Source organism: Kogia breviceps, chromosome 18 (assembly GCF_026419965.1).
Source record: "Kogia breviceps isolate mKogBre1 chromosome 18, mKogBre1 haplotype 1, whole genome shotgun sequence".
Taxonomy (NCBI): domain Eukaryota; kingdom Metazoa; phylum Chordata; class Mammalia; order Artiodactyla; family Physeteridae; genus Kogia; species Kogia breviceps.
In genome coordinates, this window is record NC_081327.1 from 9,509,945 (window position 1) to 9,574,524 (window position 64,580).

The following is a 64,580-nucleotide window of genomic DNA, read 5'->3' on the forward strand; positions in this document are numbered from 1 at the left end:
GGTCTGGTGGAAACTCTGGCAACAGATGGATAAGAGCATATGTATGGACGGCTGAGCAGGTAGGTAGATGGTGATGCAGGGCAGGCTGAAAGAAATGTCCAGGTTTTTGTTCTACTCTTCCAGAAGCATTTGGCTGAGGAGCACAAAGGAAAAACACCTCCAGGCAGAGGCATAGAGAGAAACAAAGAAGCAGTTAATTAAGAAGCGAAAGCACGCACTTAGAATGCGAAGAATGCCGGCGTCCTCCCCTGTGAGGAGCACCCAAGGGGCTTTCTGACCCCCCTTTTTATTTCATTTTAGTTCCTTGAATGGGTGGACGTGTGTTCAGTTGGGGGTGGGATATTCACTGTTGGGAGGATGGGGTGGGATCTTGATTGCACCTGGTTACATCAGCTTCCACTACTGCGGGTCTGGCTCCTGAAGCCACTGCCTGTGAGCTCTAAGACCCATCTTCCCTTACATTTTTCCTTACTAGTCAAGCTCCGCACGTGGAAGGTTGTAGAGTGGTCATTTGCAGCCTGTGCATTTTTACTGCGCATGCTACGCCATGCTCTGCAGGTTTTTATGGTCAGGGTTCCCTATTCAGGTGTCACAAAGTTTAATCAAAGTCTACTTTATGTTCTTGTTGCTGACGCCATCCCCTCCGTGCTTCAGGATCTCATTCAGTGCAAACCAAGGAGGTGCTTTTGGTTTTTTGTCTAACGCCTATACATGAGGAGGCTGTCCTTGGGCCCAGTCTGTCGCCAAAACCTGGCCTCTGTTCACTGGTGACGAATAGAAATGCGGAGACAAGAGTTTTGGGGGAAGTAGAAAAGAGTAGCTGTATTTGCTTTGCCAGGCAAAGGGGGCCACGGTGGGCTAATGCCCTCAAAACTGTGTGTCCCACCCTGGAGGAGGTAGTGTTGCAGCAAAAATAGAAATGAAGGGCTTCCCTGGTGGCGCAGTGGTTGAGAGTCCGCCTGCCGATGCAGGGGACGCGGGTTCGTGCCCCGGTCCGGGAGGATCCCACATGCCGCGGAGAGGCTGGGCCCGTGAGCCGTGGCCGCTGGGCCTGTGTGTCTGGAGCCTGTGCTCCACAACGGGAGAGACCACAACAGTGAGAGGCCCGCGTACCGCAAAAAAGAGTAGCGCCCACTCGCTGCAACTAGAGAAAGCCCACGTGCAACACTGAAGACCCAATGCAGCCAAAGGTAAATAAATAAATTTATAAAATAAAATAGAAATGAAGTTTTCCCTCCCCTGAGAACAAGGAAAATAAAGGGAACAGTGAACAGGCTAGAGAAGAAACATACCCGGGCCTGAAAGAGTTCATCACTCCTAGTTTTTTTTTTTTTTTCTTTTTTAACTGTTACTAATCTGTAGTGTCCGCAACTAGATTTGTACTTCACAAAGCTAACCTATTACTCTTTCACACTATGTGAATTACATCCTGCACTCTCTTGTAGCAAATCATCCCTTGTAGCATTTGCATTTCAGAAAAAAGGTGGCAGACCTATAACACAGAAACAAAGGGACCCAATTACCGGGCTGCCTGACGCCAGCTGTGACTGTTTTGAAATAATGCAAGAAGAATGCAAGACCTTCACTACTTTGATCCTATCATATACCCCTGACTCCGAGCCCCCGCGTATAAAATCTTCTCCGAGTCCCAGAGTTGCTGGGGGGGGGCGGGGCACAGTTCTTGAGGCGCTAGCCTGCTGTGTCTTCCCTTCTGCCTGGCAGAAAAATAAAGCCATCTCTTTCTTCCTCCAAAATCTCTGTCTCCGTATTTCTGTTCGGCATCAGTGCACAGAGAAGCCGAGATTTCCGCAACAGTAGTGAGGAGTTTTCTAGTGTTCAAGGAGCAGGGCATGATCAGCTCGTGGACAGTTCTCCGATTGGTTGGCGTTAAGGTGAAGTTTCAAGCATCATCAACCTTCTGGTTTCAACCAGTCTGGGGTCTGCGTGCTTGCGGACGGCCGTTTTCATCTGGTGGAGTCTGCTTCCTGTAACAACAACGTAGGAATGTGTGTCAGGCCTTTATCTCTTTCAGGGAACTGGGAGTTTGGTGATTTTGCAGTGTGGCTTGTTTAGAGTCTAATTTGTTACCAGTTCCCCAGCCAACAGCTATTCTTTGTTTATACATCCTCACATTTCTCAATCATTAACTTTTTTTTTTTTTTTTTTTTTTTTTAGCTGCTTGTGTCTTTGTTGATGGGGCTTTCTCTAGTTGCGGCGAGCAGGGGCTACTCTTCGTTGTGGTGCGTGGGCTTCAGTAGTTGTGGCACACGGGCTCAGTAGTTGCGTCATGCGGGCTCTAGAGCTCAGGCTTCGTGGTTGTTGTGCATGGGCTTAGTTGCTCCACGGCATGTGGGGTCTTCCCGGACCAGGGATTGAACCCGTGTCCCCTGCATTGGCAGGCAATTCTTAACCACTGCACCATCAGGGAAGCCCCCCCGAGTCATAAACTCTTGAGTCAGCCTTTTACTTCAAAGGACAAGGACACAGGGGCTTGTACATGGTTTCAAGTCGTATCTTTCTTGCCTCAGTGGGACAGTGGATTTATGGGTAGGATGGAAAGGAGGGAGGGAGGGAGGGAGGAAGGAAGGAAGGAAGGGTGAACCACTGGGTGGATAGATGTATGAATGGCTGAGCTGGTGGGCAAACAGATGACAGATTTCCATACACCTTATGGACAGGTGTATGGACAGGTGATTAGGTGGACAGATTAGCCTAGGATCTGTCAGGACTCAACATTTCTACCTCTTCCTAATTTTCCTACAGAGACGCTTCCCCAGCCCAGTGTCACAGCCAATAACTTCGCCCCAGTGGAGCACGTGGAATCCATCAGCCTGCAGTGCTTTCCCCCCGGGGAGCATTGTGACCCTCCAGTGGTAAGTCAGTGGCCAGAGTCTCTTCACTGGAGGCTGCAGGGAGCTGTCCTCAGACGATAAGACACTGACTCTGCAGAACATCACGAGGAACGACATGGCGCTGTACCCGTGTCAGAGCCGGAACTGAGGCACCACCAGCAACATCAGCAACCCCATTCTCGTCAAAGTCACTTGTGAGTTGAGGGCCTTGCCGAAGGATGGGTGGGGGTACCACAGAGCTGGGGCTGAGGAGTGAAGCTGGGGCTGAGGTCCAGCTGGTTCTGCTGGCCAAGTTGGTGGTGTGTGCCCTAAGGCAGGGGACTTTTATTATTTGCATAAAGGCCTCATATTGGTTGGGGGTCCTGTTTAAGTCTCTCCGGGCCAGAGGTACCCCGTCCCATTATGAGACATGTTACCGACTTCCCAGCAGCCGATCCAGCTGGGCGTTTAGGAAAGCTTGCAAATCCCACGTGCAGGACGTGAAACCCTAGCTCCATCAGCAATATACAACCTCCACTGGATGGGAGATTAGCTCATGGATCTCTTTTCAGCACCCAAGTAGGTCCTCAGTAAATATGTGTTAAATGTATGAATTAATGAGCATGTGGCCTTGGGGAAGTGGTTTTTGTACTCCGAGCTTCAGTTTCCCTATTGTTAAAATGGGAATGAGGAAACCTACGCTATAGGATTTGGTGGAGAGTCAAATGAATGAAAGCATTTACAGTACCTGAAAATGTATCTGGCACATTGTAGGAGCATGGTAAATGATAGCTGTTGTCACTGGTAATAACTGACTCTTAATTATTCAATAAATTGAAAGTATTTAGAGGCTGACTGTGCACCAAAGCACTCTGTTAGGTCTGGAGTGTGCAACAGGAAACAAAGCAGATCTCTGGCCCTGTCCTCCTGGGGTTTCTAGTCCAGTGGAGGAGACAGACCTGTCCCAAGACAGTGGCAGCCCAGAGTGGGCAGGGCTGATATGGGGGAATCTAGGAGGCTGGAGGAAACCCAGCAGGGGTGCTTGAACAAGCCTGGCGGTCAAGGAAGCATTCCTGGAAAAGAAGCCCTGAAAGATGAATCTGGAAGAACCAGGTGACAAGGTTAGGGATAATAATGTTCTAGGTGGAGAGAGCAGCTTGTGCAAAGGTCCAGAGGCACAAAGTAGCAAGACAGATCATGGAAACGCAGAAAAATAGGAGTAGAGGTGAATAGGGTGAAAGATGAGTCTGAAGACTCAGGGTTGTATCATGCAAGGTCTTGAAGTCCTTGCCAATGATTTGTTCTTACCCCTAAAGGCACCGGAGAGCTTTGGAAGAGTTTTAAATAGAGGAGTGACGTGGTCAGATTTGCATTTTAATATTTGCATTTAAATATTCTCTAGCCTGTCATGCTGAAGATGGATTGGGGGAAATGAAAAGGCCATTCCGGAGGCTCAGTAACAATCGGGAGGATAGATGATGAAGAATGAACCAGGGCAAGGACCACAGGGAGGGGAGGGAGGTGATGCATCCAGAGGCACAAGGGAGGGAGGACTCACCAGACTTCTCCATCTCTGGCCTTAGTGATGGGATAGAGAGCGGTGCCACCTTCTGAGATGGGAAGCCAGAAGGAGAAGCAGCTTTTGAGGGAAGACACCGTTTTAAAATATAGTATGTTCATTTGGAAATTTGAGGTTCAGTAAGGCCAACAGATCTGGAGACAATTGCCATTGAAAAGATAGTTTGTTACAGTTCACAGAAGGAGGGGAGCACACTACACCATGGCGGCTACATGGGGAAGCACCAGGCTCAGCCAGGAGACAGACGGAGCTGTGAGCAAAGAGTCTTTGCTGCGGTTCTGTAGGAAGAAGTGGGGGAGACAGAGTAAGCAGGTTTAGGATTGGCTCGTTTGAGTAATCTCAGTGGGTTCTGGGGGCATAGAGGCTGTCCCTCGTTGTCTGGGACCTGCCTCAGGGTGATTAGGGCCAGTAGATAGTAGCCTGGAGGGTGACAGATGATAAAGGAGGTGATTCAGGCGTGGGCTCTGGTTTGGTTGGTTCGCATTTGAAAAACTTGCTCGTGAGTAAGTTATTTAATATCTCGAGGAACTGGCTAGCGCTGGGAAGGGGCAGTCCTCCCAGGATTCAAGTCCTCCCCCGCCCCCCAAAAACTCCAAGATGTCAAAGCATCAGAATATAAAAAATAAAAGACACGGTTAATACAGAAACCAAGTTCAGCGTTGGACCTGGTGAGCTTGGGGGTGCTACGGAGACATCCCGCATCCAACAGATAGATGAGTGTGAAGCTTAGAAAGAGGAGTTGACTGGAGAAGTCAGTTTGGGGCTCAACACACTGGAGGTAGTGATTTTTTTTTTTAAATTTTATTTTTATTTCCTTTATTTATTTATTTATTTATTTTTGGCCGTGTTGGGTCTTCGTTTCTGCGCGAGGGCTTTCTCTAGTTGCGGCGAGCGGGGGCCACTCTTCATCGCGGTGCGCGGGCCTCTCACTGTCGCGGCCTCTCTTGTTGCGGAGCACAGGCTCCAGACGCGCAGGCTCAGTAGTCGTGGCTCACGGGCCCAGTTGCTCCGCGGCATGTGGGATCTTGCCGGACCGGGACACGAACCCGCGTCCCCTGCATCGGCAGGCGGATTCTCAACCACTGCACCACCAGGGAAGCCCCCGGGGGTGGTGATTTAAGCCTCAGGAATGCATGAGACTGTCTTGAGCAGGGGTGTATAAAATGAGAAGGGTAGAAAGCCAAGGAGTGTGAGTCCTGGGGTCCACCAGACTCAGGGCTCCAGCAGAGGAAGAGGAGCCCACAGAGGGATTGACAGGGGGTGGTCAGGGGCAGCGAGTGGACAGTGGTATCTGAGCAGCCAGGGGGGTGGGCTTGAGAGTTATTTAACCAGCATGTGCTGAGCACCTCCTGTGTGGCAGGCACTGTGCTGGGTGCTGGGGACACAGCAGTGACCACAACAGACAGAAGTCCGTACTGGCATGCTAGTGGGAGGAGGAAGGCGATAAACGAATAAGCAAATGAAAATACAATGTCGGGTGGTGATTGGTGCATGGATGAACCAACGTGAGAGAAGAGAGAGTGGCAGAGAGTGGTCAGAAAAGTCTTTTGAAGAGAAGACCTGGAGGAAATGAGGGAGCACGCCATGTGTATATTTGGGGGGAGAGGAGATTGCAAATTCCAAGGCCTGGAGGTGGGAGTGTGCTTGGTGCATTTGAGGAGCAGGAAGGGGGTTAAGGGTGAATGAAGTAGAGTGAAGGGGGAGAGTGAAAGAGATGAGGTCTGCCTTCCTGCAAAAGAGCTAATAGGGGCAGGTAGCACAGGGCCTGTGGGCCGTTGGTGAAGGCTTTGGCTTTTACTCTGTGTGAGATGGGAGACAAGGAAGGGCTTTGTGCAGAGGAGGGATGACATGTGACTTAGGTTTGGGTAGGGACTGAACAGGGTCCCTCTGGCTGCTTGGGGGAGAATAAAGTACAGAAAAGCAAGAGGAAAGCAGGCAGAAAAGGGATGGTCAGGTCTCAAATGCTGTTGTCCACTGGATGGGGATGAAAAAGTGTCCTGCGGGTCAATGGCCCCACAGGCTCTGATGAGACAGACCTTCCCCTTCCCGGTGGCCTGACCCTCTCAGTTCTCTGCAGATGGCCCAGACCTTCCCATGATCAACCCTCCAGACCCAGAAGACAGGGATGGCCGGCCCTCACCCTGTCCTGCTTTGCTGGCTCAAAGCCCCCTGCCCAGTAGCGTTGGGAGGTCGATGGGAAGCCAGGCCCTGCCACTCAGCACCTGGTCATCCCTGAGGTCTCCCTGGGCCAGGAGGGCAGGTGTACCTGTGAAGCCTCCAACAGCATCACTCACCTTTGCAGCTTAGCCAGTGGAAAGATCCGGATCTCAGGTGGGTGTGGAGATGTCATGGTGACAATGGCTGAGGCTCTCTTGCCCTTATACAGGTGGTGTTGGGGTTTGCGTCAGCCATACACTATCTCAATAAAGCTGTATAACCCCTCCCCCAAAACTCAGTGGCTCAAGACAGTAAACATTGCTTATGACTCACAAATCTGTGGGTGATTCTCCTGGACTTGACTGGATCACTCGTGCATCTGTGGTCAGCCGTGGGTTGGGTAGGTGGCTCTGCTGATCTTGGCTGTGCTCTTTCACATGTTTGGGGGCTGGCTGGTGTAGGATGGCCTAGGCTCTTGGTATCTCATCCTCCAGCAGGCTAGCCTGGGCTTATTCTCATGCATAGGCAGGGGTTGGAGAGAGAGAGAGAGAGAGAGAGACAGACAGACAGAGAGATGGGGTTGGGGGGCGGGTATGGAGGGAGGGCGGGAGAAGGGAAGGGAGGGAGAAGGAGGTGGAGGATAAGGAGAAGGAGAAGAAAAAGGAGGGTCAGGGAGAAGAAGGAGGGGAGGGAGGGAAGAGGGAAAAGAAGGAGGAGGAGGAGGAGAAGAATACTAATCTAAGGTGAAAGCAGAAGCCTCCAGTTTTGAGGTCTATGCTCAGAATTTGCATAACACCACTTCTTCACCCCTTCTTCCCATTCTATTGGTCAAAGTAAATCACATGACCAGATCATTCAAGAGGTAGGAGGAGCTGAAAAGTCACATTGCAAAGGGCGTGTATTCAGGGGAGAGCCTAATGGGGACACCTTTGCGAGCAGCCCACCAGAGGGCCGTCCTGGGGACAATGACTGCACGGTGTGTTGGTCTTACAGGATGCACTTGGGAAGTAGAGGAGCTGGGATTGCACCCCAGCCCGCCTCAAGGAAGCTGCTGCTTCCTGCACCAACAATCATTAGCTCCAGGTCATTCAAAGATAATGGCTGTTTGCTCATTGCTAAGACATCGCACAGGCATCCATGAGACCAACGTGGTACAAACCGGTCTTCTCCGCAGCCTATTCCTTCTCTGTTCTTTTTTTTTTTTTTTTTTTTTTTTTGCTGTACGCGGGCCTCTCACCGTTGTGGCCTCTCCCATTGTGGAGCGCAGGCTCAGCGCACGGGCCCAACCGCTCCGTGGCATGTGGGATCCTCCCGTCCTCCCGGACCAGGGCACGAACTCGCGTCCCCCGATATCGGCAGGCGGACTCTCAACCACTGCGCCACCAGGGAGGCCCCTTCTCTGTTCTTGATGTTCTAACATCCCCTGGATTCATCTGGCCCCGGTCAACCATACAAGAATCACAAAAGCACAAAGGTCCCAGGCTCCCTCCTAAATGCCTTGTACATATGAGCTCATTTACGCCTCCTCACCACTCTGTCGGGGGGGTACCATCATCACCTCCACTTTACAGATGGAGAAAACCGACGTCACAGAGGTGAAGTGACCTGCCAAGGCCACCGAGCCCGTGAATGGTGAGGCTGGGGTTGGAATTCTGGCTCTAGACTCTACCGTTCATGCTCTTGGGAAGCCACGCTCATCCCTCCTTCCCACAGTGACCACCTTAGCCCAAGCTACACAGGTCACATGTGTCACCTGGACACCTACAATAGCCTCCTCACTGGTCTCCCTTTTCCATGGTGCCGTCGTCCTGCCCTGCCCAACAGCAACTCTGCAGCCAGAGTGAGCTCTTGTTTTTTTTATTTTTTTCTAGGTAATAATTGATTTTTATTTAGCTTTAATTCTCTCTCAAGTTCTCTTTTTAAATTAATTTTTATTGGAGTGTAGTTGCTTTACAATGTTGTTAGTTTCTGCTATACAGCAAAACGAATCACCTCTACAGAGTGAGCTTTTGAAAGTGCAGGTCGGTGGCCTTGCTCTCCTGCTTAGAGCCCTTACATGTGTTCCCATTGCTCTTAGGGCACATTCAGAACACTCAGGTGAGCACTGGAGCCTGATGTGGTCTGGTTCTGCAGGCCTTGGCAGCCTGTGACTCCACTCAGGCCTCTGCTCTGAACTCCTCTGGTTGGAGCCCGCTGTGTTCTCCTCTTGCCTTATCATGTCACTTCTCATCTCTGTTGCTCCCGTGCTAATAGATCCGGTCCAGGCTCACGGCTTTAAACACCACCCGTATGCCGGTGAGTCCTCCATGTATATATCCAATAAAGATATTATTTAGTTGCTTTACAATGTTGTTATTTTCTGCTATACAACGAAGTGATCAGCTATATGTATACATATATCCCCTCCCTCTTGGACCTCCCTCCTCACCTCCCCCGCCATCCCACCCATCTAGGTAATCACAGAGCACCGAGCTGAGCTCCCAGTAAGCACCTAAAATAGTGCCTGGCACTAGTAGAGACAAATAAATCTTTGCCGAGTGAATGGTAGGGGGCAGCCCTAGGAAGGCAATATGGGTTGGGAGGTCAGCAGAAGTCCCACATGGGAAGACACAGCCGTGAGCCAGCCTGCCCGGCTGAGACTGTTAGGTGAGGGTGTGGAGGCAGGAAAGACCTGGGTTTATTTTCACCTGGTAGAAAGAAAGTGGAAGTTGTGCTACGGCAAGGAAACCGAAAGTCCTTCTTTCTTGTAGGGGCAGGAAAAGACAGAACCTGCCATGGGGAGGGCTGTGGGTAGGTGGGGATTTAGGGAGAGAAAACCTTGTTCCTTATGAAGGGGCAGATGTAGGAAGCCCACTGCAGTGGCAGCTGTGTCCTCTTGGGTGGGGCGGAGGGGAGGAGGAGAGGGGGCCCCAGGGCGGGTGGCACAGAGCAGAGGTAGTTGGGAGAGAAGCCTGGCTGAGGAGCGGGTGGGTGATCGGAAGACTCAGATTCTCCGGGAAGAACAGGATGGATGGTGGAGACCTTGAATGCTGATTTGTCCACACCAGGTGCCCCCAGCCCAGGAGCCAATGGAGTTTGGGAGTGTGCTGGGGTTATGTGGTCGCAGGCGTTGATGGATCTGTGTGTACAGAGGAGATGGGACTGGAGGTCTCCAGAAGCCAGCCACATTGGGACCTTGGAAGGTGGCGCTCACGGAGATGGAGAGACAGGTAGACCAGAATCCCTGGCCTGAATCAGGCAAGTCATCACAGCTCTGTAAGCGTCAGTGTTCTTAAATGAGATGGAATAATATTATCGCTTACCCTACTCCACTTTCATAGCATGTATCATCTTCCAATATCGCACATAATTTACGAACTTGTTATGTTTATTGTTTTTTGTCTCTTTACCCACTAGAGCAGTATTTTCTGTCTGTTTTGTCCCCTGCGTTCGCCCCAGAGCCTGGAGCAGGTGCACTTGGTACTCGGGAAGCGTGTGTTGAATGACTGAGTGTATACCTTCCTCACAGGGGCTGCTGTGAGTCTTACAACGCGCAACAGTCGGAACACCTGGAGGGGTGTACTAGCATGTACTGAGCGCTTACTCTGTGCCAGGCGCTGTTCCCGGTACTTTCCCAGCGTTAACTCCTTTGATCCTCACAAGCTGCTTGTGAGGGGAGATTGCTGTTTATCTCCAGTCTGCAGATAAGAACATTGACACACACGGGGTGACATAACTTTCTAAACAAACCACAGCTGGGGCATGCCGAGCTCAGGCCACAGCTTTCGAAGAGGCAAAACCGTCACCATCTCCATCTTATAGCTGAGGAGAGTGGCCACCAGAGAGGGGAACTGAGGTGCCCAAGGCCACACGGTTTGCAAGTGGAGGAGCCAGGGTTCCAGACCCTGCGGTTTGACTCCAGAGCCGGTTTGCTCAGCCTCATGTTTCGTTGGAGCAGATACTTGGTGACTGCCTGTGACCTGAATGAGATCCAAACAGGGGCAGCAATTCAAGGCAGCTGGGCAGGCCGAGGTCTCTTTTCCTCCAGGCCAGGCTGCCCCTCGTGCCCTGTATCATCACTGTAGAGTTTTCTCAGCCTTCTCTTGAACCACCTACCCTCTCACTTCCTTTCTTCTGGAGCCACTTGAATTCCCTTCTGTGCCTTCAACTCAGCACCTTCTCCTATGCCACTTCTTCTGCCTTCCAGAGGTGCCCCCGGCTCACCCCCGCATCCTCCAGATCTCAGCTCCGATGCCCCCTCCTCCGGAAAGCAACCTCTGATCCTCAGGCTGGGGCAGGCACCCACTCTGGGTTCCCCCACCCCAGCCCTGCCCACTCTGAGTCATTGCTGACTGGGGACAGGTCTGTCTCCCCTGCTGGACCTTGAGTTTGTGCCGGGCAGGGCACAGGAATCAGCCCAGAGGAAGAGTTCGGGGAATATCTGTTATACGAATGAATGAATGAATGAATGAACAAAGGTAAAAAAAAAAATGGATTAAAGGTAGTTCCCTGACCCGGTTGATTACGTTCAATCTTGGTGTTTTTTTATGCTCCCAACAGCTTGTCTTGCCCAAAGGGATTTTTTTTTTTTTTTCTAAAAAAGAAGAATTAGCTGTCATATACTGAGCCTTTTTTATGTCCTCCAGGTCTCAGCTCAGATGTCTCCTCCTCCAGGAAGCCTTCCCTGCCCCCTCCCCACGGGCTGAGTCAGGCACCCCTTGGGGCTCTCCCCGCCCAGCTTGCTCTGTGCCATCCTGCCCTTCAGACTCCAGAGCCTTTGTTTATGACCAGGATTCCATTTCACAAGCATCACTTCAGCTCCTTTAATATTTCCAGGCTGTTCATAGTGAGCTTGGCACCGCTTTGTTAAGCTCTTGACAGCCAGGAGCCACCATTACTGATTTTATTGTTGGAGCTGTTGACAATGATCATCTTCGTTCCTGGTCCCTTTAACATTCTTGAATTGTCCCACCCTGGCACCACCTTCCCCTGGCTGCTCGCTCATCCTGGCAAAAACAGTGAGGAGGGGGGCTGGGGGTGGCAAGGGGCATAATTCTCAACGGGATCCAGGGCCAGAGGGCGGGGCTTTCTTTCTCCTTCCCCACCCTGGGGGAAACCCCAGGCTAATGGGGCTTCTGTTCTCTCCGTGCTGGGAGGAGGAAAGTGAGCGGCCCTTGGGTGGAGGCCGGAGGCGGAGCCAAAGTCTCTACGGGGAGCCACTTGTCATCCAAGTGCCTGTGAGTTTGCAGCAGGGCAGAGGAGAAGAGAGGGGAGCTGGAGGGGCCGCAGCTGGAGTGAGGACGGCATCTGTGTGCACAAGCCGGGGAGACAGTCAGCCTGGTGCCCTGAAGTGAGCCCATGGGGTCCGCTGACCTACGGGGCCACCGCTGGGCAGGAATTCTGCTCTCAGGTGAGTACTCCACTCCCTTCAGGTGGGGCGCGGGGGGAGGCGTGCGTGTGCGTGTGTGTGTGTGTGTGTGCGAAAGAGACACAGAGAGAGACACAGAAATAGAGACAGAGACAGAAATAAACACAAATACAAAAGAGATTGACGAAGGGAGACAGAGGCAGAGACAATGACATACGTACGGAGAGATGGAATCAGAACCACAGAACCAGAGAGAATCAGAGAGAAAGACAGAAATAGAGTAAAAATAACACTAGAAACTGCACCAGAGGGAAAAACGGAGAGAGGCAGAGAGGAGGGAGGGAGACAACGGATAAAGAGCAAGAAAACTCTTCAAAGACACACAGAGAGAAATAGATTCAGGAGGAGTCAAGGCGGGGAGAGACAGAGACAGAGAGCCAGACATGGAGCATAACAGAGACAGGAGCGAGACAGCCAGAGAAAGGATGTGCTGGCCCTGAGAGGCCAGGGCACGCGTCAGGACGGGATGGATGTGACATTTATGCTTAAAGGGCATCTAAGGCAAGAGGGAGATACTAGAATATTTTGATTGAAAAACGGAAACAGATTCACAAATGTAGAAAACAGGTTTATGGTTACCAAAGGGGAAAGCAGGGGGAGAGGGATAAATTAGGAGCTTGGGATTAACAGCTGAACACATACACGCTACGATGTATAAAAGAGAAAAACAACAAGGTCCTACTGTACAGCACAGGGAACTATATTCAGTATCTTGTAATAACCTATAATGGAAAAGAATCTGAAAAAGAATATATATATTATACATCTGTATGTATATGTGTGTGTATATATATATTATACCTATATATGTGTGTGTGTATATATCTATTATACCTATATGTGTATGTGTGTATATTATACATATATATGTATATGTGTGTGTATATATATTATACCTACATATGTATATGCGTGTGTATATTATACATATATATGTATGCAAGTGTATATATATTATACATATATGTATATGCGTGTGTATGTATATATTATACATAAATATGTATATATATGTGTGTGTGTGTGTGTGTGTATGAATCACTTTGCTGTACACCAGACAGTAACACAACATTGTAAATCAACTATCCTTCAACCTTTTTTTTTAATTATTATTTTTTTAACATCTTTAATGGAGTATAACTGTTTTACAATAGTGTGTTAGTTTCTCCTTTACAACAAAGTGAATCAGTTATACATATACATATGTTCCCATATCTCTTCCCTCTTGCGTCTCCCTCCCTATCCCACCCCTCTAGGTGGTCACAAAGCACAGAGGTGAACTCCCTGTGCTATGCGGCAGCTTCCCACTAGCTATCCTTCAACTTTTATAAAAGCGTCTTGGAGGCAAAGACGTGATTTTGCAGTGTGTGGCGTGCAGAGGTGAGGGCTCAGCCCGGCTTTGCTGTGTGGCCCTGAGACCAGCTCTTCCCTCGGGTCGGAGCTTCCTGGCTGAGCCCGGCAGGCTGCGGGGGCTCTGCAGTCCTCTTGGGGACGGGGGTCTGACGTTTATCAGCCCCATAATCTGTGGGGTTTTCTTTGAAATCTGCCTCCTCCTGGAGAGACAGAAGGCAGGGCCCTCTGGGGAGGGGGCACGGGGAAAGGGGCCAGGTGGAGGATTTGCAGAGAGAGGAGTTTCCTCTTTCAGACGCGTAGGATGAGGCCCACTGTTGATGCTTCCCCTCACATTCTTTCATTTATCCTATGACAGTTACGAGGCGGGAGCTATTATTACCCTTGTTTTACAAATGGGGAAACTGAGACTCAGACAGAGGACATCACTTGTCCAAAGAAACAGCAAAGGTGGGATTCAAAACCCGGGGAGTCAGGCTCTGAGCCCATGGGCTTTACCTCTAATAGCACTGAAGATATAGAAATACAAGCACAGGAAATAATAATGATAATAATAGTGATAATAAAAATAGTATAATACTATGGGACTTCCCTGGTGGTCCAGTGGTTAAGACTCTGCACTTCCACTGCAGGGGGCTTGGGTTTGATCCCTGGTTGGGAAACTAAGATCCTGCAAGCTGTGCAGTGCGGCCAAAAAACAAACAAGCAAACAATAGTACTAGTAATAGTGACTGACACTTACTATGAACTGTCATATCTGATATCAGACCTCACGATAACCTGACAATAATAAACTAAGTTCTACTATTCTCCCCATTTTGCAGTTGAAGAAACTGAGGCTCACAAAGAGAAAGCCCCTTGCCCATGATAATAGGGAAAGTAAGCAGCAGAGTCCATATTTGCTCCCCAATATACTAAGAGCCCATGCCCTTAACCTGACCGAGCAGGGGCTGGGGCAGTGCTTGGGCTAAACTGGGGTCATCTGAGGGGTAGAGAAGAGCAGAGCTGCCAGCCTCTGTTAATTGGGCTGATGGTTAGGGCAAGGGGGGAGTGTTAAGGTCAGCTGCACATGGGCATGGCTGCTGGGGTTGAGGCTCCCCATCTACGCCCACAGTCTTTAAGTTTCCACAAAACTGTGCAAAATGGCCAGATGGAAAACTGGAAACTCCTGCTACCTTGTTCCCTTTTCTTCCCCTGTGCAAGGGAAATCTCTGCCTGAGGGCAAGTATGAGGAAGTACGAAAGGTTAAATTTCTCCCATCAAAGATAATAAAAGAAGTTCCCGTTTATCAGGGCTTGGCTCTGTGCCCATCCCCGGACAAGAGGAATTGCACGGTGTTGAGAGTGCAGTCTTTAAGGGCTGGCAGGCCAGGTTCCAGTTAGCTTTTGACACTTACTATCTGGTCTTGGAAAGTGACTTCACCAATCTGAGCATTTGTTTACCTCCCTGTGGATGGGGGAGGCTGACCCTGCATCTTGCACGGAGTGGGCATCGCCGGAGAGAGGGCAGTAACCCCCAGGTGACCCAGTTAAAGCTTGACGGCGTTCATTACCACCCACAACAATCCTAGGAGGCAGATGATATTATTCCTATTTTACAGCTGGGGAAATTGAGGCTCAGAGAAGATAAAAACATGCCTCAAGTCACACGGCCAATAGGTAATGGGTAGAAGTCAAGCCTCTAGGGGTGGAGGGTCCCATCCATGACCTCAGACCTCCTTCCACTTAGGAAGACCATAACTGGGCACCCCCAACACACCTCTTCCTCCCCGAATGCCTCCTCTTTCACCTCCAGCCTCACTGTTGACCGTGTGGAACCTGCCAGCTGCAGCCCAGCTCACCCCTGATGCCGACCTGCATGGAGTCACCCAAAGTGAGAAGGATGTTGTTCCGTCTGTATTTGGGACCCCTTGGTCACCCTAGACTCATGGTAGATTCACGGCACAGAAAACAAGGCTGTCATTCTGATCTCTGTCTCCACACCTCAAGCAGCCATCAGGGTTCCATGCCCAAGGTCCCAACATGACAAACCTGATTGGCTCCCTCACTCGGCAACAACTGGTCCGATCATTTGTGTCGAAGCTGGGGGGGCGGGGCGTGGTAAAGATGTGGGCGTGGCTATCATGGCTGTGGGTGGGGAAGGTCGGCTAAGAAGTGTGTAGGGAGACCTGGCCGTCATCCGTGTTACAAGCTTGATTTCTTTGCATGACCCATCGTCATATCCCAGACCCTCCCTTTTATTTGTACCATCCCATTTAATGGTCCTTGGAGAGGGGAAGTGAGGGGCCCAAGATCACACCTAGAATGAGAAGTAGATCCAGCCTTTGAGCTCAGTCATGGAGCTCCAGGGTGTCTGCATGCAATTCCCATCCACCCCTGTTTCTCTGGCTCCCTCTGTGACTATATCTTGCTTGGTCTTCCTTTATCTGTGTCTCTGCCTCTTGTTTCCCTCTCTCTGTTTCTTCCTCTGTAGAATCGCTGGCCAAGCCCACCATTTCAATCAGCCAGGGCACAGCCATAGAGCACAGGGGAAACGTGACCCTCTACTGTGACGCCAAAGATGTCAACATTACCATCCACTGGTTCTCCAACAATCGACCCCTGCTGTTCCATGAGCGCATGCAGCTGTCCGCCGATGGCAAGACCCTCACCATCTTCCCTGTCCAGAGGGAAGACACCGGGAGTTACCAATGTGAAGTTTGGGGTGTCCTCCAGGTCATGAGCAGCGACCCCACCTTCCTGTTTGTGAATTGTGAGTCCCTTTCCATTCTCCCAGCCCCTCCCCAGCACCCACTTCCTTGGTGATCTCATTCAGTCTCGCAGCTTTATTGTTTATTTATTTATTTAAATAATTTATGGCTGCGTTGGGTCTTCGTTGTTGCGCGCAGGCTTTCTCTAGTTGCGGCGAGCGGGGGCTACTCTTTTTTTTTTTTTTTTTTGCGGTACGCAGGCCTCTCACTGTTGTGGCCTCTCCCGTTGCGGAGCACAGGCTCCGGACGCGCAGGCTCAGCGGCCACGGCTCACGGGCCCAGCCGCTCCGCGGCATGTGGGATCTTCCCGGACCGGGGCACGAACCCGCGTCCCCTGCATCGGCAGGCGGACTCTCAACCACCGCGCCACCAGGGAAGCCCGGGGGCTACTCTTCGTTGCGGTGCGCGGGCTTCTCGTTGCGGTGGCTTCTCTTGAAAGAAGAGCACGGGCTCTAGGCACGCGGGCTTCAGTAGTTGCAGCACACGGGCTCAGTAGTTGTGGCTCACGGGCTTAGTTGCTCCACGGCATGTGGGATCTTCCCAGAGCAGGGCTGGAACCCGTGTCTCCCGCATCGGCAGTTGCATTCCCAACCACTGGGCCACAGGGGAGTCCCCAGTCTCGCGGCTTAAAATACCATCCGAATGCGGACTTGTCCACGCTTTAACTCCAGACGTATAATTGTTTGATGTCTCTACTTGGATTCTCCTGGGAATGTCCAACTTGACATACCTAAAACTGAACTCCTTAACTTTCGGATGTTTGATCCAAAATACTGCCTAGGTAGCGGTGAGGAAGGAGCATTTGCTGGCATGCTTTAGATATTTCTTCCAATCCCGCTTTATCCAGGGACGAAGCCGACATGTCATCGCTGTCAGACTCTTTCTTCTCCTTTGTAATGTTTCCAGAGCTTGAGTGGGGAGAAGAGAAAAATTAATGTTTATTGACTGTCTAGGTTCCCCTCAGAGAGCTGTCACTGACGCTATTATTACTGCTACAATTGTTCTTGTCCTCCCAGATGGTCCTGACCCCGTCAAAATCAAGGTGGAGTCCGGTGTACCCAACGGGGAGGCAGTTGAGGTGTTAGAGGGCAGCAACGTGACCTTCTCGGTAGAAACTCAGTCTTACCCACCCGCTGCCTATTTATGGTCTTTCCCCAATGACTCCAAGCCCATCATGAGCTCGTTTCTCACCGCAAGCACATTTACCATCTATGCTGTGTCCAAGGAACACGAGGGCACGTACAGCTGCTTGGTGTCCAACAGTGCCACCCAGCTGTGCCACAAGGCTACTCTTAAATTCCACGTCCTTGGTGAGTCTCTTTTCCCTGTATTTCTCTCCTTTGTTTCTCTGAGAATCAGAGCTACACCAATATCCTAGAGTTTGAGGAGGACCCGGTGGAGTGGGGATGTCCCATGTGGCTGGTGGCGGATTGTGGCTCTGGCCACAGGCAAGGACCTGGGTCCTGGCTTGACACGTCCTCTACAAGGCCTTGCAGGCTCTCTGTGGGGCGTCTGTCACTTGATTCTCTGGAAGTGGGGGAGGCAATTCTCTATACATACAAACACTAACACAACACTCACAGACCCCGTACACACATAGGGACACACACACAAATAACAATCACACATGCAGGGAACTTCCCCGGCGGTCCCGTGGTTAATACTCCACGCTTCCACTGCAGGGGGCACAGGTTCGATCCCTGGTCAGGGAACAAAGGTCCCGCATGCTGCACAGCGCGGCCCCAAAAGAAAACCAATCACACATGCATAGCACACTCACACATGTGCACCACAGACACATGCAACTCACACACAACACATACACACAACACACAAAAGCACAGAATACTCACACTCACACAAGATACACATACCCAACAGATACACACAACACATGAAACACACAGTATATAACACATCACAGACATACAACATAACACAACACATACACATACCATACACACAAGCCCACAACATGTACATACCATGCACTCACACATATGCACAGCACATACGCAATACTCACACACAAAACACAGACACATATCTCACACATGGAGCAAACAGTACCACAGACACACAACATATTCTCCCATAAAACACATACACACAAAATATAATATGCACACAATAGATGCACACACACACACACACATCATAGACACTCAACATCCTCATGTACAACACAGGAAACACCCCACATACCATACATTCAACACCGTCAACACATGCACAATGACACAGAACACACAATGCGTAACTGTACTACCACATAATTTAGTGATACACAAAGCATATACGCACACAGTACAATATACACACATACCACATACACTACCACAGACACATAACATCTACTCATGCACAGAAAATATATACACACACAACACACACTCACTTGCACACAAAGTACCTGTATATACACCACCATACCTCACAGTCACAAAACATATACACACAACACACACATATAGACACAAAGCACACACTCACACGCCAAACACATCCACATATCACACACTCTCCATACACACCAAACCCATAACCCGTTCACATCATCGTCACACAACACACACTCACACACAAAAGACTTAGATGTACCACCCGCCCAATACAATCATATGCAAAACACACATACACACACACACCACCCACAACATCCACACACATCCCTGGAAAACTGCGGGCCCCATACGGGCGGGAGACTGACGAAGGGACCCTGGACCCCATCCTGCCTCTCTGTGTGTTTCCAGAAAGGCTGACTAAGCCTCGCGTCGTGCCCCCGAACCAGACGCTCGCAGAGAACGCCAGCCCGGTGGCCCTGACCTGCCAGACCACCCATAAGGGAGCTGCAGTCCAGTGGTTCCTGCGGGGCCAGCCCCTCCTGCCCAGCAAACGCCAGGTGCTGTCAGCTGCCAACAGGACCCTGGTCATCCATGGCCTTCAGCGCAGTGACACAGGGCCCTATGAGTGTGAGGTCTGGAACTGGAGCAGCCGGCTGCGGAGCGACCCCCTCAACTTGAACATCAGCTGTGAGTAGCCCCGAGCCTGGACCTCCTCCTCCTCCGTTCTCCCCGCCCTGCTGAAGTTCTTCCTTCCAGCCACTCACCCCATAGTTATTGGATACCTGCTCTGTGCCAGGCATTTCTGGGCACTGGACCAGACACCCCCCCATGGAGCTTGCGTTCTCATGGGGGAGACAGACCATAACCAGCTAAGCAAGGGAGACTCCTGATGTGCCAGGTGGCACTAGAGGTGGCACGAGAGACAGGCAAGGCTGGGACATGGCGGAGGTGTTGCAGTCCTAGCTGGGGTGGTCAGGGGAGTCTTCCTAGAGGAGGGGGTGTTTCTGCAGGAGGAGGCCGGGAGTGAGCTGTGCAGCTCGCCAAGGGAAGTGAGTTCCAGGGGCGGGAGCAGCACGTGAGATGGGACTGTGCTTGGCACGTCAGAGGAATTCAAGGAGGCCCAGGTGACCAGAGAGGTCAGTTATGGGCACAGAAGAAGCTGGGAAAGTGGGGTAGACCACACAGGGTCCTGTAGGCCATGGTGAGGACACCAGGAGCCACAGGAGGCTCTGAGCAGAGGAGAGGTAGGATTAGGCTTGGGTTTGCACAGGGCCTCTCTGGCCCTTGTCTAGGGGCTGGAAGCAGGGGAGAGGGACGAGGTGCCAGAAAGAGTAGAAAGAGTTGTGTTTTGTCTGGGTCCATGGAGACAGATCTCAAAATGAGATTACACGTGCAAGGATTTTATTAAGGGAATGCTCCTGCAGGGAGGGAACCTAGAAAGGCTGGGAGGGCCATCAGACTGAGATCTAAGTCTGACTCCGAGTGAGGAAGAAAGGGAGAGAGGGTTGGATGCGAGTGTGTGGACGGCCATGTAGTCTTAAGGAACATCGTCAAGACTCTCGGGGAGCCCATGTCTCCCAGGAAGGGGTCTGCCTTAGTTTCCCCAACACACTCAGGCACTGGCAGGGTGCAGCCCAGGAAAGGCCTGGGAGTGAATCTGGGGGTACAGCAGCTGGACTCTTGGTCAGTCACACTCTTAAACCATTGGAGGTCTGTGAGGCGCCCTCTCGTGGTGGCCAGTTATCCATCAAGAGATGGTGGGGCTGAGCCAGTGGCAACTATGGGTCATGAGACGTGGTCAGCCTTGAATATATTTTAAATATCAGACTCACAGGATTTGCTGCTCATTGACCTGAAGCAAGAGGGGAAGGGAGGAGTCAAGAATGACTCCAGAGGATTTTTTTGCCTGAGCTACTCAAAGGATGAAGAAGCCATGAACTGAGCTCGAGAAGACTGGGGGAGAAGAGGTCTCTCTGCAGGGAGAGAAAGTAGGGGTCCACTTTACATGTGCACATTAAACAGCAGGGGGATAGAGAGACATGGCTTCAGTACATTGCTTTCCCTTCCTTCCTTTTTTTGTTTTTGGTGGGGGGCCGTGTCGGGTCTTAGTTGCAGCACGTGGGATCTTTCCTTGCGGCTCGCGGGCCTCTCTCTAGTTGTGCTGTGCGGGTTTTCTCTCTCTAGTTGTGGTGCGTGGCGCACAGGCTCCAGGGCGCGTGGGCTCTGTAGTTGCAGCATGTGGGCTCTCTAGTTGAGGCACATGAGCCCGGTAGTTGTGGCGCATGGGCCCAGCTGCCCCGCAGCACGTGGGATCCTAGTTCCCCCACCAGGGATGGAACTGGCATTGCAAGGCGGAGTCTTTACCACGGGACCACCGGGGAAGTCCCCCTCCCTTCCTTTCTTGCTCTCTCCTCTTTCTTTCCGACTCTGGTCATGAAACCAAAAATGTCTATTTTGTTCCCTCTGTATGCTGAGCAACAAGTAAGGCACTTGATGATAGCGGTGACTTTCCGAGCTCACCGCCTACTCAGGATCGGGAGATCAATAATCAGGCAAAGAACATACAGTGTGATAGGTCCTGCCATGGGACCAGAGATTTGGGGAACCCAAAGGGAGCCCCCACCCAGTCGGGGGGATGTGGGAAGGCTCACCATGAGAGGTGGTGTCTACCGCGAGACCCGAAGGACACGTAAGTTAGCCAGGTAGAGCAGACTCAGGAGAAGAGCATTCCAGAGAAGGAAGGGAGTATGCGGTAACTGAGGCGATGGAATATCCAAGTAGGATCTTTTTTTTTTGAAAACATCTTTCTTGGAGTATAATTGCTTTACAATGGTGAGTTAGCTTCTGCTTTATAACAAAGTGGATCAGCTATACATATACATATATCCCCATATCTCTTCCCTCTCGCGTCTCCCTCCCTCCCACCCTCCCTGTCCAAGTAGGATCTTATTCCAGGATTGAAAGTAGGAGGTGTTCTCGGAGAGGTGAGTGGTGGGACTGGAGGGGTCTACAGGGACCTTGTGAATGAGTTCATCAGCCATGGGCTTTGTCCCAAGGACCCTAGGGAGCCATGGAAGGTTCTGAGCAGGGGAGGGATAGTGTCAAGTTTGTAATTAGGAAGACACCTCTAGCTGCTGTGTGCAGGATTTGAGACCAGGATGGGGAGACCAGGATGGGGGCAGATGAGGGATCCTGTTGGCCATGGGGTTAGGATGGAGAGAAATGAACAGATTCAAAGGATATTTAGGGACAAGGGCAAGATTTTCCTCATCTCCTAGAATGTCCCAACTAGAACTTCTTTGCATCCTTCTTTCCAGTAGTTCACATTAATTTCAATAAGACAAGACTCAAACTCTTGGTTTGCATGAGAAATCCAACAGCCATTTCCTTTGTTTCCTTCATGTCTATGGGAGGAGAGCCAAGTACCATCGGTCCCCTTCTGGCTTAACAAAGAAAATCCACAAGCATCTCTACCTTTGTGGATGCATGGAGATGTAAATTTAGATATTGTCACCGGGCTGTTTGTTATTAAGGGATTCCATCAGAATTGTAAACATTTTGGAAGTTAGGGGCTACATTCACAGGACACAGCAGCAATTTCTGAAGCCTGGATGTCTTATAAGCCTCCTTTGTTAGAATTCACTTTTGCAATGGCAGAGGTTTTTGTTTTTGATTTTGTTTTGTTTTGAATTTTTCCCACCTCCACGTTGTGGAATACAGTCTGTTTGCTCGGCAGCTACAGAGGAAAGGGGAGCATTTTCTCCTTCTTCTCTTGCTGAGATTCCTTTCAACAGCAGTTCAAGAGCCCTTGTTTTCCAGGCTGCAGCCTGGAATTCCCTTAGATAGAATTGAGAAGGGAAAAAAAAAAAGGCAGAAGTTCCAACGTGGAATTGAATGGGATGAAATAGGACGTCTCGCCAGTGGAGGAAGGGTGCATAACGTTTGCATCTGCACACAGATGGCCCTGATCGAGTGGACATCACCAGGGGGTCGGCCTCCAAGGTGGTCAACACCATCAAGGCAGAGCTCAACTCCAGCCTGACCCTGCAGTGTCGGGCTGAATCCCAGCCGGATGCTGAGTTTCACTGGACCCTTGAACCCTCCACGAGTGTCTGTACGGGGGAACAGCTGGTCATCGAGGCCCTGACTTGGGAACACCAAGGGATTTACCGCTGCACAGCTTTTAACTCTCTCACCCACCTAGCCCGCTCTGCCTCAGTCCTGGTCAGAGTGATAGGTGAGTCTTTCAGGTACACCTTCTCCTTGGGTCCAAGTGACTCTTCCTGATGCTGGCCTCAGAAATCTGATCTTCCCTAACCGTGGGCTGGGGTGTGGCAATGACTGTCCTGCAAGGGCAGGTTCCTAATCCGGAGCTGTTGAGTCCTAACTGCTAACACTCAGGCTCTAGAACCTCTACTTCCTACCTGTGTGCCCTGGCAAACTCTCCAGGCTGCTCTGAGCCTCAGTTTTCCTATCTGTAAATGGGGTTTATGATGCCTACCTTTCAGAATTGTTTAGAAGTATAGTAAGTCCGGGAGATCACCCCTGAGAGAAGGAGTGAGCTGATAGGTGGGGTCCGGAATTATATTAATAACAACCTGGGTGTGACTGGCAGAGAGCCCCTGTATTTCTGCCTTGAGTTCTTTTTGTTTTTCATTTATGGATTTTTTTTTTTTTTTAATATGCCTTGAGTTCTTGAGAGGACAACATAGTGTCGCTGTTCGCCAGTCGCTGTTCACATCCTGGCTCCAGTGCTGTGTGACCTTGGGCATGCTACTTAACCTCTCTGGGCCTCTGACTCCTTGTCTGTAAAACAAACATAATAGTTGTGTTTACATCAAAGCATTGTTGAAGATTAATTAACATTTGTAAATTTGTTTACAAAATTACAAGTTAGCATTTGTAATTAATTAACATTAATTAACATTTGTAAAGTTTCTTATGGCAGTGCCTGGCATATTGTGTTTGCTAAATAAAACTATTCTTTATCGAGCCTGTATCACACCCTGAAGCAAGGCTTTCCATATATATATTATCAGCAAACGTTTCTTGGGTGCTCTTTGCCAGTCAGCTATGAGGCAGGTCTGTTGGTATTTCCACCGTTCAGGAGAGATTGAGACTTAGAGACTAAAGCCCCATCACTAGGGTTTAAAAAACCGTCTGGCCATCTCAAGAGCGGTGTTATTGTTGTTGTTGTTTGGCCGCAGGATCTTAGTTCCCCGACCAGGGATCGAACCTGGGCGCCTGCAGTAGAAGCGAGGAGTCCTAACCACTGGACTGCCAGGGAATTCCCACAAGAGCAGTGTTCTTAGTTGTCTGCAAAGTATAGCACCCCATACAGCTTTCCAGATTACCTCATTCGGTCTTCAGAATAGCGTTCTGGTCTTGTTAAGACCATTTGATGGATGAGAAACAGAGGCTCAGAGGAGTGAGTTTGTTTGATGCTCACAGGATGTTGTGAATACATGAGTGAGATCGTGTATGAAGGGCTCTTGGAGCTTAGAGCTTGGTAGATGGCAGCTTCTATCATCATCATCGCCTTTTATAAAGCACCTCCTAAGTGTCGGGCACTGTGCTGGTTACTTTTATATGTGATCTCATTTAATCTTCTCAAAAGCCTGTAGGGTTACAGATTACTATGCTTGTTTAACATTTAAAGAAATGGATCCTCTGAGAATAAAACCAAGAAACTCCTACGGCATCTAGGAAGCCCCCTCCTGCCCCTTTTCCTCATACCCCTGACCCTCGTGTGGCTGCCTTCTGAATTCCCGTGGCTGGATTTCACCCCTTTGAGAAAGGTTCTGGGCAAACGTGAGATGGGTAAACAGTAGGCCAATGTGCCTGGTAACAGCTGCCATTTATGAATCAATCACCGGGTGCCAGGCATGAACATTTCATGATCTCATTTCATCTTTGCAACACCCTTAGGCAGGAGGTACCATTTCCCCCACTTCGCAGATGAGGAACCGAGACTCAGGAAGAGTCGTTACTTTTGTGTGTGTCCACAGGGCCCCAGGGAGTCAAAGGTGACTCACTCGGGGGAAAGCCAGCTTTCTGGTTGCCAAAGCCCTTTTCTCTCTCCGAAGGCCATATTTGATCCATCTTTCTAATTAGACTGTAGGTCTAAATACTGAACGTTGCACATACTGAGCGTGAATACATCCATGTTTACTCTTTTCAGCGACCGTATAGAGTAGGCTTCATGTTATCTCTCTTGACAGAAGAGCTGATGGACACACGGAGTGGTTAAGTAGCATGGCACGGCCAAGGTCACACAGCTGAGATGTGAACTTGGCTGTTCGACTCCAGAAATGATTCGATTCAGCTTCCCAGTGGCCGGAAAACAAGTGCTCATCAAATTATCAAGGGGAGATCAAGCCACGAACTTGGGCATGGGGCTGGGGACAGGGGTGCGGGGGTGTCAGGCCAGGTCCTGATTCTTGCTCCTCGCCCAGGTGCCGGGTCATCCGTCTCCGAAGGGGCCGTCGCCGGCATTGTCATCGGGATCCTGGCCGTCGTTGCTTCGGCCACAGGGCTGGGCTGTTTCCTCTACATCAGAAATGCCAGAGGGTAAACCTGGGAATGGGGTGGGGGTGTGGCCCACAGGGGACCCGACCGGCAGGAGTGTTGCTGACCTTGGTGCTGAGTGGTATCCCTGGCACGCGGGGAACCGAGGGGGTTTGACACATCGCCCCCAAATGCGCGTGGGATATAGGCGGAGCCTGTGCAGGTGGGCAAGGGCTAGAGGCACAGAAGAACGAGGGTCTTGGGTTTTCAGGCCCTCAAGGAGAACAACAGAGGAACCCATCTATGAGGTCACGACACCCGCCTCTGAAGAGGGTCACCTCGCAGAGCCCGGTCGCAGTAAGTGACTCCATAGCTGATGCCCAGGGCAGCAGTGAGGTCTGGAGAAGAGGCTGGTGCAGAGAGCCCAGGCCTCTGCCCCCCAGCTGACCCCCAAGTCACTCTGACATCATTGGGCAAGCCCTGTACTCCTAAGAGTCTCCGGGTCCCCATCTGGAAAATGGATGAGATTGGAGGCAAGAACTCTTGAGGACGTCTGCCCGTTGCAACAGCCATAACACAGATACGGCAACGTGCTGCCGTTCTTTTCTTCCCCGCTCTCAGAAAACTCTGTTAATTGAGTGCTATAAACAGAGAGAATCAATCACAGCACTCCTCCCTGCTAAACTCAAAACCAGCCTCAAAGTCCCTGGCAACACAGTGCCTCTGTCACCCTCTACTAATGGATGGGAATTGACCAAAGGCAAAATGAAACCTCTTTGTCACGTCTGGCCTACGATTCTGGTGTGATGGGCTCATGAAGTGGACGTCCCTTGGAGACTCTCCAATTCAGCTCAGTTTTACAGAGAGGAAAACCAAGGCCAGGGAGGATATACGATAAACCCAGGCTAAAGAGGACCCTGGTACAACTGGGGCTAAGTCTCAGACTTCTGTCCTCATCTGCGTCATCAAACAGCCTTATCTAACCCAGAACTTGATTTCCAGGACATTCCTGGGTTAAGATCACTGGAGATGTGATGGGGAGTCCTGGGGAGAAAGGAAGGAAGGTTTCTGCCACATCCTTCCTGGGGATAGAAGTGACCTGGGCAAATTGCCCCTTCTCTCCTATCTCTTCCTAACTCCAGCCCTGGGCTGGCATTCACTTTCTCTAGACTGGTGCATGCCTGTGTATGCCAATGGACCCGACACTCAAGGACAGATCCAAGTCAAAAAGGTGGGTAATGCTCCAGAGGGACCCTTTCTGTTCCCCCGGCTCTCGGGCCCTTTCCCAGCCCAGTAGGGCTGTTACCGTCCTACCTCTTGGGGTTGGGTGGGCTTCAGGCATATGCTCTTGAGGATGCCCCATGGCAGCTTGGGTGTCTCTGCATCTCCTCCTCTGCTTTCTCTGGGGATCTCAAGACCTTCCATGGCTTTTTCATCTCTTCTCCTTGTCTTCTTTCTCTTCAACATGACAGTGCCTAACCTGGACCCCCTCTGGGAATCAGAAGGGATGTAACTGCCTCTGAGGCCTAAGCTATTTCCAAGAACTTCCAGGGGTGGCCTTTATCCCAAGCCCCACGACCCCTTCACTACTTTCTTTCCCCCCAGATGCTGCCACTAGAGCCTCCAGAGCACTTCTATGAGGTAGGTTGGCCCAGCTTGATTTTATTAAAGAAGCTGAAAGGGAATACAATCTGAGAAGGTTAGATTTGACAAGTCTGAGAAGCCGTCTTGTCTAGATCCTTCACTGAGCGTTGCAGGGCCAGGAATGAGGCGAAAGTGGCTCACAGCCTCACGGGGAGCTGGGTCAGATTCTAGGACTCTGGCTCCTGTGCTGTGCTGCTTCCACTTCCAGTGCTTGGGATCGGATTGCAAATGAAGTGGCACTGGGTGCAGAGGAAGTTTTGGAGTAGAGATTGCAGAGGTAGCCAGGTGAGAAGGAAGAGTTCTGGGCCAGGGGTAGGGCCCTGGGTCCTAAACTTATTTCTGCTTCGGATCCTTTGTTAAGAACCGGGTCAAATCTCTTTGTCTCTGGGTTTTTGAAGGGTGAAAGTTGGCCCTTTCCAGTTGCTGTGCATCTAAGGCAAACTGTACCTGTGGTCCCTAACTGATCTCTTTGTTCACTTCAAGAAGGAATCACCTTCCACAATCCATGGGGACTATTCTCGTGGCTCCGGGAAGCCATCGCCCAAACTTGCGTTGCATCCCTCGGTCACAACTCTGCCAAAAGAAAGCACAGAGTCAAAATATGAGGTACTTTTATGCCACACTGAGTCTCTGGATAGATGGAGAGCTGCCACTAATCTGCTTTTTCCTCCTTGCGAAGGAATCCGTAGGATAAACTATCAAGAGATTTCCTTTCAAAAATCTTTTCAATCCCATTCCACCCATTTCCATCCTATCACTTTCTGGTTCATCTCATTCCATTCCCTTCCAATCCACTCCATTTTACTCCATCCCACATTTCCATTATATTTATTTTCACTCCATCCATTTCCTTTCTATCCATTTAACTTCATTTCCTTCTCAATTCCAGCGATTTCCTCTCCATTCCAGTTAGTTTTATTTTTCCATTCCATTCCACTCCACTCCTCCCCACTCCATGTCTTTCCATAAAATTCCTCTTATTTCCTTTTCATTTCTTTTATTCCTCTTATTTCTTCCCATTCCATTCCTTGTCATCACTTCCCACCCAGCCCACTCAACGCCATTCCTCTGCATTCCATCCCACTCCACTCTGCTTTCTCTCCTTGTGTTCTGTTCATCTCTTTCTTCTTTCATTCCTTTCCATTCTTTCCCACTTCTCCCTATTACATTTTATTCGTTTCTATTTTTTCATTTTAATCCCACCCCATTCATTTCTTCCACGTTCCATTACTGTCTATTTTATTCCTATCACCTTCCATTTCCATACCATCACTTTATTTCATTTCCATTCTTTTCCTTCCCATCCCATTACATTCCTGTTCTTTCCAGCCACATATTTAATCCACTCCATTCATTCTATTTCCTACTCTTCCACTCCTTTCTAGTCAGTACCCTACATATATGCATTTCCATTTGATTGGCTTTTGTTTCATCCCACGTTCCATTTCTTCTCATTCTGTATATTTCTTTTCCATTCACTTCATTTTCGTTCCATTTCCTTCTTTCTTTTCTCTTCATTTCCCCTTCCTCATCTCTTCCCTTCCCATTCAATTCTGTTTCATTGTTTTCTATTTCCTTTCACTGCACTCTCTTCCCTTCTATTTCTACTTTTTAGAAAAAAAATTATTTTACTGAAGTATAGTTGATTTACAATGTTGTGTTAGTTTCTGGTGTACGGCAAAGTGATTCAGTTATACATATACATAATAGTTTGCATCTGCTAATCCCAAGCTCCCAATCCACCCCCCACCTTTCTATTTCTTGTTCATTCCTCTTTAATCCATCTCACTCTGTTGTATCACATTCCATTCTGCTTTATTACCTGTCAAGATGAACCATTCTCAAAAGATGTGAATGTCTATATATCTTAGGGTTTTTTAAATAAGAAAGACAAACCCCTTGAAAGTAGTTCGGATTAATTAAAGTGTGGATTAATTGAGAGAACAGTGGGGAATCTCAGATAACTCAATGTCAGAAATTACTTGTGGGCCTCATGGGGACTGGAATCAGGAAGTTTCTCTCTCTTATGGTTACTCATTTTTGCTGATCAATGAATTTGTTCCATTCTCTTTGGTCCAGATTTAATTCCTATGCAAGCTTCCTGGTCACTGCTCCTCTATAATTTCAGATTATATATGACAACATCCTCTACTACTATTTAAAGTTTTCTAGGTTCAAATTTTTCAGAGGAGAAGCACACTTACTCCAGTCATTGTATGGATTGTGCTGACATTTGTCAGCTCTCCAATTAGCTGTGAACTGGTACAAACATAGCCTTCTAGGTCCCTCTCTTCATCAGGGTCTGGGGAAAGGAGCTGCACTTCCTCTTGTATCTCCTTGGGTCAGAATGCTGTCACATGGTATTTCTTCTTGCAAGGAAGGCTGAGAAAATGAGATGTTATCCTTCCCAGTCTCTTCACTAGAAGCAGGCAAGGGAGAAGATAAGGGGAAGAGTGTCAGGTCAGCCCCCTCAGTGTCTGCTGCATTCTGAAGGGATGAGAAGGTGCAAACAATGCAAAGCATCTGGAGTAGAACATTCTGAGTCGAGGGGCATCAAGTGAAAAGGCCCTGCAGTGAATGTCTTTGTTATCTGTTGCTGTGTAACAGATTACCACAGACTTAGTGGCTTAAAATAACACACATTTATTATCTCACAGTTTCCTGGGTCAGGAGTCTAGGCACTGCTTAGATGGGTCTTCTGCAAGGCTGAAATAAAGGTGTTGGCCAAGTCTCAGGTCTCATCTGAGGCTTGACTGGGGAAGGATCCACGTCCAAGCTCATACGGTTATTGGAAGCATTCAGTTCCTTGCAGGCTGTCATAAAGAGGGCCTCAGTTTCTCACTGGCTGTCAGCTGGAGGCTGCACTTTGCCATGTAGCCCTCTCCATAGGCAGCTCACAACATTGCATCTTGCTTCTTCAAAGCCATGACAGATGTCATGCTCTTATAGAACAGAATCACATACATGTAAGCATGTACATCCTGTCACCTTTGCTGTATTCCAATGGGTAGATGCAAGTCACAGGTCTTGCCTTCAAGGGGAAGATTACATAAGGGCATGTATACCAGAAGTTGAGTATAATGGGGGTCACCTTAGAGTCTGTCCTCCACAGTGGGGAAGCATGCGCCATTCCAGGAATGGAGAGGTGCCAGCATGACTGACATACAATGAGAAAGGAGGAAGACCTTCAGAATTTTCAAGGATGAGGAAGGAGAATGCCAGAAAGTTTGGGTTCCTACAGCAAGTAGCCCAGGAAAGCCCACCTAGAAATGGAACTTACCTTTTCTCTTTGTGTAATAGGTGCTTGTGAATCCAGAACACAACGTGTACTGCCAGATCAACCCCTTCATCCAACAGAAGCAGAGATCTTTTCTCCAGAAATCCTAGAGAAGCCACGCTTAATCATACATTCAACATTTATTGCGTACATAGTATATTCCAGCCATTCTCTTTGTAAACCTTGTGACATTCTATTTAAACGTGTTTTTCAGGCTCTGGACCCTAGCTCCCACCAAATCTTAAGCTTTTGGCTCATATTTCTTTAAAAGCAATAGAAACAAGGCAAAAGCAGCCTAGAATTAGAGGGCCGACTTCTGGTACCCAGAAGCAGGGGATGCCATAGTATTCACTGCATCCCAAACATGGGCAAAGACTACTGATGGACACAGCAACCAAGGGAGAAGTGTGAGTCTGAGTCAGCCAGAGTAGAGCATGGGATGTATGCACGGGTCAGATGAGCAGTGTCTTTTCAAATCGTGGTAGAGGATAAGGAAGAAGGAGCTATTAAGAGATGACAAGAAAAAACATAGAGTGAAGTATGGGAGTGAGGCACCTGAGGAGGCGTAGACGTGAGATGCTTAGAATCCTGAGGGACTCAAGGATGGAGATGTGAGAATAAGATTTGCTAAAGGTAAAGAGGAGTCAAAGATGACCCCCAGGTTTCTGGCCAGAGCCACGGGATGGCTGGCAGACCACTTTCTGAAGCAACAATGGGGGAGGAGCAAATTTGGGATAGAGAGGGGAAATCAAGGATTGGATCTGACATGTCAAGGATCAGTTGGAGGATCAAGCAGGTAAAGGTTCATAAAAGTCTAGATAGAGCTTCCCTGGTGGCGCAGTGGTTGAGAATCCGCCTGCCGATGCAGGAGACGCGGGTTCGTGCCCCGGTCCGGGAAGATCCCACGTGCCGCGGAGCAACTAAGCCCGTGAGCCATGGCCGCTGAGCCTGCGCGTCCGGAGCCTGTGCTCCGCAACGGGAGAGGCCACAGCAGTGAGAGGCCCGCGTACCGCAAAAAAAAAAAAAAAAAAAAAAAGTCTAGATAGAGCAGGGCTTGTCACTGGGATTTGAAGTTATGGGGCTAGATGAGATCTTGTGTCGGGGGTCCCCAGGACCACCCTCAGGCTCAGTGATTTGCTAAAAGGATTCAGAGGACCTAGAAGTTGTCGCACTCGTTATGGCTTAGTACAGCAAAAGGACAGAGGGTAAAATCAGCAAAGGGAAAAGGTGCAGACGGAGTCTGGAGGAAACCATGCATAAGCTCCCAAGGGTGGAGTCACGTGGGGATTCCCATGATATGTGACAACACATGTGAAGTGTTGCCAACCAGGAAGGCTCACCCGGAATTTAAGTGTCCACGGTTTTTACAGGGGGTCAGTCACTGAAGCTCCCGACCCCCAGAAGGAAAGCAGGTGTGTTCAGTATAGATCACATCGTGTAACTATCTGGACAAGCTGGTACAGGCACGCAAATACACTTCTGCCAGAGAGAACATTATAAAAGCTCAATTCCCAGAAGCTGACCAAGAACTAGTCCTTTGAAATAGCCCTTTTGGGGGGAATGTGCAGGGTTTGAGCAACTCAGGCCTGCTGAGTTAACCCTTCCCCCTACAGATCCTAAAGAGACTAGATAACACAGAGAAGAGTAGCGGCTGACAAACTAAGCACTGGTCCCTCCAACATTTTATAGTTTGAGGTAGAAGATCAAGCAAAGGAAAAAGACTGTCCTTTTTTTTTTTTTCCTGCCGAGGACTTCTTCCCAGCTTTCCTCCTGAGTATCCTAAGAACAGGTCACACGCCCCCTCTCCCTTATCTTTATCTTTAAAGCAAATGAATTTACAACCTCCTCGCTCTTCAGTAGATGTTGAGTCCTCACCCAACTCCTTGGCAGTAGAAGCTCAGTATGCAACTTGGGTCTCAGCCAGTTCCCAAACAACGGAGAGAGAAATCTCTGTGTTAGTTGGGCATCTTTGTAGAAGGAGTTCCTGTTTCACAGTAGTGGCTGTTCCAAAGTCCCTATAATATTCAGGTTAGGTCAGGGATTTGGGTGCTCCTGGAAGTAAACATTACCATTTGTCCATTTTGAAAGGAAAATAAAAAGACCAAACAAAAGACAAAGTCAGTTTTAAGTTATATATTACTAATGCTTTAATGTCTGAATATCTTGAAGTAAACACACACACACACAAACAAGTGAACGGAAAAGGAAGACGAGCTAACACTCAAAGCACCCCATCGTGATTTTGTCCTATTTGCACTGAATCTGTAGATCATTCTGCAAAATTTGACACCTTTACAACACAACCATTGTAATGTGGCATTTGTACATCTTTTATCTCTCTCAGTAAGGTTCTGAAGGTTTCTTCTAATGTCTCTATACACCTTACTAAATTTATTTGTAAGACTTTTTTTGGCTTCTGTTATGAATAAATGTGAACCTTTCTCTGTCTTGTTTGCAAACTTAGCATTGCTTGCGTAGAGGAAAGATACTGATGTGTAGGCAAGGGGCAAAATAATGTAAAAGTTAAGATCATGGACTCCAGAGTCAGACTTCCTGAACTCAAATACCAGCTCTGCCCTTACAATACAATCAAAGGTTATTGGGTTTCAGTTTCATCTTCTGTAAAAGGGAATATCTGGTTTCAAATGTTGTTAAGGAAGAGATGAAAGTATTATCTGTAGATGACTGTCTCACTAAAGAAGCCAGGAGAATCAAATGGAATACTATAAAAATTCATAACAGTTCAGTAGGTTAACCAGATACAAAGTAAATATTATTTTTTAAAAATCAACCACAGGGCTTTCCTGGTGGCGCAGTGGTTGAGAATCCACCTGCCGATGCAGGGGACACGGGTTCGTGCCCCGGGCCGGGAAGATCCCACGTGCCGCGGAGCGGCTGGGCCCGTGAGCCATGGCCACTGAGCCTGCGCGTCCGGAGCCTGGGCTCCGCAACGGGAGAGGCCACAACAGTGAGAGGCCCGCGTACCGCAAAAAAAAAAAAAAATCAACCACAATAACCAATTATAAGAAACTCTGGGGTAGAGATTACATTTCAAACAGCAATATTTTTTTGTTGTTAAAAAGTCAGATTCACGTGAGGAAAACCACAGGAGTTCTTTGACAGCATTAAAAGAAAAAGCTTAAAGATACCCTTTTTTTCATATAGCAGGGCTCCAGTTTTTAGCCTCCTCCCTGATGGGGTGGAAATAAGCATCACAGGGTGATTGTGCTGGTTAACAAGATGATAAGATGTTAAAGTGTTTAACGGGGGGCCAGGAACCTTTATTCAAAACAAAATATTTGTTGAACAGCTATTATGTGCCAGATACCTTAGGTGCTGGGGATACAGCAGTGATCAAAATAGATATAAATCCTTTCCCTTACGGAGCGCACGGTCTCGTGGTGAAGGCAGATAGATAATAGACCAAAACCAAAACAAAACCAAAACAACAACAAAATACCTAAAATATATTCTACGTTAGTGAAGAGTTCTTCAGGGAAAAAAATAACGGTGGGGGGAGGAGAGGAGGGAGTACTTGGGGCGTGAAGAGTGGGTTTGCAAGTTTACAGTGGTTGGTGGGGGAAATGCCTCAAGAGGTGACATTCGCCTAACGACCAGACGGTGGGGGAATCCTCAGAGGAAGAGCCTGCCAGGCAGCATGAACAGCACAGGCTAAGGTCCTGAGGTGGGAGCCTGCTGGAGTTGTTGGACAAAGTGTAAAGGCCAGAGTGACTGGAACTGAGCCACGAAGACGCACAGGAGATGAAGGCGAAGAGAAAAGAGGAGGGGTGGGGAACAGATCCTTAAGTCCTTATAGGTAGGGGGGAAAAAAACCCTCAATATTTTTTTAAAAAAGGATTCTTACTATTTTACTATTATTGACTACAAAAACATTTCAGACTCTTGAAGGGCTTGACAGGAGCTCCCTGGACTGTATAACAGGTTTGAAGCAACTATCTTTGCCCACGAGGACCAAAGGAGATGGTGAGCGCAAAGCGCCTGACAAAGGCAGCAGGCGCCCAGGAGGGGTCCCCGCCGTTTCCCTCCGAATCCCGTTTTCACTGTCGCTCCTGGACGTCAAGCCGAGCCCAGGGCCGGCCTTTCCCAAGCCAGCCACTCCCCACGCATCGGTGTCTTGGCCTCGTCCTCTGATCTGTCTCCTCGTCTCGGCGCCCCGCAAAAACTCGGACACGCACACTCTCAGGCCCCAGCCGGGACCCCAACCCTAATTCTCACTTCCTGTGTTGCCGCGTCCGGGTGTCCACCTTGCCTGTGGAACTGGAACCCCGCCCAATCACCGCCCGCGCCGCCGAGCCTTCTGGGAATTGTAGTCCAGGCTCGCCGAGTCCAAACGTACTTCCGGGTTCGGCCAGAAGCGCAGCCATTGTCCCGCGTGCGGACGTTTTTTGTCTCCGCGCACCTCGGCCCTTCGGAGGTTAAGCCGAGTGGCCCTGCGGATGCCGACTAAGGGAGGGGACAGAAGTAGCTTAACCCGAGTCTGTCGTGGACAGAATCGGGGCAGAGAGTTGCTTAACCGAGCTCGTCTTGCCGTAGAGCCGTGCTGGGCACTGAGGCTGGGACAGGCCCTGCCTGGCCCTCGACCCGGTGGACGCCCAGGTTGGTGAGGGGCGGGGCAGCGCCGGTGTGCCATGCGCGCATGCGCAGGGTCTAGGCGGGCAGCTGGGATGGCGAGTGTGGGTGGGCGATCTGGGACCTGCGTGGGCGGTGCTTCAGCCTCTGGTCCCAGAAGTTGGTGGTGATACAGCTGCAGATCACGGGACTGTGCTCTGTGCACGTGTGCGGGTACCTGGTCGGGTGTTGCTCTTATGATGCTCTGGGGATGCCCAGGTTGGTGGAAGACAGGCTATATGCACGGGTGTGGGGGAAGATCCTGAGAACCCCGCCTCCCCCACATCCAAGGCTAGAGGAGCTGAGAACGGCTGGGTTGATGAAGTGCCCAGCTGCAGATTCTGGTTCTCGGAGGAGAGGGGTTCTGTCACTTTTCCTTTATTCTTGAGCAGGTGTTTGAGCAGGAAACACGAGATGGGAGGTGAGATGGTGGGTAGTTGACTCTAGGACCCTGGAGCAGACACCACTCTTTTTGCAGACCTGCGGGCGCCCTGGATAGTGGACAGACTAAGTGGGAGTTGCAGTTTCTTGTTTTAGGAGAGGCAGCGCTACTTCAGCGACACCCCCCCCCGCCCCGCCCCACCGCCGTGAGACTGGCTGATGGACTGCAGACTCCTAGGTTGACGGAGAGACCAGAGCCTAGAGGCAGGTTCTAAGCAGAGGGCTTCCTACACATGTTGGAGATGTCTGAATGGAAAGCAGGAACTTGGACCAGTGATCCTGGGACCTACGTAGGATAGCGCAGAGTCCTAGGACGTTCAAGTTTGGTGAAGACACTGGGTGGCAGGTACAGATTCGGAGCCCAGGAATGACACGCTGCATCCGCTGCCATCAGATTGACAGCTGTTTGGGAAGGAAGTAGGATGCTGCCAGCATGATTGTTAAGTAGGTGTTCCCAGGACCTTTGCTCGGGCTGCCTAGCTTGCAGGCGTGAGAATGCTCCAGGTGGTAGAGGAACAGAGTCTGGGCTGCAGATTTGGACCTGGAAGGGGCTGTATGCTAGGTGGCACCCAGGGGTTGACCTTTGGGTTGGAGGAAGCAAAAGGACCCGGTTCCTATGGGAGCTGCTCTGTCGTGAGCTTGAGAACCCCCAGGCTGGCTGAGGGCCCAGGTCCCGGATGCAGATTCTGGGTGTGAGCCTGCTCGGCGTGCGTGGGTTTGCCAGCAGGAGGAGGGAACCTCGATGGGTGGCCCCTGTGCGGTGGCTGCTGGAGTAGAGGCCTGAGAGCCCCAGTTTGGAGCTTTGGGTTCTGAACTTGGGAGGGCCAAGGCCGCGCTCTGCACGTGCACTGGCATTTGGGCAGAATGGGCGCATGGGCAGTCCTAGGACCCTGGCACTGCCTGAGGGTGTCCAGGTGGGTGGAGGGAGTAGCTGCAGATTCTGGGTTGCAGAGAGGTGGGGCTGTGCCAGGTGCCCTCTGTGCACATGAGCAGGTACTTGGGTGAGAAAGGAGGAGCTGGAGGTGGCTATTAGAGGGCGCTGGGGTCTTTGTGCCCCTGGCGCCCCGCTCACAGCCTGATGATGCCCAGGTTGGTGGAGAGACAGGATCTCCCTGAGCTGCAGGTGCCCAGGAAGATGTTTGGGAGGAACCTGGGCCGGTGCGACTCAAGTAGGGGCCTGGGGAGGTTGGTGGGGGAAGCAGTTTGGGTGTGGGTTCAGGGTACAGCTGCATTGTGAACTCACACTGTACTGTTTGAGTGAGAATCCAGTGAGGCTGAAGGGTGGGTAAGAGGGAGAGATGGGGCAGGGATGGCGTGCGGAGGGGGGGATTTGCCAGGGGCTGGTGTAGTCTCCGACCCAGAAACATCGAATTGGTACAAAGACAACTGAGGTCCACATTCTGGGCCTAGGAGGGGCTGGCACGTGCTGCTGTTTGTCGGGCAGCCCCCGGTCCCATGCCGGCTTTGTTTCCGACTCAGGCCTGAGGACACCCAAGTTGGTGGAGGGGCCAGGTCAGAATTACAAATTCGGGGCCCAGGAAGATTTGGGGTGGGGGAGAATCTGGACTGGCGCTCTTCTGGTAGGAGCCCGCCCACCCTAGAATGGTTGCGGGACCAGGTCCTGGGTGCAGCTGAGCTCTGGGCTTATACTTGGCTGTTTGAGCAGGAAGTGAGAGGCGGTCCACCCGACAGGTGCTGGAGGGTCAGGCTTGTCAGTGGACCCTGGGAGGGGCGGGGCTACGTCGTGAACTTCGTGCAATTAGTCAGCACGGATTTTGAGCCATCAAGCCCAGAGCCCTGCTGTTTGCCTTAGGAGGAGGTGCTGATTTGGGGCTGCAGATTCAGGTTGGGGGTAGTGGGTGCACACCAGGGGGGTCCTTGATGTGCTGGGTGTTTGTAGGGGTCCCAGGATCCAGTGGGATAGAGAGGGACTGATTCGTGCTTCAGATTTTGGTGATGGACGGAAGGCCGCACTTGGGCATGTGGTGGGCTTCCAGGTAGGTGGTCCAGAGGCCCCAGACAGTGGAGGAGCTGCAGGCTAGAGCTGCAGAGCCTTGGTCTGGGAGAGGAACTGAGGGACTCTAGGTGCAAGCACAGCTATTCAGGCAGGATTCTATCTGGGCAGGAGCCTCTGGAAGCACAGTTGCCATGGGTACTGCATCCCGGAAGCAGAGACTAATCCAGGGAGTGGGGAGCCACAGTGGACCTGCACAAAGATGCTGTACTCAGGGCTTCTCCCCTTGCAGCTCAGGACCTCAGGCCCCTGCCCGTGCCTGGAGGAGAGCATGGAAGAGTGGGATGAGAAGCCCCCGGGACCCCTGAAGGCCAGCGCGCAGGTGAGCGGTGCTTCCCTTCCCTTGCGACACCCAGAGCTTGTCCCCACCCATGCCCCACGGCCTGATCCCCTGAGTTTGGGACACTGTCCAGCTCTCTTTGCAGTGTTTTGGGGGCTTCTGGTCCCTCCCGATCAGCAGGCTTCTAACACTTACACACTATATATTTTATGGGGCTCCCTGCATTTCCTCACCCTCTTAACCCAGATAACTCTTTCTGGAAGGAATTTGGCATCCTGTATCCAAAGCCCTTAGGGTAGTGTTTACCCCTTGGCCAGCGACTCACAGCTTTGCTTGAGAATAAGCAATTGGAAAGAATGTTTGAGATTGTGCAGTGCAAGAGGAGAGTTAAATGAGTTCTAGTAAAAGACCATGAGATGGAATTCACTGTAGCTATTGATAGGATAAAAAGATATTTATGATCTACGTTAAGTAAATAGCATTTTGAAATGATTTAAAAAAGGATGTAGTTTGCGTGTGCATAGAAAATACATTATGATATATCAGTTAACAGATTATCTGTAAGTTACATTCCCAGTGACTTTATGTTTTTATTTACTTATCTATACTTTTGTACTTCTGTACCACGCATTTTAAGGTTAGGGAATTAATGATTTAAAGCATTTTCTTTGAGAACATTTCATTTCTTAAAGATGTTAAATTAGAATTTCACCTTTCCCTTCCTGGACAGTTGAATCCTGAAGCTGTTAGGTAGGCGTCTGCAGTTGAGGGAGGGCTGCCTGCTGTGGGGCAGCGCAGCCTGATCAGGGTGACGAGGGCATCCATGTGTGAGGGCGTCAGTGACCCAGGCGGGTGAGGTAAGTGTCCACACGGAGGAGGAGGTTCTGGTTTGGGGTGACAGGGTCAGAGCAGGTGAGAAGAGCATCCAGAGAGGGGATGCCCTGGTGTGGGCAGCCCAAGTGCAGTGAGGGTGTCCACGCAAGGGGTGGTCCAGCTTAGGGTGTCCGAGCCAGAGCCTGGTGAGATGGGCACCCGTGTTGGAGGTGGGGTGCATCCTGGTGTGGCGTATCACAGCCCGAGCAGGTTGAGGGCATCTACATGTGAGGGTGACTCGACGTGGAGTATCAGCTCAGGCGGGATGTTGAGGGCATCCACACGGAGTCCAAGGCCAAGTGACTTGAGAGTGAGTCCCTGAGAAGAGGCCACCTGGCCTGCAGAGTCAGAGCCCAGGCAGGGTGACGAGGGCCCCTTGGCAGAGGCCGGCCCCGTGTGGGGCGGCAGAGCCCAGGTGGGCTGAGGAGAACTGTGTAGGAGAGGCAGTGGCCGTGGAAATGGGAGATTAGTTACTTACAGGGGGGGTCAGTCAGATAAACAAATCAAATAAGGGTCATGGTGAAACCGCTAGGTGGCATTTCGCGGGGGCTTCTTGGAGCTCCAGTTCTTTATGTCTCAGCGCAGAAAGAATTCAGTGAGAGGCAAAGTAAGAGATGAGGAGTGATTTATTAGAACAGGAAGCTTGTGAGGCTTACTGGTGGGCAGGCAAAGAGGGTGCCGTGCCCCCCAAATTTAGTGGGCTACAGTTTTATAATCAAAGGAAAAGTGGGGAGGGGGAAAAGACCACGTTCTTCCTTATTCTTGAGTAGATCTCATGCTTCCATCATCAGTTCTTCCTCCATGCCGGGCAAGGGAGTTTTCTTGTCCCTACATGGTCAAGCCAGGACTGTCATGGTGCAGTGGAAATGAGCAAAAAGGCAGTACATACGCTAAAAATGGTAAATCATCTCAGCTTTTAGTATAATGCCACCTTTTCCTTGTATTTTTGTTTTTAGTGCACACCAAGGAGCATGTCCTAGGAATCATTAACTTACTGAGCTCACTGGGCAGGATGTGGGTCTATGCCACCATTGTTTTATTGTTTGGGGGCATGTCTCATGCTTCTGTTGCACGGTTTTGTTGCTAAGCAAGCCCGCTTGGTTTTGTGGTTAAGCAGACCTGTTTTCTTGAGTGATCATTAACTTACAGGGGTCTCCCATACGTCTTTCTTTACTTACAATCCCCTAGTGGCATTAACTAGTGGCATTTAATTACCTACTTTGTCCCTTTACTCTGTCCCTATCAATCAATGGGAGGCAGGGTTCTTGCTGTCAGCTGTGGAAAGAGAGGACTTTGGAGTGAACTTGGTGGTGATCAGTGGAATTGGAGGTATTGGTGTGGCTCCTGGTTTTCAGTATATGTAGATGTAGAAATACATACAGATGTTGTGTGCGTGTGTGTGTGTGTGTGTGTGTGTGTGTGTGTGTGTGTACACACAGATATACACATATATATTCCCTGTCTCTGTCCACTGTGAGGGCCTGAGAGCAGTGACATTTTGATACCTGTGTCCACTCCTAGTGCCCAGATCTCAACTTCTAAATATGCTACAGGTTTTATGAGTTTACTGTTAATTGATATTTAGTGTTCAGTTTTTTGCTGTTATAGACAGCACTGGTATAAATGTTTTTGATTTTGATAAATGATTCCTTGTACACGTACACAAGAGTTTCACAGAGAAGTTAGGCAAATATAAATTTACATACATTTGCATTCACATTTTTATGAAAAGTACAGGTAAAATGAGTTTCGATGTGACCATTGGTATTGTACTTTAAGCTAGTAACTTCAAGTGTTTTCTGGGACTCCTAATGGTCCTTTCACCAGCTTCTTCTATGTTATACAACTGAATTAGCAATCTACTCATTATGATTTTTACTTTCATCAAATATTTATTGATGGACTAACCAATGTAAGGCCCTGTGTGAGGTGCTGGGGAGAAAGATGACTTAGTTCTCACAGACAGAAAGGCTACATAGCTAGAAAAAGCAAAAACATTTTCCTTCTTGTATTAGTTATCTCTGGTTGCATCTCTCAAATTTAGCAGCTTAAAGCAATCAACATTTTTTATCTCACACAGTATCTGAGGGTCAGGAATCTGGGAGCAGCTTATCGGGATGTTTCTGGCACTCGGGGTCCCTGATGAGGCTACAGTAAGTTGCTGGCTGGGGCTGCTGCCTTTGGAAGGCTTGCCTGGGTAGGGGATCCACTTGCAAGCTCACTCATGTGGCTGTTGGCGAGAGGCCTCAGTCCCACACCACGTAGACCTCTCCCCACCGCTGCTCACAACACAGCAGCTGGTTTCCCCCAGAGCAAATGATCTGAGAGAGATTAGAGAGAGAGAGAGAGAGAGGAAGGGATGGAGGGGGAGTGGGAGCTTGCACGCTTAATTGCACACAGCCAAGATGGAAGCCACCGTGTCTTTTATCATTTGATCTCAGAATGACACACCATCACTTCCTCTGTAGTCTGTTGGTCGCACAGACCCACCCTGGTACCAGGTGGGTAAGGACTACATGAGGGTGTGAATACCAGGAGGCGTGGCGGTCACTGGGGGCCACCTTGGAGGCTGGCTTCCACACTTCTCAACTCTGAACGGCCTCTACTTCATTTTAATCGTTATCAGAAGACGCACGGGTGCTTTGGGCCTGGAGACGGTAAGCAGAGCCCGGGCAGGGAGAGACAACCAGGGAGCCCAAGTCTTGGCTTTGAATGAGGGACACTCAAGAAGAGACTGTATTGGGACATCACCTGAGAGGTTTCAGTGACTTACATACCTGGAAGTAACTCGGCCTTGAGGCGACTCTGAACCCTGCCTGCCTTCAGGGTCCTGCCAAGGTGGTGTTGGAGCCTCGCCTGTTCCCTGTCAGTTTCAACATCAGAGCCGGGCAGGTTGTTGATGAGTTGGTGACCCCGTGCTGGAGGGTCTGTTCTGTACATCTGAGGAAAGTTGAGAATTTTTCATAGATAATGAATGGTGTGGGATGGGAGAGAGAATTTTCTTGTGCATGCGAACTAGTGAGACCCTCCGGTCAGGAGGATCTCTGAGAAAATCAGGCAGGGGAACCTTCAGCTTTTGGTTTGAGTAGGGGTTGCTTTTACTCCCGCCCAAATTAGTAATTAAGAAACTCTGTGCCCTCCAAATGGACCCTGTACAGCACTTCCCTTGAGCTGAAATGTGAACTCTGCCCTACATCTCCTGTGGGTGATAAGAGAAATTAACACACCAAGGAGGGAAATTCTCCTTGTGTGATGCCTATTGGAATTAATATCCTGAAGCTCCTCACAGATGTGGGAGTTTCCCAAATACAAAGCTTGGATAATTGAGTTCAGTAATCATTCTGTGATTTGACTGGAAGCTTTGTTTTTTTCCCCCAAGAACCACCCACCGCCCCCTGAGTTAGGTATGTTTGTTCAACTCTGTTTACAGGAGAGCAAGTAGCAAATAGTCCTAGGACTGATTTGAGCAAGGGTTCACTGTGAAGGGGACAGGCCACTCCATGAGGGCTGTGCCTGTCTCTCTTCCTCGGCCCTGGGTCACACATGGTTCCACTCATGTTGCAGAGAGAACAGTTATTATCGTTTGCCTGTAACTCTTCTCCACGTGGAAGTCAACAGGCTAATTCCTATTCCAATTCTGTAAAATACACAAAGAAAAAGGAAACCGTTCAGTCATTACATGGAGAGGTGATTGTTGAACAAAAGGGATACTTTTAAAAATGCTCCAGAAGGACATTATGCTAAGTGAAATAAGCCAGACACAGAAAGGCAAATACTGCATGATCTCACTTATGTGTGGAACCTAAAAGAGTCCAACTCCTAAAAGCAGGGAGTACAGTGGTGGTTGTCAGGCAGTGGAGGAAATGGGAAGATGTTGGTTAGATGTTGCAAAGGGTCAGTTACGCGGGATGAGTAAATCCTGGGGAATCTAATGTACAGCATGATGACTAAAGTTAACAATATTGTATTGTGTCCTCGAAATTTGCTGAGAGTTGATCTTAAGTGTTCTGACCATATGAAGAAAATCGTAACTATGTACAATTTTTATTTGTCAAGTATACCTCAGTAAAGTTGTAGAATAAAATAAATTGTAAATAGTGAAAAAGAATAAAAATAAAAATGCTCCAGAGCACACAGAAGTGGGGGTAAAGGCTTTTCATTCCAGTTATATATCCAAAACCGTGCGCTTATCTCTAGCCTTGTCACTTTCAGACAACTCACATTGTGCTCCTCCTCAGTACTGAGGAGAATACAAAGGTGAAAAGTATACAGTTCTTTACAGTTTAGGATTCGTGACCCAGGTATATAGACATGGAAGTAATTCGAGGAGAATGATTTTACTGGTACAGTTAGGGTCCAATTAAAACAGCTAGAAACTAAGGGAAGAAGAGACAAGACTTTGTGCTATCTGGGAACGCTTCATAAAAGAGGTGGCATTTGCTCCGGAGCTTGAATGATCAGACTTTGAGCTGTGGGGCCATGGAAAGGGGAGGAGTTCACATCAGGCAGTCAGCGTTTGGAGCATCTCTGGTGAACTCCTCGGACTTCAATGAGTTTACGAAACTTTATTACCATTTATTTCTGTGTGGGTAAAATTGACATGTCACTCCCTTCTTCAAAAGAGTTTAGATAATTGTGTGAGATAGTCTGCGTTGAAGTACTCTGTCTGTTGTTAAACACACTAGCAAATGATAGGTATTATCTGAAGGAAACCTCAGGAGCTAAGATGTAAACACAGGAGACATTCCTAAAATGGTTGGTAATCCGAAGTGGATAGAAGGAGTGGGTGGGTGTAGGGGTGTGTGTGTGTGTGTGTGTGTTCACATACTTTTGTGACAACACGGTTGTTTTGTTTCTTTGGCCGCGCTGTGCTGCATGCAGGATCCTAGTTCCCCGACCAGGGATCGAACCCAGGCCTCCTGCATTGGGAGCGTTGGAGTCTTAACCACTGGACTGCCAGCAAAGTCCCGACAACATGGTTTTTGAGCATTTAGTTTGAGAGAGTAAGTTGGGGGTAGATTCTGGAGGCTGATGCTTTGAATTTTCTGAGAAGAAAGGGTGCCCAACAGAGGTTTCTTCTAACCAGAGGAGGGACTTGAACTCAGCAAAGACTTGGTGCCTTTGGGGACCAAAGGACAATGTGAAGGCTCAGGTAGCACATTCCTTGTGGTTGTTTTACTGTCATCACACATTTATGAAGTGCCTACTATGTGTCAGTATAGTCGGTCCTCCATATCCTAGGGTTCTGCAGGTTCAACCAACCCAGGATCAAAAAAAATTTTATTTTAATTCCGAAAAGTTCCAAAAAACAAAACTTGAATTTGCTGCTTGCCTGGCAACTCTTTCCATCACATTTGCATGGCACTTACATAGCACTGACATTGAATGGGGTATTATAAGTAATCTAGAGATGATTTAAAGTAGACGGGAGGATGTATGTCGGTTACATGCAAGTACTGCGCCATTTTTATATAAGGGACTTGAGCATCAGTGGCTTTTGGTATCAGTGGGGGTCCTGGAAGCACACCCCCGAGGACACTGAGTGATGACAGTACTGATTGACGCACAATGAAACCATGGTAAATAGGAGAGAGGAGAGCTCAGCTCTTATAGAACCCACTCTAGTGGAAGTTGGATTTTTTTAAAAAAGGTATAAATATACGTGTGATGCAAAGTGGCGGAATTGACTGCTGGGCTGGTGGCAGGGAAGGGCGTTTGGTGCAGAGATGACCGTGAGCAGAAGTGATCTCCCTTTTGTTTTCCTTGTGAAAACTTTTAAATCAAAAGATGTTGAAAACAGTTTTGATTAAAGAGAAGGTGCATCCATATTCCCCAAGTAAAATTGTTTTAGCAGTTGTGGCAGATAAGGAGCATTTTGGGGTTTCGTCTTTACTAGTACCTCCTGAGTTAGAAGCATGAAGTTTTTCAGTTCTTGGCATTGTTTCTTAACTGGTCTTAAATGTTAAAAACAAACAAAAAACGTGAAAGATTATCTAATAATTTAAAATACAGTCCAGTGTTTCTAGGTTTTCCTTTCTTGAGAAACTTCTCATTTCCCAGGTAGTTTTAGATTATAGGATGAGTTAACTTCTGGCCCTTAAGTTGTTAGAATTCAACGTCTGCCACTTTTGTAGCAAGAAAAGACACCTTTGGTGTTGTCACACATTAATAATGCGATTTCTCTTAGTAGCCGAGTTTCCATGATATTTGAGTCCGTTAGCAGTTTGGGGTCAAAACTTGTGGCTCCTTGGGGCCATCTGTAGTTTTGTTGTTATTTTAGCCTTGTGAGTTAGATTTGTATGTTTTTGTTCCTTGGCCTTCGGAGCTATTTTGTAATGCCCAGGCAGCCATATTAAGGCAGTTTAACCATCCTGGCATTAGTACTCAACAGTAATGCAGGCAATTAGCGGTTAAGCTTTCACATTGGGCCACCTTTACATTGCGACAACTCCAGTTCATTAAATACTCAGCGTTACTCTCAGTACCTGCCCAGGAATTATAGAGAGGTGTTTTTAGGCTTGGAGAAATCCTTTTCTGACTTTAAGCTAGCCACTTTTCATGACCCTTCCCAATGCAAGGGTGAAATTTTATCTGGGTTGATAAGGGAGGGAAATTGGCACACCTGTGAAAAGTACAGTAGTTTATCTCCCTTTAGTTTATGATTGAGACTGAATGATAACTGAGTTATAGTCAAGAATCGACAGTAAAATCATCCCTCGGTATCCGAGAGGGATTGGTTCCAGGAGTCCCCATGTATACCAACATCCTCACATGCTCAAGTCCCATAGTTGGCCCTCCACATCTGTGGTTACACATTCATGGATTCAACCAACCAAGGGTTGGGTAGTACTGTTCGTACTTACTGAAAGAAATTCACATATAAGTGGACCCGGGCAGTTCAAACCCATGTTGTTCACGGGTCAACTGTACTTCTCAGTGTTTGAAGATTTAAGAAGGAACAAAGTACACAGGGATACGCTGGAGATACTGCGGGTTCGGTTCCAGACCACCGCAGTAAAGTGAATATCGAAATAAAGCGAGTCATGTGAATGTTTTGGTTTCTCAGTGCATATAAAAGTTATGTTCACACTATACTGTTGTCTCTTAAGTGTGCCAGAGCATTATGCCTAAAAAATGTACATACCTTAATGTAAAAAAACCTATTGTTAAAAAAAATGCTAACCATCATCTGAGCCTTCAACAAGTCATACTCTTGTTGCTGCTGGAGGGTCCTGCCTCACTGCTGGTGGCTGCTGACTGATCAAGGTGGTGGGCGCTGAAGGTTCGGGGAGCTGTGGCAATTTCTTAAAATAAGACAACGATGAAGTTCGCCTCATCCATTGACTCTTTCTCGAACAGTATTTCCGTAGCATGCAGTGCTGTTTAATAGCATTTACCCACAGTAGAACTTCCTTCAAAATTGGAGTCAATCCTCTCAAACCCCGCTGCTGCTTTATCAACTACGTTTATATCATATTCTAAATCCTTTGTTGTCATTTCAGCAATCTTCTCAGCATCTTCACCGGGAATAGATTCCAACTCAGGAAACCACTTCCTCTGCTCATCTGTAAGAAACAACTCCTCATTCATTAAAGTTTTTCCATGAGATTGCAGCAATGCAGTCACATCTTCCGGCTCCACTTCTAATTCTAGTTCTCTTGCTGTTTTCACTTCATCTGCGGTTACTTCTTCCACTGAAATCTTGAACCCTTCAAAGTCATCCATGAGGGTTAGAATCAGCTTCATCCAAACTCCTGTTAATTAACAGGAACTCCTGTTAACATTAACTCCTGTTAATATTGGTATTTTGACCTCTTCCCATGAATCACGAATGTTCTTAATGGCATCTGGAATGGTGAATCCTTCCCAGGAGGTTTTCAATTGACTTTCTCCAGATCCACCAGAGGAATCACTATCTATGGCAGCTATAACCTTGTGAAATGCATTTCTCAAATAATAAGACTTGACAGTTGAAATGATTCCTTGCTTCATGGGCCGCAGAATGGATGTTGTGCTAGCAGGCATCAAAACATTCATCTCAGGCTTCCCTGGTGGCTCAGTGGTTGAGAGTCCGCCTGCCGATGCAGGGGACGTGGGTTCGTGCCCCAGTCCAGGAAGATCCCACGTGCCATGGAGCGGCTGGGCCCGTGAGCCATGGCCACTGGGCCTGCGTGTCCGAAGCCTGTGCTTCGCAACGGGAGAGGCCACAACAGTGAGAGGCCCGCGTATCGCAAAAAAAAAAAAAAAAAACCATTCATCTATTGTACATCTCCATCAGAGCTCTCAGGTGAGCAGTAATATTTTGAAAAGAATCTTTTCTTCTGAGCAATAGGTCTCAACAGCAGGCTTAAAATATTTGGTAAACCATGTTGTAAACAGATGTGCTGTCATCCAAGCTTTGTTTTTCCATTTATAGAGCACAAGTAGAGTAGATTTAACATAATTCTTAAGGGCCTACTATTTTCAGAATGGTAAATGAGCATTGACTTTAACTTAGTCACCAGCTGCCTTAGCCCCTAACCAGAGAGTCAGCCTGTCCTTTGAAGCCAGGCATTGACTTCTCCTCTCTAGCTATGAAAGTCCTCGATGGCATCTTCTTCCAACCTAAGGCTGTTTTGTCTACATTGAAAATTTCTTGTTTAGTGTAGCCTCCTTCATTCATTACCTAGCTAGATCTTCTGGGTAACTTGCTGCAGTTTCTCCATCAGCACCTGCTGCTTCACTTTGCACTTTTATGTTACAGAGGCGGCTTCTTTCCTTTAACCTCAGGAACCAACCTCTGCTCACTTCAGACTTTTCCTCTGCAGCTTCCTCACCTCTCAGCCTTCATAGAATTGAAGGGTTAGGACCTTGCTCTGGAGGAGGTTTTGGCTTAAGGGAATGTTGTGGTTGGTTTGATCTTCTGTCCAGTTCACTCACACTTCTCCATATCAGCAATAAAACTGTTTCTCTTTCTTGTCATTCGTGTGTTCACTGGAGTAGCACCTTTAATTTCCTTCAAGAACTTTTCCTTTGCATTCACACCTTGGCTGACTGATTGGTGCATGAGGCCTAGTTTTCAGCCTGTCTCAGCTTTCGACATGCCTTCCTCACTAAGCTTAATCCTTTCTAGCTTTTGATTTAAAGTGAGAGACGTATGACTCTTCCTTTCACTTGACCACTTAGAGGCCTTTGTAGGGCTATTAACTGGCCTAATTAAATATTGTGTGTCTCAGGGAATAAGGAGTTCTGAGGAGAGGGAGAGAGACGGAGGAAGGGCTGGTCAGTGGAGCAGTCAGAATATACACAACATTTATGGGTTAAATTTGCCCTCTTATTTGGACACAGTTTGTGACATCTCAAAACAATTACAATAGTAACATCAAAGATCACTGATTACAGATCACCATGACGAATATAATAATAATGCAGAAGTTTGAAATATTTTGAGAATCAGCAAACTGTGACACATAGACATGAAGTGGGCAAATGCTATTGGGAACATGGCACCAATAGACTTGCTTGATGTAGGGTTGCCACAAACCTTCAATTTGTAAAATGCGTATCTGTGAAGCGCAGTAAAGTGCAATAAAATGAGGTATGCTGGGGGAATTCCCTGGCAGTCCAGTGGTTAGGACTGTACCTTCACTGCTGAGCACATGGGTTCAATCCCTGGTTGGGGAACTAAGATCCTGCAAGCCATGGCGAGCCCCCCCCACCCCCAAAAAGAGGTATGCCTGTCCTTGAACAGAGTGTCATTTGATAGGATGAGTCATTGTACTCCGTAGTAAAAACTTCAGGAAGCCACAAAGGAATTATCTTGTTTCAGAGTGATTTTTTCAAGAGGGAAACATTTTTTGCTGTTTGGTAAATACTGAATTAAGGAAAAGAAATTTCATTTAAAAATGGATACCATGTTGAAACACAGACTGAACCTGCACCTCAATTCTGCTTTTCCAAAATATGACTGCTTTTAATGCTTTTGAGACTGTCCTTCTGGACTTTTCTGGGTATGTTTATATTTTATAAAAATTTATTCATTGTCTATATACGGTTCTTAATTTTTTCACTCCACAATATATTGTAGACATCTTTCTGTCCTTTATATGCATCAGTCCATGCAAATCTATCTTTTCTTCTCTTGGCTGCTAAATAATATTCAGTTATCTGGATGAAGTATAATTTATTTAACCAGCCACTTACTGATGGACACGTAATCCCCCCTCCCACTTTTGCTATGATAATGTAACTCTTTAGTGAGATTTCTTGTACATACATCTAAGTGTTCTTTCTTTCCTTCTTTCTCTCTTTCTTTCTTTTCTTTCTCTCTTTCCTTCCTTTCTTCCCTCCTTCCTTCCACATGGCTTGCAGGATCTTAGTTCCCCGACCCGGGATTGAACCTGGGCCAGGGCAGTGAAAGCACTGAGTCCTAACCACTGGACTGCCAGGGAAGTCCCTAAGTGTACCTTCTGTTATTTCCTAAGGAAGTGCTATCAAGAAGACTTACTGGATATTACATTTTTAAAATATCACCATTAAAAAAACAAAAATAGGGCTTCCCTGGTGGCGCAGTGGTTGAGAGTCCGCCTGCCGATGCAGGGGACGCGGGTTCGTGTCCCGGTGTGGGAGGATCCCACATGCCATGGAGTGGCTGGGCCCGTGAGCCATGGCTGCTGAGCCTGCGTGTCCGGAGCCTGTGCTCTGCAATGGGAGAGGGCACAACAGTGAGAGGCCCGCATACCATGAAAAATAAATAAATAAATACATAAATACATAAATAAAAATAAAATAAAAGCAAAGAGTATATGTAAAAATCGATGAAATCTGGATAAAGCCGGTACCTGAGTTAAAAATGTTGAACTGATATCAGTTTCCTGGTTTTGACAATGCACTGTGGTTATGTGTGATAGTATCATTGGGAGAAACTGGGTGAAGGGTACACAGGAATTCTCTCTGTTCTGTTTTTGTAAATTCTTGTGAGTCTTAAACTATTTCAAAATAAAATGTTATTTTAAGAAACATATTGCCAATCCAGGGAGGTTGTATCAACTTAAACTTCCACTAGGAGTATATGAAGCTCTTGACCTGTGGGCCACCAGGGCAGGAGTCATTAGCAACAGGCTGAAGAAATAGTCCATGTTATTGGGATATTGGTTACATACAGGGGTTTGAGCAGATAAGTAAATATAAATAGGATAATGGGACCCAGAGAAGGAAGGTACAAATATAGAAAGTGGGAAGGCTAGAATAAAATGTGTTGTTGAATTGTAATTGGAATTATTGGTGTGAATTTAATGGTCTCTAATGTATAGAGGTGTCATAGAAATAGAGATGTGATTTTATCTGATTGAAAGAGATGAGCTTCTTTTTGTATATTCACTGGCCATTTTATTTCTTCATAGTTGAGTTGCATGTGCATTTTCCTTTGTCTTTCTTTCTTTCTTTCTTTCTGATTTGGAGGAATTCTTAACAGCATAGATTCTTATTGGTGGTGCCTTTATTAGTGGCACTTTTTGCCAAACATTTTATGAAGTTAATTTGTTGATCTTTGTCTTTATCATTCTTTGGTATTGCTGTATTACGTGTTATTTCCTTGTAATTCCGTGATCCAGGAATTCAGGCAGGGCCCAGCTGGACAGTTCTTTTCTTCTGCGTTGTGTCTGGGGTCACTCAGCTCCATTCAGCGGGTAGCTGGGCTGGTCTGGAAGATGCACAGAGACATCATGCAGTTTCTGATGCCTCTTGCTCCTCCAGATGTCCCCTGTCTCTCTCTCCACATGCCCAGCTTGAGCTTACCAGTGGGAAGGAGCAGAAGTTTGGTAGGTGGCATGTGTTAAAACAGATGGCCTGTCAAATCCTAGCCAACTCACAGTGGGAGTTTTGAGCCATGACTTAACTCCCTGATTATTTCCTTTTTCTCATCTGCTTTGCCTTCTCAGGACTGTCTCCTTCCTCAGGAGATTATCGTCAAGGTCGAGAGAGACGATGCCGGGTCACTGGCCGTTGCATCCCAGGTGAGTTGGACAGGGCCTCTGTCTTCACCTTGAGAAATGTACATGGCTGGTGGGTGGCAGAAGCCACATTGAAGTGAGCTGGGAAGTGAGTAGAAAATGGGGAAATAGAGATAAGAGTGGGCAACTTTAGGGCTTCCCTGGTGGCGCAGTGGTTGAGAGTCCGCCTGCCAATGCAGGGGATGCAGGTTCGTGCCCCGATGCGGGAGGATCCCACATGCCGCGGAGCGGTTGGGCCCGTGAGCCATGGCTGCTGAGCCTGCGCGTCCGGAGTCTGTGCTCCGCAACGGGAGAGGCCACAACAGTGAGAAGCCTGCGTATCGCAAAAAAAAAAAAAAAAAAAAGAGTGGACAACTTTTTACAAAAAGTTGGTTTTCTGTAAAAGATTGAAGAGAGTGATAACTGCAAGGAAATGTGAGGTTGAGGGTTGTTGTCCTTTATCCCCTAAAGGTTTGAAAGGATTTGGCTCAGTTTAAATGGTTGCAGGAAAGAGTAAGTGAAGGAAAAGAAGTTAACGGTCAGGAGAGAGAGGAGATAAAACTATAAAGCAGAACTCACAGATACAGAGAACAAACTAGTGGTTACCAGTGTAGGGGGGTGCAGTAGAGGGGTGGGGAGTGAGAGGTACAAAGTATTGGGAGTAAGATAGGCTCAAGGATGTATTCTACAACATGGAGAATAGAGCCAATATGTTGTAATAACTGTAAATGGAAAGTAACCTTTCAAAATTATATAAAAATTAAAAATAATAATTTAAAAAAGAAGACAGAAGCGATAAAGCAGAGAGTCCTTGATTAGTGCCAGGGGAATTAATTCAGAGCATATGTGAATGCATTGACTCTATTAGAAGAAGAAGGGCTCATATAAGAAAAATGAGGTTGAGGGAATTATCTGAAGGCTTGTGTTTTTCTCTGTGAACAGTCAGGTGAAATTATCTGTTGAGCATGTGGGTGGGACTTGGAATGGAGAGATGTTCGACTAGAGTAGAGAAGGCTTAAAATAGTAAGTTGGATTATGAGAGACAGGCTGCTCCAGGAGGTATAATAGGGTTGCTGGTCAGTCCAAAAGGCTCATTCTGAGATAGTAACTGTTTTTAAAATTTATTTATTTATCTATTTATTGGCCGTGCCACACAGCTTGTGGGATCTTAGTTCCCCAACCAGGGATTGAACCTGGGGCCTCGGCAGTGAAAGCGCAGAGGGATTCCCTATAGTGACTGTTAATAATACTCTATCCAGCTGCTTTTGTGGGTTTTCTTCTCCCTGTGGCGTTCTGTAACCTACTTTCCATGGAGAGCAGATTTGACATTCAGATTTGTTTAGTTTTTGTAGCCAGGTATATTCAGTGGAAGCCCCATAGGTCAGGGTAATATTTGAAAGAGAATTTTTGAATATGTCAAATAGAAAGATTAAGGTGAGTGATCCACAGGCTCTCACCTGAATAATGAAGATGGGAAAGATAAAAGAGGATGCTAAACAGAAAGGAAAAGACTACAGACTGGAGGATAGTGATAGTAGATATTTTAGTAAAGGCTCCAAACCAGCAGAGAATGAGAGGAGTAAAGGGAGTGATTAAGCAAGTAAAGTGGAGAATTCTGATGTCGTAATGAAAGGGTGAGCGCTTCTGGGTGTGCGACTTGAGAGGTGGAATACTTTATGGTGATTTTAAGATCTGGGCTCTCACACTAAGAGTGAGGGGCTGGGAGTTGGGCTGGCCATATGAGTTGATGACTGAGAACATAATCTGTGATGTAAGGGAAACTTGAGGTTGCATCCCAGTCACTAACCTTAGGCCTACGTGTTAATTTCTCTGACCTTCTAGCTCTTCATCTGAAAAATGGTGCCGCTAATGGTATTTTCTCACAAGGGGCCTTGTGAGAATTAAATGAGCGATAATTTATGCAACATGCTTAGCACACTGCCTGACACCACACAGTAAGTGCTTCATAAAAGTCACTTATTTTTATATTATTACCAGAGAACTCTACATGTAGATGCTATAGACTGCACAAGATGAGACAATACAAGTTCTTGAATTAGAGGATAAAGCCTAGGTATTATAAATCTTCAGTGGTTGGGGGCGTGGGTGGTGTTCAAGAAGTTGGTACAGCAAAGCTCCAAGAAGTGAGGTAAATGGCATGAGTTTCAGAGTAACTGGGAGCACACACACCCTCAACCCCCTCTGATGCTGAGACCCCTGGGATGGGAGAACACGACCACCCTGAGCCTGTGAGGACTGCAGAGGAGTCCTCTGCGGGGAAGTGTAGGTTTCTATTAACACAGGGATGTAGAGAGAATATTTGGTGAAGATGTAGGATTTCTTTTCTTTTCTTTTCTTTTCTTTTCTTTTCTTTTCTTTTCTTTTCTTTTTTTGCTGTGTTGGGTCTTCGTTGCTGCTTGCAGGCTTTCTGTAGTTGTGGTGTGCGGGCTTCTCATTGAGGTGGCTTCTATTGTTGTGGAGCATGGGCTCTAGGTGCGCAGACTTCAGTAGTTGCAGCGTGTGGGCCCTAGAGCGTGCGGGCTTCAGTAGTTGTGGCACATGGGCTCAGTAGTTGTGGCTCATGGGCTCTAGAGAGCAGGCTCAGTAGTTGTGGCGCATGGGCTTAGTTGCTCCACAGCACGTGAGATCTTCCTGGACCAGGGCTCGAACCCATGTCCCCTGCATTGGCAGGCGGATTCTTAACCACTGTGCCACCAGGGAAATTCCGGATTTCATTATTATAGAAGAAGAGTTCCCAAGGGCACAGTTAAAGGGTTTGGGAAGAAATTTTGAGGACTGGGGAGTAGGGGACAGGTGAGAGGAAGAGTAGAATAAGAGGGGATAGAAGTCCAAACAGCCAGTATCCACACGCTGAAGGACCTTTTCAAATGGGTATGTGATGGGCCTTGTGAGATTCAGGTGAGAGGAGAGGATTTCCATCAGAATTTGAACCAGGATTATTTTGATATATTACAGAGTCTACTGATATACTATTGATTCACTTACTGAAATAATTTACCAAATATATAATTAGTCTATACTATGCACCAACACTGTACTAAGCTCTGGAGTTACTGCCCTCATGGATTACAGCCTAGTGACAAAGATAACCATTATGCAAATGATAAGAAAGTGTGGTGAGTCTTATGATAGAAATTCCTGGAGCTTTGAGATCATATAGCCTGGGGTGCAGTGGGGGGTGCTAATCTAGTCTAATATTATTTATTTAACATTTGAAGAAATTTGATATTAAAGGGACCTATATTAAACAGTGAAGGGGAGTGTTTATTAAAAGGAAGCATGGCTTGGAGGTTGAAAAACAGTACATGTAGATCCATGTTCAACACAGGGGGCAGTTTGCAAGTGATATTTCTTTTCTTTCTTTTTTTTTTTTAAGTATTAGATCAACGTTTTAAGATCTTAAAAAAAATATGACCTGAAAGAATAACACATATATTTATAGGTTCTTCTGGCTGAACTTTCTGTTTCTTTGAATGGCTGCTTAAAAATATTTACATAATTGTTATTACCTATAAACAACATTATGGTTCTGATTATTTTCTTTGACTCAGTTCATCCTTGTAAGATCTTCAATCCTGAAGAAATGGCACAAAACGAATAATGAGAAAAAACAAATGATATTTCTGAATCCCATTTGGGGGTAACTGTGAAAACCTTTGAGATTTTAGTGAAATTTATGGGCCACAACTTAGAAAAAGGTACAGCAGCATTTTGCATGGAGTTTCTTGGGATTCAGGGACTTCGTGTCCTATGCATGAACCACAGCTTAAGAACACCCCATCTATTTAAAAAGCCTTGGCAAGTGGCATTTGACTTCTGCGGTTTTTGCTGCCTTTGGGTAAGGACAGATCACCTCCAGCACTTTTTTGGAACAAAATTCCTGCCCAAAATTCTTAGAAGGAGGTTCTTTCCTGCTTAGAGGAGGCAGTCCAAGAGACCCCTTTTACATGGCAGTAATGACAGGCCCTATGGTGCAGCTCATAGTGTGGACAAAATAGAAATGTTTTCTGAAGACTTAAGAGTTCAGGATAAAGGTTTCATTGGCTGTCACTTATTTTTTGAGGCTTCTCAAATCTAATCATCCTGATAATAATTCCCAGCCTTTGTTTTTTTTAATAAACTCTGGTAATGGCTTTTCATATATCATTACAATTAATTCACTCAACAGCACAATGAATTAGGTATCATTAAGCCTAATAAATAGAAATGGAATAAACTCACCATTAATAGACAGATGATCAGATTAGATATATATATATATTTAAAATTCAGACATAGGTTCTTAATAGATGAGAAAACCCACGTCTCTTTTCCATATCCAGTGCTCTTAACCTGTACATACTGCCTTTCATTAAGGCCAACATTTCATTTTCTGTCTCAGGCATCAGTAAAGCCTGTGTGCCAAATGTGGCCCATCACCTGTTTTTTGAAAATAAAGTTTTATTGTAATACAGCCACATCCATTTGTTCATGTATTTTCTGTGGCTGTTTTCTCTCTATAGCAGCAGAGCTGAGTGGGTGTAATAGAGACCGTATGGCTTACCAAGCCTAAAATATTTGCTCTCTGACCTTTGAGAGAAAAAGTTTGCTGACCCTGTTCTGTTAGTTTCTCGGGAATTTGGAGGGAATTCCTAAGTAGGAATTCTATATTCACCAATGCAAAAATCAGAATAAGCATTTTCTTTAAGGTCAACAAAAGAGAAAACAGTTTATGTCAATTCTTAGCTGGTGTTCCTCTTTGGGGTTATATAAATAGGTCCAGCATCCAAAACCCAAAGGGGCTCACCTAGAAGGTACCTGTATCGCTTGACTAGAATCCTTTGAACGTTGATCATCTCAGGACAATTTCCAAGCCATCAGGTTTTCTTTCTTCCACCTGTCAAACTTTTCTTCTGTGAACATTGGAAGGAAATGATACCCAACTGAGCAGGAATGTGTGTCCTGTTTTAGGAAGGAGTGAACTTCCATAGAGTGACTGTGGACTTCACTCAGGAGGAAGAAGGCACTTTGAACCCTGCCCAGAGGACCCTGGACAGAGATGTGATCCTGGAGAACCACAGGCACCTAGTCTCTTGGGGTAAGAGTACAGTCCCCTTTAATGAAGTCTATGTATTGAAATGATTTCTCATTTCCATTGATCAAGAGCTAGGGAATTCAGAGGCCAGAATGATTTTGGCCACACATAGATTGCATTTGTGCTTTTTATTCCCCAGTGAAGATTTAGTTCTAATTTGTAGGGTAGCAAAGGTACAGATTCTTGGGTTTGAGCTCATGAAGTCTTGGCTCCTAAAGGCCAAGGACTGGGACCAAATTCTGCAGTGATTTTCTTTTGTCCCTAGCCCAAATACCCAAAGTCCTGTTTCTTTCCCTATCAGCTTTTCAAACCAGATGCAGTCTCCTAGTTGGAACAAGGGGATAAGTATAAAAAGAGTTTCTCAACACACATATCCAGATGAGAAACACATTTGGGAGTCATTACAGGTATAGAAAATTTGTTTGAAAAATCCCCATAGAGCATGCTGCATATTTCTCCATCTCCCACTCCTCATGGTCTATATACATCACCACTTTCTCCAAGTGTACTTTATATTGCCTGGCCTAATAGCCACCAAGGCTTCTGTTTATGAGCTAATCTTTATTCTCTCTCACTTGGAACTAAAAGAATTCATGGGGCCATATTAACCCTTTAGGCATTTAGGGAACCTGGGATAACAGTGCCCGCAGTATTTTTTCCTGGTTCACGAAGTAGTTTGACCTTGTCTTACTAACGCAGACTGTGCTAGCAAGTTTCATGCCTCCAGAAATTCCTAGAAATGTAGACACTAATTTCTATTTCAGTGAACGTATATCTAACACTAAAGAAGGTAGAAAGGGCCCTCTATTTTTTTTGCTAAGGATTGCAAAATTGTTTTGCAATTCTGTAGATTCTGCATAGGGGATCTTATTTTGGAATATGGAGATATTTGACATCTGAAGTCTTTTTATTCAGCAACACTAAGATTGAAATAGTTTCATATTAATGCTTTGTTACGCTGTTGGACCATGGTAGTTCTCTGCTTACTGCTTCATCCTATCCTTTTGCTTTCTCAGTTCATGTTATAGGTCCATAGCTGAAAACAAATCCACATATAATTGCATACTTTCTTGTCAGCTTTTATTCCCCTATTCCAGCTGTAACATTTTTTTGGCTAGGGTGTTTTATTTTCCTTCCTTCCAGACTTGGCAACTGCACTTGGAAGAAGAGAATCAACATCAAAGCAGAGCATTTTTGGTGATGAACCATCCCACAGAGTGAAGATAGAAAGGTTGACAAGAGATGATCCTTGGCTATCTTCACGTGAAGAAGTTCAGGATTGTAAGGAGCTGTTGGAGAAGCAACAGGAAAAACAAGAGAAACTTTTGAAGGAAGTGACATTCACTCACAGAAAAGCTATTAGTCATGAGAGAGCCTGCAAAAGTGATGACCTTGAGGAGAAGCGTGGTCCGAATTCCAGTCTTCTTTCACCACAGATTGTACCCATAAGAAACCATTTTCATAAACATGTTTCACATGTTAAAAAATTGCATTATAATTCTATGGTAAACACTCATCAGATGATTAATGATAATGAGAAACTCTGTGAAAATAAAGAATGTGGAAACCTCCCCCAGAGCATTCATTTTATTCAGTTTTCAAAAACTCAAACAGAAGATAAATCCTATGGATTTAGTGACAGTATTCAACATTTTAGCCGTGATAAACCCCTAAATCTACATGAGAAAATACATGCACAAGGAAAATCCTTTGATTTTAAGGAACGTGGGCCAGTTTTGAACCACAGCATATCCCATAATGAACAGCAGAGAATCCCTGTTGAAGAGAGTCAGTATAAATGTAATAATACCTCCCAGAGTTCATCCCTTGCTCAAAACATGAGAAATCATTCTGAAGAGAAACCCTTTGAATGTAATCAGTGTGGGAAATCCTTCAGCTGGAGCTCTCATCTTGTTGCACATCAGAGAACTCACACAGGAGAGAAACCTTATGAATGTAACGAATGTGGGAAATCATTCAGTCGCAGCTCTCACCTCGTTTCCCATCAGAGAACTCATACTGGAGAGAAACCTTATAGATGTAATCAGTGTGGGAAATCCTTTAGCCAGAGCTATGTCCTTGTCGTGCATCAGAGAACTCATACTGGAGAGAAGCCTTATGAATGCAGTCAGTGTGGAAAGTCATTCAGGCAGAGCTACAAACTTATTGCACATCAAAGAACTCATACTGGAGAGAAGCCCTACGAATGTAATCAATGTGGGAAATCATTTATCCAGAGCTATAAGCTTATTGCCCATCAAAGAATTCATACTGGAGAAAAGCCCTATGAATGCAATCAATGTGGAAAGTCCTTTAGTCAAAGTTACAAACTTGTCGCGCATCAGAGGAGTCACACAGGAGAAAAACCCTTTGAATGTAATCAGTGTGGGAAGTCCTTCAGCTGGAGTTCTCAACTTGTTGCACACCAAAGAACTCATACTGGAGAGAAACCCTACGAATGTAATGAGTGTGGGAAATCTTTCAACCGCAGTTCTCACCTTGTTATGCATCAGAGAACTCATACTGGAGAAAAACCCTATGAATGTAATCAGTGTGGGAAGTCCTTCAGCCAGAGTTATGTTCTTGTTGTACATCAGAGAACTCATACTGGAGAAAAGCCCTATGAGTGCAGTCAGTGTGGGAAATCCTTCAGGCAGAGTTCATGCCTTACTCAACATCAGAGAACTCATACTGGAGAGAAACCCTATGAATGTAATCAGTGTGGAAAAACATTCAGCTTGAGTGCTCGACTTATTGTACATCAAAGAACTCATACTGGAGAGAAACCCTTTACATGTAATCAGTGTGGGAAAGCTTTCATTAATAGTTCTAAACTTATTAGGCATCAGGCAACTCATATTGAAGAGAAACCCTATGAATGTAACTAGTTTGGAAATCTTTCAGCCAGAGTATATCCCTCCCTCCCTCCCTCCTTCTCTCCCTCCCTCCCTCCTTCCCTTCCTCCCTTCAGGCCCTCATTTCCTCCTTCCCTCCTTCCATTCCTCCAGGATTACATGTATTGGAAATAACTACCATGAAAACAATGTGTGTGGAAAAAGCTTTCAGTTAGCTCTCTGTTATTGTGTATCTGGAAATTTGTTCTGGGGAAGAAATAGAGAAAAACTATCACATATTTTGCTTAGCAGTTCCATGTTAAAAAATCAAACTTGGCCCTTATAACACATTCCCACAAAAGTAATAACTATTGGCACTTTTCCTTGCAGAAAGCACTTCGACCTGACTTTGAGAGAATTACCATTAAATGGTCAATATGCTGTGGAGTGATTTCCAGTGCGGTGGACCTCTTTTCCAATAAAGAATAAATGAGAATGCTAATACCGGTGGGCTTGTTGTTGAGAAGGTTGGAAAATTGCTGTAGTTATTAGAACTTAGACTGGAAAATGGCATTTCAGTGTATCATTTTCCAACATGATTTCCCTAGCAGCTACTTAGTAATCAGTTTCATACAGCACTTTCTCTTATATGTGAAGATTTTGTAAAAATTAGGGAAATGGCTATGATATGAACTGAAAAATGCAGGGTAAGAGTATAGAACATTCATTTCTAGAACCTTCATGATAAGATATTTGTTTTGATCAGGATCTAAAGGGATTCTAGGTGTATCTGTTTAAATTTTAGGTTTATGCCTGTTTTTTTGAATGTATGCTTTTTTATAATGCTAATAAATGATATGAGTAATAGTAAAAAAAAAAATACAAACATTTCCATCTTGTTGACCATTTAGGAAAGACCTGACAGTCAGATAGCAAAGATCCCTCAGAGTTCTGAGAGTTCCATTTGGATTAGCATGAACAGGTTACTCCTTAGGACTTAGATTCCCAGGAATGTTCCTCATTGAGAATAAAATATTTCCCTGGGAATGGGGAACTGGAAATTTAAGTCAGAGGGACTGAGAATGCATGGGCAGTGTGGAGGGCATATGGGCTTTTTTTTTTTAACCCACATATCAAAAGCAGTATAAAGGAGCTCTATTTTTAAGGTGGTTTTTTTTTTCTCCCCTCATGTAGTATTGTCTTTTTTTTCTCTGGGATATGTTCCCTAAAGTGAGAATCCTCTGAGTGGGAAGGTACTGCTTTGACTAAGTGCTTGCCCTTTAAATTAAGCACACAAGAATGCTTTTAGTGAGGTAATATTTGTAGCTTCTCATTGGTTTTTTAGATTTGGTTCACAAGGCTTTCTGGCCTTTGCCCTTATATCATGAATTCTAATCCTATGGATTGTCATGGACCTGAAACCTCTGATCCCAGAGAGTTATTGAAAAATAGGCTGAGAGTTGACCTGAGAGACCAGAGAATAGAGGTAAATTCCCTAGAGAAAGAAAAAAAAAAAACAGCTAAAGTGATATCTAATAGGGGTTACCCTTAGTAAATTCTGTCCCCAGGATATGACCCTAAGTGGATTCATCTTTATGAGGGTTAAGCCAGAGAGTGCAGCACACTTCGCAGTGACTGAAGTTCTGGGGGAACAGTTGTTGACAGCTGGAAAACTGGCTGCCCACCCCAGGAAAATCTTCAGTAAGTCCATGAATGCGCAGATAGAGGAAGAGGAGGGGTTCTCCATGCACTGCCTTTGGGGGAGGACATAAAATTGTGAAAATGCTAATTTGGTAGTGGGACATGGTTAGGCTTCTTTTCCCCAAAATTATAGATAAAACCAATACCAGTGCTACGTACAAGTGGATGATTTTCACTGGGCATGTTGAATCTTACTTTGAAGACAGGAGACAGGATTGTACAAATGAGTTTAAAGCCAGCTGGGCTAAGAAGGAGGCCTGTGAAGATTTCATGTTTGGGAAGGAGTTTATCTCAAAGTAATCTTTTTAGTGTTAAAAATATTTCATTGAAAATGATATTGATAAAACTGGAAAGAATTTTGAAGTGAGTGTGTGATTGTGTGTTTCTTGGCCAGGTTGAATATGAGTCATCTGTGTGCACTAAGTCATAAGTATTACATCAGTTCCTAGGTGGTGAATTATGGTTGCCAAGTGTTTTGAAGTAAGGTAGATTCAGTAAATAAACAAAAATGTTAATTTCATTATTTGCCCAGTAATTTCCCTCTGTAGGAAAGGTATTCTTTTAAAAAATGGTCAACCAATAATGAAGAAAAGTTAAAGTGACAGTGTGCTAAAAATTCATAATTAAACCTCTGAACCTAAAGTTTAGGTTTAAAAGGGGGAATCAGTAACTTGATTTTAATGACATATGTATGACACATATATAACCACATATGTCCCCTGCATAAAAATTTTTATGTAAAATTCACAAAGTAAAATTGTACTTTGCCATAGCAAAATGTGTAGAGATTTGACAGGCCAAATTTCTTTCACCATAGTCTAGTAAAATTAGAAATAAGTGAAAGGTGACCAAAGCATTTTAAAATACATGGATGTTAAGGAATACTCTCTCTCCTAGAACCAATTTTTTAAAAACATTTTTATAGTTTTATCGAGATATAATTGACATAAGTTTAACATGTACAGCTTAATGACTTGACTTACAAATACTGTGAAATGGGGACTTCCCTGGCTGTCCAGTGGTTAGTACTCCACGCTGTCACTGCTGGGGCCGCGGGTTCCATCCCTGGTCAGGGATTAAGATCCCACAAGTGCAGCCAAAAATATATATATATATTGTGAAATGATTACCACAATGAGTTGACATCCATCATCTCATATAGATACTAAAGAAAAAAAAGGGGTTTTTTTTTTCCTTGTGGAGAGAACTCTTAAGATTTGTTCTCTTAGCAGCTTTCAAATGTACCATTCAGCAGCATTAACTGTAGTCATCATGTTTCCTCCCACACTCCTGCTTAGTCTTCAGTACTTTTGTACTTTGTCCACCTTATTTTGTGGTTTGATGTTTCAGCTTACTCCTAGGCCTGACAAAGATAAACGTGCTTTTAATGTTTTTGTTTGTTTGTTTTTGTTGTTTTTATAAATTAATTTATTTATTTTTTGCTGTGTTGGGTCTTCGTTGCTGCACGTGGACTTTCTCTAGTTGTGGCAAGCCGGAGCTACTCTTCGTTGCAGTGTGTGGCTTCTCATTGCGGTGGCTTCTCTTGTGGAGCATGGGATCTAGGTGCATCGGCTTCAGTAGTTGTGGCATATGGGCTCCAGTAGCTGTGGCTCACAGGCTCTAGAGCGCAGGCTCAATAGTTGTGGCACAGGGGCTTAGTTGCTCTGCGGCATGTGGGATCTTCCCAGACCAGGGCTTGAACCTGTATCCCCTGCATTGGCAGGTGGATTCTCCACCACCGCACCACCTGGGAAGCCCCTGTTTTTGTGGTTTTTTTGTCCAAAGAGATTTCAGCTTGGAGCAGAGAGGGAATACAGACTTTTTGATGCTGTTTTCAGATATGCCTTTTATATTTCTAAATTTCTTTTGGATTTTTTACTTAATCAATACCCTTTATTTTGTACGTCTCATTTAATGTACTTGATAAGACCAGTTAACCTTACCTATGCCTTTAGAACTTTATCTTGAAAAATCAGTATTCTTCCTGTTTGCTTAAAGAGGTTGCACTTGATGAGTCACATCAGTAAATTGCATATTGCTCTTTACAAATTATAGCAGCCTGGGTTCTTAATTGGAAAGCACATGAGCCAATTCTAACCAGCTGATTCAGAAGATATTAGGTTAGTTGGCTTCAAGAACTGGCAAGAAAGACAATGTTCAGGGCTTCAGAGAAACAATTGCTGAATTATGCTGCAGAGCCATGAGAGTTCCTTAGTGTTCCCAGAGTTCCTTGAGATATAGTAAAGAACTAACTATATCTTCTGATTCGAAGTCTGGGCAAGTGCCTGGTTCTGGTGGGTTGTAGGTTGTGCCGGCACCTGAGTTGTGTGGAAGGTTAAGATGCCAGGGCCACCAGTGCCTAGTGTTTCCTGGAGAGTCCATAGTTGTAGATGGGCTCTACCTTCCACTCATACTAATTCTTTGGGCAGTTTGTCATTCATAGAATTGTTACTCATTTGATAAGCAACAGCAAAGGAAAAAACAAAAGATTTCCAGTATAGCCTGCCCCTGCCTAGCCCATATGTCAACATTTTCTTCACTCTCTACATTTTCACTTACTTTAATATGTATATGCAGCCTCCTACTTAACCTATCACAGCTCTCTTACAACCAAAAACATGTGTACTCTCTTCCTCACCCAGGGCTTCACATCTTTGCTTCCACTTCCAAGTCTGGGATCTCTGAGTGGTGTCCGTTCGTTTTCTAGTGAAAAACTCCTCATGTAAAAAGATGGTTCAGATGCTGGGCATTTTAAAAGGATGGTGGGGGGGCTTCCCTGGTGGCGCAGTGGTTGAGAGTCCGCCTGCTGATGCAAGGGACACGGGTCCGTGCCCTGGTCCGGGAAGATCCCACATGCCGCGGAGCAGCTAGGCCCGTGAGCCATGGCCGCTGAGCCTGTGCGTCCGGAGCCTGTGCTCCGCAATGGGAGAGGCCACAACAGTGAGAGGCCCACGTACCAAAGGAAAAAAAAAAAAGGATGGGGGGATTATAAACCAGGTCAAATTACCAAGCAAATATTCAGTAACTTTGGTTGTGAGTAGATATGCAAAAGCTTTCTAAAGCTGCTTTTGTAAAACCACAAGCAAGTTGGTGACATGGGCAGTTTTTACTCTTAGGATAATTTAATCCTTATTTGGATTTGTTTGGGGGGTCTAACTAAATCAATGTCTGTTTTATTATGCTTTGCAGTAAAAATAGTATTGTTAAATTTAAAAATATCACTTTTGGCATTTGCCAAGTGGATCTTCATGTTGGAACAGTAAAGTTGGACCTTCTATCTTATGGCCAATGTGGTACTGATTTGTAATCCACTGAGGATGGCATTTCAGTGGAAATAGGTTGATAAATAGGATTGATAAACCTTTCCGTAGTAGTTTTATCACCTTTCTGGACTCTTTAACATCTTCTGTGTTCTATTGAGGTCATGACAGTCTTCATGATCACCTCCTCTCTTCTTCAGGGAGGACTCCTGGAATTTAACTGTTGGATCAAGCTCTTGAAACACATATTCCTTTTGAATATTGTTCCTCTTTTCTGCCCAGGCTCTACTAGTTACTCTCTGACAGTGTTTGCTTAGATCTGGACTGTTGATACCTATGCCTGTGGTTCACTGCACAACAGATCCAGCAGGTTGGTGATTCTTCTGACCAGAAGCTCTTCTTGTTCTATATTTGGTTTTTCCGCATGTTTCTCCACCATTCCTCGTTTTCTGAAGGGACTAGGACCACACTACCCCTGCCAGATATTTTGTGGAATGCTGGAACTTTCTGTGGGTGTATGTTCCTGATTTTTCTGTACTCTTGAAAAAAGTCCATGGACATGCCATTAACTTTAATTGATAATTTATTTTTAAGAAGTAATACGTAGGTGTGATCATAAGTGGAATGTGCTGAAATTTTAGTAGTGGGGATTAGGTTATAAAAGCACCAAACCTATAGAAAAGCCAGAAGAGGGTTTTCTGATGAAATCTCAAAACTGTTTATATGTAGTCTCTGGTATTACTATTCTCTACTAATTATATGGGGTTCCATCACTGAAACTCTCAGCTTTAGTATTTACGTTGCACTGGGTAGAGGGAGTTGGAGTCTCTTTTTGTAATCTGGTGCTTTAATTAGATATAGCTGATAGTATTGATCATCTAGACCTGTATACAATATAGCCAGTTCCAAGATGTGTCCCCAGAAAACTGGTTGCCCAGTCACCACAGGCTACACCCATCCCTGGGTGGTGTAGCCTCTACCTTGTATGAGTATCCGATCATGGTTCCTATATTCACATGGGAAGATGGGATGACTGCTGTGTTTGGAGTATTGTTCTCTGTTACTGCTGGATAAAGTCCAGTTGCATTTTTTTATACAAGGAAAACTGAAGTTTCTAGCTTTAAATGAAACTATACAATTGTTTGTGGGGAGGTTGTGTTTATGAAACATTCAAATCGGTCAGAAAACACTGAACGAGGAAAAAAATGTTTAAGTAAAAGATGGAGACTAGTTTAAGACAAGAGTTAAATTGGGAACAGCAGCATTAGTTCACACCCTTAAAAGCTGAGCAGCCTCTTGGGTTGCACATCATCCCGGGGATCCATCAGTGATGCAGCAGCAATTTGAAACCAGGGCTCTTTGGTGAGTAGCTTATGTTACGGCAGAAAGATAGAAATGGGCTTGTACCATCTTGTGGATAATAGGTTAAAAAAACACTTCGAGAGACATTTGGGTGATGTTACACACGCCACAGGGGCCACTAACCTGTGTGGAATTCCCGCCAGCCAAGCAGGAACACTTTGAGCGTTGAGAAACCATCAGTCATAGACAGCTGGGCCAAGGTAGGTCAATACAGAGCCACGGGTCCTTCGTGAGATGCAGTATCAAGCACGCTGAAGCAAGGCATTCTCAGTCTGT

At 46.7% G+C, this 64,580-nt stretch overlaps 2 protein-coding genes across 6 annotated transcripts; both read left to right on the plus strand.

Annotated features, from left to right (window-relative positions):
• The first annotated feature begins 2,543 nt into the window (after positions 1 to 2,543).
• CEACAM20 (CEA cell adhesion molecule 20) lies at positions 2,544 to 29,956 on the plus strand. The gene is given in 16 exon segments (XM_067019655.1): positions 2,544 to 2,547; positions 2,764 to 2,840; positions 2,842 to 3,046; positions 6,488 to 6,538; positions 6,541 to 6,745; positions 11,898 to 11,956; positions 15,119 to 15,262; positions 15,797 to 16,075; positions 17,090 to 17,383; positions 18,827 to 19,105; positions 22,377 to 22,655; positions 24,874 to 24,988; positions 25,197 to 25,282; positions 26,095 to 26,156; positions 26,531 to 26,566; positions 29,870 to 29,956. Coding segments are annotated over 16 exon segments (2,262 nt in total).
• Positions 29,957 to 34,200: 4,244 nt separating this feature from the next.
• ZNF180 (zinc finger protein 180) lies at positions 34,201 to 58,483 on the plus strand. 5 transcript variants are annotated; one of them, XM_067020153.1, is made up of 6 exons: positions 34,217 to 34,463; positions 37,163 to 37,252; positions 45,586 to 45,650; positions 50,002 to 50,076; positions 55,024 to 55,150; positions 56,291 to 58,483. In XM_067020153.1, the coding sequence occupies exon 6, from the start codon at positions 56,650 to 56,652 to the stop codon at positions 58,033 to 58,035; it is 1,386 nt and encodes a 461-aa protein (XP_066876254.1). In that variant the 5' UTR covers positions 34,217 to 34,463; positions 37,163 to 37,252; positions 45,586 to 45,650; positions 50,002 to 50,076; positions 55,024 to 55,150; positions 56,291 to 56,649; the 3' UTR covers positions 58,036 to 58,483. The 5 variants fall into 5 exon arrangements, with proteins under 5 accessions (XP_058900519.1, XP_066876255.1, XP_066876254.1 ...); XM_059044536.2 differs by lacking the exon at positions 45,586 to 45,650 and having other exon boundaries at positions 34,201 to 34,463; XM_067020151.1 differs by lacking the exons at positions 34,217 to 34,463; positions 45,586 to 45,650 and adding an exon at positions 34,515 to 34,694.
• Positions 58,484 to 64,580: the final 6,097 nt, after the last annotated feature.

Bases quoted from the DNA above. Each gene is read 5' to 3' on its own strand.
- ZNF180 (XM_059044536.2), top strand. From the start codon at position 37,202: ATGGAAGAGTGGGATGAGAAGCCCCCGGGACCCCTGAAGGCCAGCGCG. The intron at 37,253-50,001 runs GTGAGCGGTGCT...TTGCCTTCTCAG, and splicing joins CCCTGAAGGCCAGCGCGCAG to GACTGTCTCCTTCCTCAGGA. The intron at 50,077-55,023 runs GTGAGTTGGACA...GTCCTGTTTTAG, and splicing joins CACTGGCCGTTGCATCCCAG to GAAGGAGTGAACTTCCATAG.